The sequence below is a fragment of the Chiloscyllium plagiosum genome, unplaced genomic scaffold (assembly GCF_037043375.1).
Source record: "Chiloscyllium plagiosum isolate Xiang-an unplaced genomic scaffold, Cpla_swu_hap1 HiC_scaffold_49, whole genome shotgun sequence".
NCBI classification, from domain to species: Eukaryota; Metazoa; Chordata; class Chondrichthyes; order Orectolobiformes; family Hemiscylliidae; genus Chiloscyllium; species Chiloscyllium plagiosum.
In genome coordinates, this window is record NW_028270187.1 from 6,678,020 (window position 1) to 6,750,108 (window position 72,089).

Consider the following 72,089-nt stretch of genomic DNA (forward strand, 5'->3'; position numbering starts at 1 on the left):
ATTCTCTTTCCTGTAGCAGGAACATCGTGGTCAGTCGCCTAAAATACAATTTATTTGTTCATTCCCCTTTCCTTTCAACACTAACAAAGGAATGTAACACCTATTCATTTCTCAGCATTGTTCACAAAAGTATTTAGCTATGCACTGAGAAAAGCTGATGGCATCCTGAAGAACAGCCCGTGATATTATTCCTCCCACTCCGAGCCTGCACTATAGGATTTGAAAAACCCTTTGATTTTCTATTACACAATCCATGACACAAAACAGATGTACTGAGCAGAAACTGACAGGTACAGATTGCACTCTCACATTCCTACAGCAGAAATTGACAGGCATAGATTGATAAATAAATTCACAAAGCAGAGGCTGACATGTACAGATTGCTGACTGTACTTATACATTCACAGAGCAGTCAGATTGGTAACTATATTCTGATGTTCATATTGCCGTAAAGTGTATGTGCAGATTGCTAATTGCACGCTCTAATACATATAGCAGAAATCGACAAGGAGAAATTAAGAACTATATTTACACACCAGAACTGGCAGCTACAAATTCTGGTCGCCCTATTATAAGAAAGATGTGGATGCTTTGGAGCGGGTTCAAAGGAGGTTTACCAGGATGCTGTCTGGACTGGAGGGCTTATCTTATGAGGAGAGGTTGACTGAGCTCGGACGTTTTTCATTGGAGAAAAGGAGGAGAAGAGAGGACCTAATTGAGGTATACAAGATAATGAGAGGCATAGATAAAGTCAATAGCCAGAGACTACTTCCCAGGGCAGAAATGACTAACACGAGGGGTCATAGTTTTAAGCTGGTTGGAGGAAAGTATAGAGGCGGGTTCTTTACACAGAGAGTTGTGAGAGCATTGCCAGCAGCAGTTGTGGAGGCAGGGTCACTGGGGACATTTAAGAGACTCCTGGACATGCATATGGTCACAGAAATTTGAGGTGCATACATGAGGATCAGTGGTCGGCACAACATCGTGGGCTGAAGGGCCTGTTCTGTGCTGTACTGTTCTATGTTCAATTGCTAAGCACGTTCACATATTCATAACACAGAAGCTGATAGGCTAAGATTGACAAATGCACTCACAGTCGCATGGCAGAGACTGGCAGTTAGACTAATAACTACACACTCAGATACACAGAGCTGAAGCTGACAGGAACAAATTGGCCATTTCTGCAATCTGCTGCAGGGTTATGGGCTCATGCAGAAAGATGGGAAAATGACATTGATGATGACACACGTATTGACAGGGCAATTAAACTTACACACACACACAAACACACACACACTCTCTCTTTCTACCTTGCGGGCACCGTCATGGATAAATTCATAACACTACACACATTCTCTTATTTTCATTGCACATACCAACAGGAACGGGTTGACAACTACACTATCATACTCAGATATCAGAAAGTGTCACGTACAGATGAATAACTGTGCTCAAATGTTCACCTATCAGAAAGTGGCATTATAGATCAATAACCAAACTCAACTACTGTCGGGTAGAGACTGAAGGTGACACTCTCATTCCCAGAGATTACAAGAATTGACAGGTACATTATGATAGCTAAAATTACATTCATATATTGGAAACTGACACAGACAGATAGGTAAGTACACTCACACTTTTACACAATAGTAACTGTCCTAGAAAGATTAATAAGTGTTCTCCCATATTCACAATGCAGAAACTGACAGGGACAAATTGATAACTACCCCATATTCACAGAACATGAACTGTCATGTTTGAGGCTCTTTTTAAAGTTGGAACAACAGAGGTAGCCTGAATGGGTGTGGTCAATCTTTCACAGAATGACATTTTTAATTTTGGCTTTCAGCAAAACTGTTGGCTTCTTGAAGACGGGAAATCTAGTTTTTTTCCTCTCAGTTATAGTCAGAAGCTGCAGATTCTCTTTCTGCTACTGGAGTTTTTTTTTACTTTGTCTTTTGTCAAGGATGTTTGTGGGATATTACTGTATTGGAACAGTTAATTAGGTAGAGTTACTGTATCCATTATTCTGTTAAATATTCTAATAGAGTTAAGTTATTCCAATTCCTTCTTTATTGTGTTATAGGTTAACTATCGTGGACAGGACAAAATACACCTTTTAAAGCTACACTATCATTCTAACTGATAACTACCCTCATATTCACATAACAGAAATGGACTGGTACAGATAGATAACTACACTGCCATATGCACACCAGAGAAACATTCAGGAGCAGATTAAGCCAATTCAGATATGCACAAAGCAGAAGCTGACAGATACAGATTGATAACCAAACTCTCATATTCACAAACTAGAAAACGTCAGGTGAAGTTTGATGACCATATTTACAACACAGAAGCTGACATGGTGAGATGATAAAAGCATTCACACAGTCACATAGCAGAGACTGATAGGGGTAGACTGTTAATTACACAGACATATTCACTGAACAGAAACTGACGGGTACAGATTGATAATGCCAGTCAAACAGTCACATAGCAGAAATGAACATAAAGAGATGGATAGCAAAACCCCGATTTGCATGGCAGAAACTATCAGCGACCAATTAGTAAATACACTCTCACATTCACAGACCAAACTGTTGATTGATAACTACAATCACACATTGTAACAGCCGAGACCTTGAAGATAGACTGATAATTACACAAACATAATGACTGTGGAAGAACAGACAGGTACAGATTGATGACTAGAGTGCCATCTTCACACATCACAACCTGTGAGGAACAGTTTAACTAAAATGAGAGACCCACAAAGCGGAAGCTGACAGGTACATGTTGATAACTACATTGACATAATCCCAATACAGAAATTGACACGGTCATACTGATAAAAGCACTCCCACATTCACATAGCAGAGACTGAAATTGGGAGACTGATAATTACACAAATAAATTCATTGAGCAGAAAGAAACAGGTACAGATTGATAAAGCCTGTCAAACAGTCTCATAGCAAACACTTATAGGCACTCCAGTGATAACTACCCTTACACATTCTCACATCAGAGACGTTCTGGGATTGTGATAATTACACTAACGTAATCACTGTGGAAGAACGGACAGATACATACTGATTACTACACTCGCACATTCAGATGGCAGAAACTGACAGGGACAGATTGTGTGAGAGAGTAATAATCATTCACCTCCAGAAAGCTCACATGGGCAGATCAAAAACTGCACTCCCATTTTACACAGCCACTAATGAGTGGTAAACTAACCCTTAACCAACCTGAAATTCTGAAGAACACATCATTCACAGTGTAATCAGGGAATCACAGTGATAAAACAAATAACACAAGAGATTGTCACAATTAAAATTCACGCAAATACTGTGTTCAAAATATCCTTAAATAACAGTGACCAGTTCAGAGTGAGTACAAATGACTTGTCACCAAATAAAGTTTAGAGAAAATCCACATAGGACAGTTTGTAATGGGGAAAAAATTCTGCTAGAAACTGAAATGCACCAAATAATATGTATTCTAATGTAGTGCAAAGTATGATTTCAGGAATTGAAATATTGGCAGGAGGCTGCTGACACCGATTGAGGAGCTGAACAGATAGAGAGTAAAATTCATGTTGTCAGCAGGAAGCAAAAGGCACAGGTCACAGTGCATCAGTTCCCTTTAGTCATTGAGGTAATCAGAATCGAACTGAATGATACACACACTGGCAGCTATTCTGAGTAATGTATGAATACTTTGGCTGATACTCATTGGAGATTTGAAGAAGAATAGGGGAAAAGAAGGGAGTTAACAGAGTAGATGATTATCGAATGTCCTTCATCTTCAGAGAGTGTAGAGCAAGAAACACAAGCAAAAGAGAACATTGCTTAACTCCCATTTTCCTCCAACGCGATGCAATTGTCAAGTAGTTCCATCATTTCCAGGAGTAAAACACACTCCCTGTCAGATTGCAGTGCATTTTCTAAATTGACAACAAATGTAATGCCATTTTTAAATGGAAGAGAAAAGAAAACTATTACCTAAAGATGCAGAATGCCTTACAATTAGAATCTCACATTTTAGAGTGAGCTCGGAATTTGATCCCTTCACAAAATTTCGGTTTGTGTTTCCGATGTTATTACAGATCCCGACAGATCCACATTGAGTCCCAAACTAACCAATCAGAGAGAGGCTACTATGCCTACAAAGTAGCCAATCAGAAGGCGGGCTTTCCTCCATCCCTCATTAGCATTGATGACGTCATCGGTCTATAAAGAGCGAGCTCCGAGTCCGCTTTCCGTATTCTGTGTTTGATAGTGAGCGGCACTATGGCTGAGGAAAAGAAGGGTCAAGTTGCCAAGAAGGGCGCGAAGAAAACGGTGAAGAGGGCGCCAGCGAAGGGCGGTAAGAAGAGGAGGCGGTCCAGGAAAGAAAGTTACGCCATCTACATCTACAAAGTGATGAAGCAGGTTCACCCCGACACCGGCATCTCCTCCAAGGCCATGAGCATCATGAACTCGTTCGTCAAAGATATTTTCGAGCGCATCGCGGGGGAGGCTTCCCGCCTGGCCCATTACAACAAGCGCAGCACCATCAGCTCCCGGGAGATCCAGACCGCCGTGCGGCTGCTGCTGCCCGGGGAGCTGGCCAAGCACGCCGTGTCGGAGGGTACAAAGGCGGTGACCAAGTACACCAGCTCCAAGTGAAGGACCGCATTGCACTGAAACACACATCCACAACCCAAAGGCTCTTTTAAGAGCCACTTACAAGTTTCCTGAAACGGTTGGGCCATTATGTTTCAGGGTATGTACAATATGTCTGCGAGATTTGTATGTTGTAAATGTTATATAAAGTAATGAGTGACAGCTGACTCGGTTCGCGTCTTATTATCTGTACTCCTTGCGTGGGGAGAGAGCGATCATGTTAAACACCACTGAATCATTTTTCAGCTGCTTGTATGTGTCCGTGTTTCTCTTTGTTATGCGATCGGTTCCGGAGTAACAAGTCCCGGTGAGGTCCGAACTCTCAGTTTCACCACCGGAATATAAAGTGCCTCTACTATCAGCCGGCTAACAAAATAAACCGTTTCCCTCGGAGTGCGATTTTATTTTTCACTTGCAAATCTCCGCACGGCTATTTTTTAAATTAGAGTACTTAGTGTGAAAAAAGGCCCTTCGGCCCAACAAGCCCATACCGACGCGCAACCCACCCAGACCCATTCCCCTACTTTTACCCCTGCCCCTAATGGCCAAGTTACCTAATCTGCACATTTTTGGATTGTGGGATGAAACCTAGGCAGACACGGGGAGAATGTGCAAACTATACATAGTCAGTCGCCTGAGGCGGGAATTGAACCTGGGTCTCTAGCGCTTTGAGGCAGCAGTGCTAACCACCGGGGGGGAAGGGGAAATGAAGTCCACATTGATGCCGTGGGGTTGAAGTGTTCCGAGGCGGAAGATGAGGTGTTCTTCCTCCAGGCGTCTGGTGGTGAGGGAGCGGCGGTGAAGGAGGCCCAGGACCTCCATGTTCTCGGCAGAGTGGGAGGGGGAGTTGAAATGTTGGGCCACGGGGCGGTGTGGTTGATTGGTGTGGGTGTCCCAGAGATGTTCCCTAATGCGCTCTGCTCGGAGGCATCCAGTCTCCCCAATGTAGAGGAGACCGTATGGGAGCAACGGATACAATAAATGATATTGGTGGATGTGCAGGAAAACTTTGGATGTGGAAGGCTACTTTCGGTCCTTGGATAGAGGTGAGGGAGGAGGTGTGGGCACAGGTTTTACAGTTCCTGCGGTGGCAGGGGAAGGTGCCAGGATGGGAGGGTGGGTTGTAGGGGGGCGTGGACCTGACCAGGTAGTCACGGAGGGAACGGTCTTTGTGGAAAGGGGTGGGGAGGGAAATATATCCCTGGTGGTGGGGTCTGTTTGGAGGTGGCGGAAATGTCGGCAGATGATTTGGTTTATGCGAAGGTTGGTAGGGTGGAAGGTGAGCTTGTTACGATTGGAGGAGTGGGGTCTGAGGGCGGAGGTGCATTGGAGGGCATCTTTAACCACGTGGGAAGGGAAATTGCGGTCTCTAAAGAAGGAGGCCATCTGGTGTGTTCTGTGGTGGAACTGGTCCTCCTGGGAGCAGATACGGCGGAGGAATTGGGAATACGGGATGGCATTTTTGCAAGAGGTGGGGTGGGAAGAGGTGTAATCCAGGTAGCTGTGGGAGTCGGTGGGTTTGTAAAATATGTCAGTGTCCAGTTGGTCGTCATTAATGGAGATGGAGAGATCCAGGAAGGGGAGGGAGGTGTCAGAGATGGTCCAGGTAAAGGCAGATATCTGATTGGGACTCGAAACAACATTAGGCGGGGCTGGACAATGGGACCAATCAGAAACGGTCGTCCCACCATTCCTCCCGAAGGTATAAGAGGCTGCGATGTGGACGGTGCGCAGCATTTTCCGTGAAAGTGCTTGTGGCATTGTGACAATGTCTGGAAGAGATCGCTTCTCAGCCTTTTGGCTAAGATCAAGTGTCTGTTCTTATCAGGACAGGGGTCGAGTTGCGAGTCATCAGAGCTAGTGGAGATCATCGCTGGATCGTGATCGTGATTGGACGTTGGAGGATCGTTTGGTTGTGCTGACCTGCTATTGGTGGATCTTCATGCTGGCTTCGGCCTAACGCCAATTCAGGGACCAGCCAACCTCAGAGCTATGGCCTCAACAGCTGCGCGCAGCCCTGGGCAGGGGGTTCGAAACACTGTCCGTGTGTCTGTCAAGAAGGTGGAGGAGCGTACACCAGTCGATCGGACGGTGTTCGTCAAGAAGGTGTTGTTCGAGTGCTGTGGATTCGCCGCAGCAGACGTGTACTGCCTGCAGGATTTCCCTGGGGCAGGCTACTTCGATGTCACCTTCAGGAGCGTGAAGCAATGTGAGCAGCTCCTGAAGGTCTTCAAAGAAAAGGAAGAGGAGCCGCTGTTCTCCATCCTGTCGGCGGTCCCCTTGTGTGTGCTTCCTGCACAGAGGAGCCGGGTTGTTACAATCCACATGTACAACCCCTACGTGCCAGCAACTGATGTCCTGACGTTCCTGGGAAGATATGTGCAGTTCGAGGGTCAAAGCACCGATGTGGTTGACCCTTTCGGGATCTGGACCAGCAAACGACAGGTCAAGGTAACCCTGAGGGTGGACGCCAGCGGGAATATCCTCCACCCACCCTCCAGCTTTGCTATCGGAGGGAGCAGAGGGTACCTGACTTATGCAGGGCAGCCGAAAGTGTGCCGAACCTGTGGGAGGTCAGGCCACATGGTGGCGGACTGCAAGGTCACGATCTGTCGCAATTGCAAGAAGGAGGGCCACCCGACCAAAGAGTGCAAGGAGGAAAAGAACTGCAATCTGTGCGGGGAGGCGGGCCACGTGTACAGGGCCTGCCCAAGACGAGGGGCCGCCACCTACGTGCAGATGGCCGGAGGCGGGCCACAAAAGGAAGGCAAGGCACCGCAAACCGGCAAGGGAATGGTGTCAGGGGGCACGCAACAGGAAGGACAGGCCGGAGCAGAGCAGATGACAGCTACTGGAGAGGTACAGCTGCCGAGTGAAGCTCCGACAGGACAGGAGGATGAGGCGGAGAAGGGAAAGAAGGAGGCAGAGGAATGGACCGTGGTGAAAAACAGGAAGAGGAAAACCCACCCGGTCACCAAGACCTCCCAGAAAAAGGGGAAAAGGCAGCTACAGGTGGAAGACACGGACAGCTCTTCGGAGAGTGAGGACGGAAGAAAGGAGGGTCGTCACCAAAAGAAGAGGCAGAGCGCTGCGGGGAGAAAGGAGAACAGCAACTGCCAACCAAGGGATGAACCTCCTGAGGAAATGGGAAACCACCACGCCCCACCAGGTGAAAGCCAGGAGGGCCCCACCGCCACACAGCTCCAGGTCACTGGGAGCAGCGACCCTCTGACAGCCCCGCTGTCAGATATAGAAACAGACAGCGTGGACCCTGGTCTTGGCCCAATGACACCGAAGCGGGCAAATGGGCCGAGTGAGGAACTGGACAGCTACCTCAGCCCTGCGAGGGTCTAGCAGTTTGCGTACTGCACGGGGATGCAGACAGCTACCCCAGAGGGGCAGGACCAGCGACAATCGGACATGGGTAACTTTACAACCTGTTAACAAAATGGGGTTTAAAATTGCAACTATCAATGTGCGCAGCATAAAATCTGCTGCGCGATGTGTTTCAACACTGGCCTTCCTGTCCAACGTGAAAGCCGATGTCCTGTTTCTGCAGGAGTGTGGGATACCGCACCTCAGCAGTTACAAGAGATGGTCGAGCTTGTGGGCCCATGGGCCGTCAGTGTGCAGGGGGTAACGATAACCGCTCCTCGGGCCTGGGTATTCTGTTACGGGGAGGCAACTTCACCATGTCCGAGGTTAAGGAGGTGGTGGGCGGGCGCCTCCTCGTTGCTGATGTTACATACAGAAACGCTCCCGTGAGACTAATCAACGTGTACGCCCCAGCGGGTAAGAGTGAACGGTTGGCCGTCCTGCAACAGCTTCCACTGTTGCTGGCTACGTCCAGGCCGGTCATTCTGGCCGGAGACTTCAACTGTATCATCGATGCAGACGGACGATCCGGCGGGGGGGACAGTAAACTGGACGCCACGTCCAGAGCCCTGATGGACACGGTCAAAGACGCCAAGCTGCACGACGTCTTCAGCACCCCTGCAGACGGAGCGCAGCGTAGATATACATGGTCACAGGCAGACGGGTCTATCCGCTCAAGGATAGATTACCTGTTTGTGTCCCGAACGCTCTCGGTCAGATCCACCGACGTCAAGCCGGTGTTCTTCTCTGACCACTGCCTCCTGCTGGCCAACTGTCACCTACAGGACAAGCAGCGGGCTGGTAAGGGAACGTGGAAACTGAACACCAAGCTGTTGCCCCCGGGAAACATTGAGGAGCTCAAGAGGGATTACGCAGGTTGGAGAACCGTGAAGCCCCTCTTTGAGTCTCCAGCAGACTGGTGGGAAACAGTAAAAGGGAACATCAACAGGTTCTTCATCCTCAAGGGTGTTCAGGAGGCGAGAGAGAGACGGGGAAAACTGTCCCAGCTCCAGGAAAGTATGCAGAACCTGCTCCTGCTGCAGACGTTGGGGGTGGATGTCACGGAGGACCTCAAGGAGGTGAAGGGCCAGCAAGCCTCGCTCTTTGCCTCGGAGGCCTCCAAGATAATCTTCCGGTCCAGGGTCCGCTCGGTGGAGCAGGACGAGACGTGCACACGTTTCTTCTTCCAGAAGGTGCACAAAGAGAGCTCTGTGCTCAGCAGCCTGAAGGAAGAAGATGGCTCGGTAACATCATCTCAGGCTGACATCATGAGGATCAGCAAATCCTTCTATGCCAGTCTGTATCACTCGAAGCCAACCGACAGCGCAACCTCCAAGTCATTCCTGTCCTCTATCACGGAGGTCCTAGACGACGGAACACGAGAGAGGCTGGACCAGCCGCTATCCCTGGATGAGCTGACCAAGGCCCTCGAGTCCTTCGAAAAGAATAAAACTCCCGGAAGCGCCAGCTTACTGGTCGAGCTCTATTCCGCTCTTTGGGACTTGATTGGTCGGGACCTGCTGGAGGTGTATGTCAGTATGCTTCGGGCAGGTACCATGAGTGAATCCATGAGGAAAGGCATCATCACCCTCATCTACAAGCAGAAGGGGGAGAGGGAAGAAATTAGAAATTGGAGACCGATCTTACTGTTAAACACAGACTACAAAATCTTGTCAAAGCTCATCGCCAACCGGGTCAGGTCTGCTCTGGGATCGGTGATTCACCCTGACCAAACCTGTGCTGTGCCGGGCAGGAAGATCGCTGAGAGTCTCGCACTCCTCAGAGATACGATTGCCTACGTGCAGGACAGGGGGGTGGACATCTGCCTCATCAGCCTGGACCAGGAGAAAGCCTTTGACAGGATATCGCATACATACATGAGGGATGTCCTCTCCAAAATGGGCTTCGGGGAGGGAATCGCTAATTGGATCAGACTGCTCTACACCAACATTGTCAGTGCAGTCTCAATCAATGGGTGGGAATCAGATAGCTTCCCAGTCAGATCTGGAGTCAGGCAGGGCTGCCCTTCTCTCCTGCCTTGTTTGTGTGTTGCATAGAGCCATTTGCCGAGTCCATCAGGAAGGATGCGAGCCTGAGAGGGGTGACTATTCCTGGCAGCGGGGGCCTGCAGGTTAAGGCCTCCCTGTACATGGATGACGTCGCCATTTTCTGCTCGGATCCGCTGTCCGTGCGCAGACTCATGTGCATCTGTGACCAGTTCGAACGGGCCTCGGGGGCCAAGGTAAACCGAGGCAAGAGCGAAGCCATGCTCTTCGGGAACTGGGCCGACCAATCCTCTAGCCCCTTCACCATCAGGACTGACCACCTGAAGGTGCTAGGTATTTGGTTCGGGGGGGCTGGGGCATGCGCCAAGACCTGGGAGGAGCGGATCAGGAAGGTGAGACAGAAACTGGGCAGATGGGAGCAACGGTCACTCTCCATCGCGGGTAAAAACCTGGTCATCAGGTGTGAGGTGCTCTCAGTATTGTTATACGTGGCAGAGGTCTGGCCTATCCCCAGAACCTGTGCCGCCGCAGTCACCCGGGCCATCTTCCACTTCGTGTGGAGATCAAAGATGGACCGGGTCCGAAGAGATGTAATGTACAAAGACAATGGGGGAAAAAACACACCCAATGCAACCCTCACCCTGATGGCCACCTTTGTGTGTGGCTGCATCAAGCTGTGCGTGGATCCCCGGTACGCAAACACCAAGTGTCACTACGTACTGAGGTTCTACCTGTCCCCGGTGTTGCGAAGGATGGGCCTGGCCTCGCTGCTGCGGAACGCTCCGAGTAGTTGGACCGTTCCGTACCACCTGTCCTTCGTGGAGAAATTTATCAAGAAAAACACCTTTGACCACAAGTCCATCAGGAAGTGGTCAGCACGTAGTGTCCTTGAGACCCTTCGGGAAAAGGAGAGGGAAGATCCTGTCGAGCGGTTCCCTGAGCAGACTGTCAAAGCCATTTGGCAGAATGCCTCATCGCCAGAACTTTCCAACAAGCACCAAGACATGGCTTGGCTGGTGGTGAGAAGGGCTCTGCCTGTGAGATTCTTTATGCACGCCCGCACTCTCTGCCGCACCGCATGCTGCCCTCGAAGCGGCTGCGGGGGGGACGAGACTGTCACACACCTCCTTCTGGAATGTGCCTATGCAGAGGAAGTCTGGAGAGAAATGCAGTGGTATCTGTCGAGGTTCGTCCCGAGCAGCGCCGTGACGCGGGACTCCGTGCTCTACGGCCTGTTCCCCGGGACGCACACCGAGACGAACATCAACTGTGCCTGGAGGATCATCAACTCGGTGAAGGACGCTCTCTGGGTGGTCCGAAACCTGTTGATCTTCCACCTGAAGGAGTTGACCCCGACTGAGTGTTGCAAATTGGCACATTCCAAGGTCTAGGACTACGTGTTGAGAGACGCGCTGAAGCTTGGGGCAGCTGCCGCCAAGGCGCGGTGGGGAAAGACCACCGTCTAACATCTGCCTGTCTAAGAAGAACAGGGGGCCCACGCAGTCATTTGGGCTCCGCTCAATGTAATCGCACCAACCTGTGAATAGGAATGATTACCCTGTTTCGATACGCAAAGAAATGGAATGTGTACAGAATGATGACATGTCCAATTGTATAGATTAAATATATATGAATAAAGTATATTTTTGAAATTAAAAAAAATGTCTGGAAGAGGAGGAAAGGGCGGTGGGAAAGCTCGTGCCAAGGCGAAGTCTCGGTCGTCCCGGGCTGGCCTGCAGTTCCCGGTGGGCCGTGTTCACAGGCTCCTGAGAAAGGGTAACTATGCTGAGCGTGTGGGTGCCGGAGCGCCGGTCTATCTGGCTGCGGTGCTGGAGTATCTGACGGCTGAAATCCTGGAGCTGGCCGGCAACGCGGCCCGGGACAACAAGAAGACCCGCATCATCCCCAGGCACCTACAGCTGGCCGTGCGCAACGACGAGGAGCTCAACAAGCTGCTGGGAGGGATGACCATCGCTCGGGGGGGGTGCTGCCTAATATCCAGGCCGTGCTGCTGCCCAAGAAAACCTCCGCTGGGGGCGCCGCTAAAAAGTGAAGAGACCATTCTTGAATCTGACAACCCAAAAGCTCTTTTAAGAGCCACTCACAGCATCTGTGAAAGGAGCTGAATTCTCTCGTCTGTCGGATTGAATTACTTTCTTTTAACTGATATCGGTTTCAGTCCCTGCCTTATTGGTACTGTACTGTCACTATGTGAGATCTAATATGAAACCTTTTCCTCATGGCCGGTCACCGGTCACTGTGATAGAAGGAGCGTGATAAGTTTATCATCTACAATCGTCCCAGTACATTATTGTTATTGCTCTGTAAATGTCTATCACCTCGTGTCTTTAATTATCGGCCTATAAATGAATCACTCAGTCCCTGTACTCCTCGCTAGCAGGCAGTTTCACGTTATCTTGAACTGCATTTAGTAAGAGCTGAATTAGTCCAGTGTCGCAGGTAAGTTTATAAATGAGTGGTCGCTGATCCTCTGTGCTTTTAACTCTGATACGTTCGTGTATAGGATTCTTTCCCTGCCCGTAGAGAGGGAGGAAAATGGAGGCCACAGTCATTTTCAGTTGCTTCCAGTTGTTCAAATTGCTCTTTAATACGGGACCAGTTCGGGAGGTACACGCTCCTGTGGGATATGACCCTGATTTTGATCTCTGAAGTGCCCTATCTTTGAATTCCACGGATAGATTCATTTAACACTTAAATTTCCGAACACCGAGGGTGTTGTCTGATTGCAGAATGCTCTGAATGAGACTTTGTGCTGTCGTTTAGATACTTTCAAAATGAACTGAGAAGAAACTAAACACTTGTCTCACTGCAAGAGTCATTCAAACAGCACAGAAACGGACCATTCTGTCCAACCAGTCCATACCCACTAATGGGTATGGAAAATGACTGTGGCCTCCATTTTCCTCCCTCTCCACTTCACCAACACCTTCCACCCCGACCTCAAATTCATCTGGACAGTCTCCGATTCCTCCCTCCCCTTCCTCGACCTTTCTATTTCTATCTCAGGCGACCGAATCAACACGGACATCTACTACAAACTGACCGACTCCCACAGCTACCTAGACTACACCACCTCCCACCCTGCCCCCTGTAAAAAACACCATCCCATTCTCCCAATTACTTCGTCTCCGCCGCATCTGCTCCCAGGAGGACCAGATGGCCTCCTTCTTCAAGGACCACAATTTCCCCCCCCGACGTGGTCGACGATGCCCTCCACCGCATCTCTTCCACTTCCCGCTCCTCTGCCCTTGAGCCCCGCCCCTCCAACAACAACCAGGAGAGAACCCCACTGGTCTTCACCTACCACCCCACCAATCTCCATGTACAGCGCATCATCCACCGTCATTTCCGCCACCTCCAAACAGACCCCACCACCAAGGATATATTTCCCTCCCCTCCCCTATCAGCATTCCGTAAAGACCACTCCCTCCGTGACTCCCTTGTCAGATCCACACCCCCCCACCAACCCAATCTCCACTCCCGGCACCTTCCCCTGCAACCGCAGGAGGTGCAAGACTTGCGCCCACACCTCTCCCCTCACCTCCCTCCAAGGCCCCAAAGGAAACTTCCATATCTGCCACAGATTCACCTGCACCTCCACACACATCATCTATTGCATCCTCTGCACCCGATGTGGCCTCCTCTATATTGGGGAGACAGGCCGCCTACTTGCGGATATGCAGGTCTTTGGACTCCTCCATCGCCAGACCACAACAACACGACGGTTGGAGGAAGAGCACCTCACCTTCCGCCTAGGAACCCTCCAACCACAAAGGATGAACTCGGATTTCACCAGTTTCCTCATTTCCCCTCCCCCCACCTTGTCTCCGTCAAATCCATCGAACACAGCACCGCCTTCCTAACCTGCAATCTTCTTCCTGACCTCTCCGCCCCCACCCCAGTCTGACCTATCACCCTCACCTTGACCTCTTTCCACCTATCGCATTTCTGACGCCCCTCCCCAAGTCCCTCCTCTCTACCTTTTATCTTGGCCTGCTGGACAAACTTTCCTCATTCCTGAAGAAGGGCTTTTGCCCGAAACGTCGATTCTCCTGTTCCCTGGATGCTGCCTGACCTGCTGCAGTTTTCCAGCAACACATTTTCAGCATACCCACTGATGTCAAATTAGACTAGTCCCACCTGCCTGTTCTTGGCCCATGACTCTCCAAAACTTTCCTAATTGTGTACTTATCCAAACGTCTTTTCAATATTGTGACTATACCCACATGCATCACCTCCTTTGGAAGCTAATTCCACACAAACCATGCTGTTGTCAAAATAAAGTTACTTTTTAATTTTTTTTTTCCTTTTATCTTAAAAGTATTCCTTGTAGTTTTGCAATCCTTTAGCATATGAAAAAGATATCTACCTTATCTGTAGCCCTCATGATTGTCAAAACTCTATCACCCATCAAGATTTTAGGCTCCAGAGAACAAAAGTCCCAGTCCATTCTTATAATGGAAACCCTCCATTCCCAGCAGCATTCTATAAATCTTTTCTGAACTCTTTCCAGTTCCATAGTATCCTTTCAATAACAGGGTGACCAGAACTTGACATGGTAATCCAGAAGAGGACTCACCAACATCCTATACAACCTCACTATGACCTTCCAGCTCCTGTACTCAAAGGTCTGAGCAAAGAAGGCAAGTGCGCTAGATGTTTTCTTCACCAGACAGTCTACATGTGATGCAAACTTAAAATATGCAGCTGACCCATGATCTCTCTGTTCTACAGCTCTACCCAAGGTCCTACTTGTAGTTGTTTTACCCCTACCCTTGTTTGCTTTGTAAAAATGCAATGCCTCAGTAACTCCATCTGCCATTCCTCAGGCCATTGACTCAATCGATCAAGATTTCTTTCTAAGTTTAGATAGCCTTCACTGTCCATAATACTACCAATTTTGGTGACATCTGCAAACTTACTAACCATGCCTACTGTATTCTCATCTATAACATTTACATATTTTTAAAAAATTGGAGTGGAACATCATTGGTAACAGGCATCCATTCTGAAAAGCAACTGTCCATCACCTCTCCATCTCCTGCTGTTAAGCCAATTTTGTTTTCAATCTGAATTCCATGTAATTTAACCTTACTATTTAGTCTTCAATGCAGGAACTTGTCAAAGGCTTTGCTAAAGTTCAAGTCAGTAACATTTACTACTGTGCCATCAATCTTGGATACTCCCTCAACAATCTCAATAAACTTTGGGAAATATTTCCTTCTACAAAATCATCCTGACAATTCCTAATCATTCATTGCCCTCTCTCACCACAAATTGTACATTTGAATCCTACCTTTCAGGATCACATCGAACAATATATCCACCAGAGTTACAGATTATACAAATATTTCTCCAAGGGGCACCATAATTTCCTCCTTAGTTTCCCACAATGTCCTGGGATACACCAGATCAGATCTGAGATTTATCCAACTCTTCTCTAATGTGAACTGTTTTTGAAACCTCAATATTTATTTCCCTGAGTTTGCTTGCTTCCAATAAAAACTGATGCAAAAATTTATTTTCTGCCTCTCCCGTCTTCTGAAGTTCAAACAGAACTGCAGAGATTAAATTGGATCTGCTTATAACAAATTGGCTGATAAATGAAAAGACAACCGGCCTTAGAATTAAAATGCAAGATGGCTGAAAGGAGATGGATGCCACTAACAGTCTGTCCCAGCCTTAAAGTAAAGAAAACAATGATACCTTTGAACAGAACTACTCCAAAGACAGTTACCTTGAGCAGCAACCATCCCAGATCAGAACATGCCTCTAAGACAAACAAGGCAAGCTTCTCAGCTCACTAATGAAATACCACCAAATGAATAAATACCAGGTGCAAGATATAGCATACTAAACTCCCTAAGTAGCTACAGGACCAACAATTAGCTATTTCACATTAGACAGTTGTTTCTTAATTAATTTGCAATATTAAGCAATAATTTTAGTTAGAGATTTTACAACATAAATATAGATACATGTAACTAAAACATTTATGCCTACGTGCGAAAGTAAGTATATTTTCAGAAGTACCCTCATTCCCATGTCCAAAATACATTATTCACAGCCATTAATGACAATGTACTAAGGGTAGAAATAGCTATACCTAAACTTAACTAACCGGAACAGAAAGCATTCTTACAAATCTTATAGCAACTACTTAAAACTAAATGACTTTGGTATGTTTAACACATGCAATTAGGACAGTGGGAAATATAAGAGGAATAATGAAATTTGATAAAGAAAGCACGAGACGCAATGAATAGCAGAATTGAAAATGACTCTTTGGATAATGCTAGCCTGAGAGGCCTGAAGGAGTCTAGCAATTAAATTTGGGATGTTAATAAAGAGATGCATAGAAAGATGACAAGGATTAGTGAGTATTGGGTCTGTTCAATGCCGTAAGGACATGGGATTCCAAGGCCTGCTAAAGGAATGCCTATCATTGATTAGGTATCTTATAGGATTGGGTTTACAAAGTAAGGGGGAGAAACAAAAGTGATAATGTTGTATGTGATTGTTAACAGAAAGTATATAAAAACAGTGCTTTTTATTATAAATTCAGAGCATATCATGGATCTCCCTTTCAAGGCTGGCCTTTGGGGAAGATGCTTTGGCCCTCTCCCTTCTTTAATTGGGTTTTGCATGAACAAACTTGCGCATCCCTGATTCTGCCTACTTTGTGAGTTTGCATTTCCTTTCGGGGAAAAGACTCCCACAACAACAACTACCTCTTTGGTCTTTAAGGTGCTCTGCTCTCTCTCTCTCTCACCACTAATTTGCTTTGAATGAACTTGTGAAATCTTTTGAATTATGCTTAACCTTATCTGCCAAAACTACCTCATATCCCCTTTGCCTTTCAAATCTCCCTCTCAAGAATGTCCCTACAATTTTCATACTGTTCAAGTGATTCATTTGACCCCAGTTGTCTATATCTACTATATGACTTATTTGTATTCTCAAATAAAACATCAACTTTGCTGCTCCTCCAATGCTGTGCCTTTGCAGCTTCACTTTTTTTCATCAACCTTACATTTATCTACATTATATTGCATTTGACTTTCATTTGCCCACTGACTCCACCTCACCACAATCACAATGCATCCTCTTTCACAGCTCACCATCCAACCCAGTTTTATGTCATCTGTCAATCTGGAGATATTACATTTAGTTTCCTTATCTAAATCACTGTGAATATATTGTGGAGAGCTGGATTCTAATCATGATTCTTGCCACGACCCCTAGTCACTGCTTGCCATTGAAAAGATGATCCATTTATTCTCTCTCTTTTAAAATCCATCTCAACACCATGTTCTTTATTTTGTTTTAAATGGGATTTTGTCAAAGAAAACTTCTGACTGACCCCATCTCCTTATCACGTCTACTCCAGCAGATTTGCCAAGCTGAGAACATAGAACGTTATGACACAGGAACAGGCCCTTCAATTCCGTGCTGATTTTGTTTGATCCTGATCTTTTTTTCCCCGACACTCTGCATTTATGTACTTTATTATCCCAGTAGGCTGAGTGGCCTATAATTCCCAGATAATCACTACCTTGTTTTTCAAACAGATTGGTTACATTAGCTAACCCCCAATCTATGGAAAATATTACAATGACTATGGAATCTTGGATCATGACCATTCAGTATTTCTGACACCACTATGTTAAGTACTCTGGGATGCAGATTACCAATCCCTGCTGTTTCCCAGCTTCAATCCTATCCCTTGTCTCAAGACAAGTTTCCAAACAATACTGACTTGTTTCAGTTTTTCCCTCTCACTGAACTCTATTTTAGATTAGATTAGTTTAGATTCCCTACAATGTGGAAACAGGCCCTTCGTCCCAACCAGTCCACACCGACCCTCTGAAGAGTAACCCACCCAGACCCATTTCCCCTATGACTAATGCACCTAACACTAAGGACAGTTTAGCATGGCCAATTCACCTAACCTGCACATCTTTGGACCATGGGAGGAAACCGGAGCACCCGGAGGAAACCCACGCAGACACGGTCTGTGTTCCCCAACATTCCCGCTGCATCATTTGTGTCATCCTTTGTGAACAGAGATCAGCAGTTATGTATTTGGGTGGATAGCCATTTTTGCTCCCCATTTTTGGTTGTAAGTGACCGATCTTTGTGTTCACCAACACGTTTTTCCGTTTCCTCTTTACACATCTATCAGTACTTAAACGGTTAGTTTCTGTTTCACAACACCTGCAAGCTTACTACTGTCCTCATTGTCTCTTTCTTAATCAATGCCTTTATCTTCCCATTTGCTGATTTCTAACCTGTTCCCAGGCTTTAGGTATGTCTGTTTATTTTCTTCCTAACTTATAAGCCTGTTCTTGGAATCACATACTATCTTAGAGAACCCTTAAGTTTTGTTGAGTTTGCAAAAGTAATACCAAAGTTTTGTAAATTGTAAAACAAATACCTTCCAAACTCAGGGCAACTTCCATCTGAAAAGTTAAATGCAGCTGATGTGAGGCATGTTTCTCTCTTAGTCACATACCATAATAACTTGGAAATATATCCTTTTCCTTCACTGTTCCTGGACCAACTCCCTGCCCGTGGACAACAGCTGTCCCAGAATGTGAATCACCACCACCGAGTCAAAGGGACAGAGAATAAATGTCAGGTTCAGCCAGTGACGTCCATGACTCAAGAGAGAATATAAAAAAACCTGGGGTCTCTCATTGTGGCAATACGTCACAAGGTTTCTGTCTGCAGCATACCTGACATTAATATCTATCATCCACTATAAAGTACATCTAGCCCAGAGATGTTATTGAGCACCTCTGGTCCAGGTCTGACTTTTGCACAGGCCTCCTGAACCAGAATTAGGGACTAATACGGTGATGCAAGACTCTCTCAAACAATTACATTCTGTTTTCGTAAGAATGTTCCACTTATTTCATTTCTATTACTTATTTCCACTTATGTAACTTTCGGGAAAGAGTTAATATTTATGGATGAGGGTCGGCAGGATGCAATACCACAGTTAACATATAATCAGACGCGATGTTATCAAATGGCGGATTGTGAGAGAGCCGGAGGGAGGAGTTATTAACATGACCCGGGAATGAGCTCCATTGGAGCTTCATAAAGGGACAATGACCCAGCTTGAAAAGTTCTCTGCCTCCCCCCCCCCCCAGTTCCTTTGGTCAAACTGAGAGAAAAGGGAATTAGGAAAATTACCAATTGATGTTTGTTTCTGGGAATCATTGGGAAAAGCAGCGCGTGCGCGATGCAGTCCCTCCCCAAAGCTGACCGTTCCTGAGCAGAGGAACGCATGCGTAAGGCCCTCCCCCAGCGCTGCCATTGAGTAGCATTTACTCAGTGAGTGCAAGAGGTTTGTTTGGAACAGACCGCAATGGAGAGATCAGCGCCCAGGGAAGCGAGGGAACAGCAGGCTCCTTCCAGCAGCACATCGGGATGGAGCCTGGGACACAGAGGGGGCTCCGAGACCGGGAGTGATTCGGGGTGAGTTCAGGGAGAATCGGGGGCTGTTTGTAAGAGGCCGAGCGGAGCAGGAACTGGTCCCGGAACTTGGAGTGAGCGGGCTGGGGGGAAGAGAGAGGCCTTTCTCGGGCTGTGTGTGGGCCTGCTGAGGGAGGCAGAGCGGGAAGAAGCTGCTGTGGGACATTCTTGTGGTTTTTAATCCCCTAAACGTTGATGGGAATTCTGTTTGGTTGCTGTTTTGCGCTTTTTTTTGCGAATAGACATTGAATTGTTGGGAAATAAAGGACAGTATATCTAAATATGATAATAGTGCCCGTTGTTCTTCCTTCAACAGTTAGTGTATTGGGACCTGAATATTGAACTGTGTAATCATTCGAACTATGCAGATGTTGGTTAGTTTTTGTATCTTAGTAAATAGTTTTAGAATTTCGCAAACAGAAAAAGACTAGGAGGAGCTCAGGGTTAGACTGGAACCAAGTCTTGCTCTGTTCACTTTGCCCTGTTTAAAAACAAAGAATTATCGTGATCATAACCTGAATATTGCATTGATCAGTCGATGTCTTTCTACACAGTTGATGATGATTTACAGGAGATATTTCTCTTATCTTCCTCCAGGCAAATATTTGATGGACCAAGATAATGTAATATTGCCTTAGTACAAAGACAAGTGTGACCATCTGCTTCTAACAACCAGCAGGTATTTTCTGTATGTCTGTATGTTCTCCAATATGTTGTCAGATTGGAGAACATCCTTTCCACAGTCAGAGTGGATTGAGTCAAATACATATTAAGCTCAATTTCCAGAAGTATGCATTCAATCCAAGAGTCAGACGCAACTGATTTTTTTTATTTCTCCCAATACTCAATACACAGTGGCGGCACGGTGGCTCAGTGGCTAGCACTCTGCCTCACAGCACCAGGGACCCGGGTTCCATCCCACCATCAGGCAACTGTCTGTATCGAGATTGCACATTCTCTCTGTGTTTGTGTGGGTTTCCTCTGGGTGCTCCAGTTGCCACCCACAATCCAAATATGTGCAGGCTCGGTAGACTGGCCATGGGAATGGCAGGGGTATAGGGATAGGGCCAAGGTGGTGGGTCCCATACTGTAGGGAATCGAATCGAATCTAATCTAATCACAACAGCTCAGTTCCAATAAATGTCATTATGCATAGCCAATTATCATTTGCAACATCAAAAGAGGGGTATGCTGTACTCTCCTATGAAATATGCATTCAGGAACTGCAGTCTAGATTAGAATGGTGCTGGAAAAGCACAGCAGTTCGGGCAGCATTTGAGGAGCAGTAAAATCGACGTTTCAGGCAAAAGTCCTTCTTCATTTACCCATTCAGGAACTGCATTAGTTCCACATGTAATAAAGACAATTTTAAAGTTAAAATCAAAGTGAATAAACAGATCATGCTGTTACATTGTTAGAACAAGGATATACAAAGAAGATATTGAGTGCAGATGCAGAAGGAAACTTTGACATTTTCAGTAACTGAGAAAGTCAAAATTACATTTTTGATAGAGTTGTCCTGCACAAAGACACAACAATTAAACAATGTTAATTCCAAATGAATCTCTGGCCCAAAGCTTGATGTAGAGAGAGTGCTTATTGCGTGTACACACACCCAAAGTGACCTCCTCCACCCCATCCCCATATGTGTGAGCACACATCATTCTATCTCACAGAGCTACAGACTGATTTACACTAGTTGCAAATTCATACACTATCCTGAAATACACATTACATCATCTAACAGTAATGAAGATCCATACACACTACAATTATCTGAAAACGTTACATCAAACTGACTTCTACTCTCAGATCTCAAGTCAGAGATCTCCAGTGCAGAATATGTCTATTCCAATTAACCACATCCATCAAAGTTTTACCTGCAAATCCACTAATATCATTTATTGTATCCGTTGCTCCCGATGCGGTCTCCTCTACATTGGGGAGACTGGGCGCCTCCTAGCAGAGCGCTTTAGGGAACATCTCAGAGACACCCGCACCAACCAAACCGCCCCGTGGCCCAACATTTCAACTCCCCCTCCCACTCTGCCGAGGATATGGAGGTGCTGGGCCTCCTCCACCGCCGTTCCCTCACCACCAGACGCATGGAGGAAGAACGCCTCATCTTCCGCCTCGGAACACTTCAACCCCAGGGCATCAATGTGGACTTCAACAGCTTCCTCATTTCCCCTTCCCCCACCTCATCCTAGTTTCTAACCTCCAGCAACACTGACCCCTTGACTTGTCCGACCTGCCCAGCTCCTTTTCCACCTATCCACTCCACCCTCTCCTCCCTGACCTATCACCTTCATCTCCTCCCCCACTGACCTATTGTACTCTGTGCTACTCTATCCCCACCCCCACCCCCACCCCCACCCTTCTCTAGCTTATCTCTCCACGCTTCAGGCTCACTGCCTTTATTCCTGATGAAGGGCTTTTGCCCGAAACGTCATTTTGCCTGTCCTCGGATGCTGCCTGAATTGCTGTGCTCTTCCAGCACTACTGATCTAGAATATGGTTTCCAGCATCTGCAGTCATTGTTTTTACCACTGATGAAAACAGTCTATACCAACATAATAGTTGACTGAAAGGGATTAGAATTGTTAACTCAATGAGTATTCCATTTCCGTAAATATATCATGGCAGCAAAGAAGCTGTCATCCCGATCTGTATCATAACATCATTCTCCATTTCATCATTTTGTAGGATTTTTTTTTCAGTCCAGGAAGAAAGTTTTTTTTTTTTATTATTCTTTTTGTCTTTTGAAATTTGTTTCAAGAAATCTATAAAGAACCCTGCATTCCTCTTGAACCTCCCTTCATTATAGTACAAAAAAAAATTGAGGAATCAGGATATAGTTTTGTCAAGGAGTAAATGGAATTGAATTGTTACTATTTAAAGCAGTGCAGAAAGAAAGAAAAAGTGACATGTTTCAATTTCAATGACACTGAAGCACTGTGAAACACAATAACCAAGAATAAGGAGCACATTGATTTCTCATATCGGAGAGTAAATGAATCCCATTCTCACTCTCAGCCTGGTGCTGATGAGCACACACTTTATCCACACTCACATTCTGGTTGAAGGCTGAAGTAATGCAGAAGCATTTCCATACTTTTAATGTATGAAACACTGATTTATAAGGCATTATACCCACCTCATGAAATGTGTCAGATCATGACATGCAGAATTGGAATCAGAAGGAGACATACAGAAAATGTCAGTAGGGTATAGATCAATGCCACTCCTTTAAAGTGATACAGGTTGGCAGCACAACAGAAAACTCACTCACACTCACCCAGTTAATTGTGAAAGGGAAAAAGGAATGAAAATTAGGCTCAGGTACTTCCAAATATGGACAGTTATAAATTGACTCACCAAACCATTAATCGCTTCAGTTAGTGTTAGATATTACATTTTACAGTGTCCAGCAGCAACTGATAAACACTACTGCATACACAAAATGTAAAGAAAAACAGTCTGAATGCAATAAAATTCAGATTCATGGCAAAGATAAATATTGAACTAACATTAATCCCTCAGTCACAAAAGGTCAGTGAATATTGATCGAGTTTATACGACACTCAGACCAAACAAACATAACTGAACGTGGAAAGAGAATGAGATCCACATACTGTACCTGACACTGTTGCATACAGAACAAAACTGGCACTATAGTTATCAAAGACAGGTAACTGCAGAAATAATCTCAAATTAGCATTTAGATAGAGATACTGGCAGTGAGTGGATAAAGTTCAGAATCCCAATGGTTAATGGAAACTAGTATGGAGAACAGGTGAAGAACAGAATGTCCCAGTGTGCACACAATGGGCTGAATGGCTGTATCAATTCTGTGACTCTGTCCTAAATCTCAAAATGTAGAAGACGTTCAGCCCCAATCACAACAACCTAAAATCTACTATCACAGAATCAATCACAGTCACAGAGAATTATTTTTCCTAAATTTATTCATGAGATGAGGGCATCACTGGCTATGCCAATATTTATTGCCAATCCCAAAGTACCCAGGGGGCACATTGCTGTCGGTCTGGAGACACATGTAGGCCAGAGCAGGTAAGAATGGCAGTTTCCTTCCTTAAAGGACATTAGTGAACCAGATGGGTTTTTCAGACAAACAACAATAGATTCGTTGTCATCATTGGACTATAGTATTATTGGCTGCCAGCGAATTAAGCAACTTTGGTGCATAAGAATAGAAAGTGACTGGTACTGATTGAGCACTTGACTCTCAGTCACACGACAGAAACTGACAAGGATAGATAATTCCTGAACACTCATGCGGACACAGCAGGAACTGACAGGTGTAGATTGATAGCTGCTCTCACATATTCACTCTGCAGAAACTGAAAGGGAGAGTATGATACTTAGACACACACCACACCACTCCCCCCACACACTTCACAAACACTGGCAGGTACAGTCTGATAAAGGCATTTGCACATTTCTAAACTAGATGCTGACAGATACAGATTCATAGCTCCATCCTGAGATACACAGAGCAGAATATAACAGGGACAGATTGCTCAATCACACTCACATGGCAGGACATTTCAGCGGAAGACTGATAACTACATTCTCATTCACAAAGCAGAAACTTATTGGAACAGATTGATAACACTCACAGTTTCAAATCACTTAAATTGACATGTATAGTTTGATAATGACATTCTCATTCACAGGAGAAACCGACAAGTAGAGATTAATAACACGAGAAATCAGGGTTACATTTGAAGTCTAGTGACCCTTCCTCAGAACCGACTCTGTGCATTTCCCTCGCTACCATGTGGTCTTCTCTATTCTGGGGAAACTGAGTGTAGATTGGGTGTCCGCTTTGCCGAACACCTACATTCTGTCCAGAAAAAGGACCCTCAGCTTCCAATTGCCTGCCAGTTCAACACACCACCCAGTTCTCTGACGAACATCTTTGTCTCAGGCTTGTTGCAGTGCTCCAGCAAAGCTCAGTGTACGCTGGAAGAACAGCACCTCATTTTCTGCTTGGGAACCTGAAGCCTCTCACGTCAGGCCTTATTATCACAAGGTCTGCTATTATACACCAACAGTCACTAACTGTCCCTATTAATAGTGATTCGCCTTCTTCATATGACCAAGATCTTTGGATTCTATATCCATCTACTATTTACTCCATATCCTTCAACAAATCCGATCTTCTGCATAAAAACTAATCATTTCCTGGCTACCACAGTTCTCAGGAAGGGTTACTGAACTGGAAATTTTAGCTGATTTCTCTCCACAGACTCTGTCAGACCTGCTGAGCTTTTCCAGCAAATTGATTTTCATTTCTCCTTTCCAGCATCTGCAGTTCTTTTGGTTTATATTTCGCATTTAATAATTACATTTTCATATTCACAGAGCAGAAACTACCAAGGAAAATTGATAATTACATTCACGTACACAAAAGAAAATTTGTCAGGCAAACATTGTTAAATACACTCACATTTATATTACAGACCCTGAACGGGAAGGATACTTAACTAAATTTAACTCAACATTCAGAAAGCAAAACCTGACAGGGACTGTTAAAAACTAAATTCTCCCATTCACATGGCAGAAACTGGCAGGTTGAGATTGACAATTATCCAAACACATTCACCAAGCAGATTTCCCCAGGAGGCTAAGGAAATTCACCGTGTCCATAAACACTCTTGCAAATGTTAATATTGCACCACCTATCTGGATGTGTCACAGTGTGGTATGGCTACTGTTCTGCCCAAGGCCACAAACTACAATGAGTTGCGAATACAGCCCAGTCCATCACTGAAAGCAGCCTTCCATCCAAAGGCTCCATTTACACTTCCCCCTGTGTCAGGAAAGCAGCCAACATGATCAAAGACCCATCTGACCCCGATTTATACTCTCCTCCACCCTGGTCTGTTAGGTAGAAAATACAGAAGTTTGAATACACCGTCCAGCGTATTCAGGAACTGATTCTCTGCTGTTATTAGACTTTTGAATGCATCTCTCAAATTTTAATATTAACCTCTCTCTCTCTCTGCACTTTCTCTACAGCATTACCACTTTATTGCAGTTTCTGTTCTATTGCCCTAATGCACTTCGTATGATATGATCTGCCTGTAAGGCACTCAAAACAATACTTTTCATTGTATCTCTTTACATGTGACAATAATAAATCTGATCAAATCAAATGGATAACGACACTCATGTTCATATCACAGAATCTGAGAGGTACAGTTTGATAGCTACAGTCTCACAACCTGATAGGGAAAGATGAATAAATACACTCAAGCCCTGACATTATAGCGCCTGACAGGGAAGGATTGATAACTGAACACTCTCATTCACAAAGCAGAAACTGATAGTGACAGATGAAAGCTCAGCTCACAAATTTACATAGCATAAACTGGTGGGGGTTGACAATTACACTGATACGTTCTCCAAGCATAAACTGACAGCTGCAGACTGATAACTATATTTATGTACTCACACAGCAGAGTCTGAAAAGGTACAGACTGACAATTACATTCTTAAAAGAAGAAATTGACATATCTGTACTCATCACATATTGACAGGGAAGAATCTAACAGGGACAGATTGGTATCTGCTCTCTCATATTGATGTAGTAGAAACAGATTGACAATGACGTTCTGGTGTCAAATAGCAAAACCTGACAGGTACTGATGGATAATTGCGCTTCCAAATTGATTATAGCTAAAACTGACAGGAAGAGAGCAAAATCTGCATTCATACAGAAGAAATTGAAGGGTACAATTTGATGACTGCATTTAATATTCGTACAGCAGAAACTGACAGGCAGAGACTAATATTGAAACTGACAGGTTCGGGCTGATAACTATACTCTCGGATACACAGCAGAAACTGCTAGGGACAGATTGATAAGTAAACTTATACATTCACAGGGCAGAAACTGGCAGGTATATATTGATAACTAAACTCACGTATCCACATCAGAGAAACTCAAAGGGACTGATTCTATTTATTTAAAATGTATAAAATATATTTATCAACCAGTCTCTGCCAGTTTTTACCATGTAGATATGAGTTCAGTTATCAATCTATACTTGTCAGTTTATGCTATGTGAATGTAGTTATCAATCTGTCCCTATCACTCTCTAGTAAATACATTTTGGACATTGCATAGAGTGACAGGGACAGATTAATAACTACATTCACTCACACATTTGCACAGCTTACACTGACAGGTACAGGTTGACAGCTGTACTCCCACATTCACCTCACAGGAACTGACTGGGTTGATAAGGAAACTCAGATCCAGATACACACTTGTATTGGGTAGCCCTATTGTGGAGCTGTAGAGGTGTTGTTTAGTATCTGGTTCTCAGTGAATTGGTATATATATTCTTTTGTTACAATCACCAAACAAAGAACAACTCAGGCAGATCTGTTGGAATTGCTGGCTTGAAAGAAACAAAGCCCCATACTTATAAATTGAATGTTACACTAAGGTTTGACACTGTCAAACTCATTTAATGTTGATTGACTGGCGATGACTCTTCTGTCTCCCTCCAGACAAATACTTGAAGGAGCAAGACAACGAAGCCAAGTGTGATCAGTTCCTTCTAACAAACAGCAGGTATGTTATCGCTGTGAGACTGAAATACATACTTTCCACAGTCACAAAGCAGTTGAATTAAACACACATTGAGCTCAATTTCTAAGAGAAGTTTTCAAAAGAATAGTCAAATACTACCAAGCAATTATATATTTTTTTAATCTCTCTCCATTCTCAATGCACATCACCCCATTTCCAATAAACGTTGTCATTCACAACTATAGAGTCACTGAGATATACAGCACTGCAGCAAACTCTGCTGTCCTACTTATCCGTGCCAACCAGATATCAGAAACGAATCTAGTCCCATTTGCCAGCACTTGACCCATATCCCTCTGAACCCTTCCTATTCATGTACCCATCCAGATGCCTTTTAAATGTTGTACCAGCCTCCTCCCTGTCTTCTTCAATCCATACTCGCACCATCTTATGGGTACAAAAGTTGCTGCTTCGGTCCATTTTAAATTTGTCCCATTCCCCTTAAACCTATGCCTCTAGTTTTGTACTCCCCCACCTCAGGGAAGAGACATTGTCTATTAACACTACCCATGCCCCTCATGATTTTATAAACCTCTATGTGGTCACCCCTCAGCCTCTGACACTCCTGGGAAAACTGCCCCAGCCTGTTCAGCCTCTCCCTGTAGCTCAAATCCTCCAACCCTGACAAATTCCTTGTAAATCTTTTCTGAACCCTTCAACATTTCACAATATCCTTCCAAAAGGAAGGAGACCAGAATTGCATGCAGTATTCCAAAACTGGCCTCACCAATGACCTGCACAGCCAGAACATACCCTCCCAACTCCTATACTCGATGCACTGACCAATGAAGAAAATGTACCAAAACGCCTTGTTCACTATCCTATCTACCTGTGACTCCACTTTCAAGGAGCTATAAAGTTGCACTCCAAGGTCTCTTTGTTCAGCAAGACTCCCTAGGACCTTACCATTATGTGTATAAGTCCTGCTCTGATTTGCCTTTCCAAAATGCAGCTCCTCAGATTTATCTGAATTCAACTCCACCTGACACTCCTTAGCCCATTGGCCCATCTGATCAAGGCCCTGTTGTACTTTCTTCGCTGTCCACTGCACCTCCAATTTTGGTGTCATCTGCAAACTTATTAACTCTACCTGCTATGTTCAAATCCAAATCATTTACATAAATGATGAAAAGCAGTGGACCCAACACTGATACTGGTGGCACACCACTGGTCACAGACCTCCAGTCTGAAAACCAACTCTCTTCCATCACCCCCTGTCTTCTACCATCGAGCAAGTTCTGCATCCAATTGGCTATTTCTCCCTGTATTCCATGACATCTAACCTTGCTAACCAATCTTTCATGAGGAACCTTGTTGAATGCCTTACTGGAGTCCATATAGATCATATCCACCACTCTGACCTCATCAATCCTCTTTGTTACTTCTTCAAAAAACTAATTCAAGTTTGTGAGACATGATTTTTCACACACAAAGACATGCTGACTATCCCTAATCAGTCCTTGCGTTACCAAATGCATGTCAATCCTGTCTCTCAGGATTACCGCCAACATCTTGCCCACCACCGATATCAGGCTCACCGGTCTATAGTTCCCTGGCTTTTCCTTACCACCTTTCTTAAACAGTAGCACCATGTTAACAATCTTCCAGTGTACCGGCTCCTCACCTGCGACTATCAATGATACAAATATCTCAGCAAGTGCCCAGCAATCGCTTCCCTAGCTTCACAGAGTTCGAGGGTGCACATGATCAGGTCTGAGGGATTTATCCCCATGTATGCATTTCAAGACACCCAGCACCACCCCCTCTGTAGTATGGACATTTTTCAACATGTCACTATCTAGTTCCCCACATTATATAATTTTCCATGTCCTCCTTCAAAGTGAACACTGATGCAAAATATTTGATTAGTATCTCCCCCATCTCCTGCGGCTCTTTTCTCTCCCTAGTTACCCTTTTGTCCTTAATCTATTTCTAGAAACCCTTTGGATTCTCCTTTACCTTATTTGCCAAAGCTATCTCATGACCCTTTTTGCCCTCCTGACTTCTCTCTCAAGTTTACGACTACTGCCTTTATACTCTAAGGATTCATTTGATCTATCCTGTCTATACATGACACATTTTTTTCTTAACTAACACCTCAATTTCTCTCATCATCCAGCATTCCCTACACCTACCAGCCTTTGCTTTCACCCTAACAGGAATATACTATCTCTGGACTCTTGCTATTGCATTTTGAAGGCTTCCCATTTTCCAGCCTTTTCTTTACCTATGAACCCCTGCCCCCAACAGCTTTTGAAAGTTCTTGCCAAATATTGTCAAAATTAGCCTTCCTCCAATTTAGAACTTCAGCTTTTATATCTGGTCTATCCTTTTTCTTCACTATTTTAAAACTAATAGAATTTTGGTCACTAGCCCCAGAGTGCTCCCCTACTGACACCCCAGTCACCTGCCCTGCCTTATTTCCCAAGAGTAGGTCAGGTTTTACACCTTCTCCATTAGGAATATCCTAAATCAGAAACTTTTCTTGTACAAACTTGACAAATTCCTCTCCTTCTAAATCCTTAATACTATGGCAGTGCCAGCCAATGCTTGGAAAGTTAAAATCCCCTACTATAACCACCCTATTTTCCTTACAGGTAACTGAAGTCTCCTTACAAATTTGTTTCTCAATTTCCTGCTGACTATTCGGGAGTCTATAATACAAACCTAATAAGATGATCATTCCTTTCTTATTTCTCAGTACCACCCAAATAACTTCCTGAATATATTCCCAGGAATATTGTCCCTAAGTACAGTAGTAATGCTATCCCTTATCAAAAATGCCACTCCCTCCTCTCTCTCCCCCTCTTTCTAAGCTTCCTGTAGCATTTCTTTCCTGGAGCCTTAAGCTTCTTGTCTTGGAACATTTACATGTTGATTAAGAAATGTTCTTCGAATTTTAAAAGTCTCTTCTCCATCTAAGCCTTTAACGCAATGGTACTTGCAGTCAATGTTTGTAAAATTAAAATCACCTACTATTACAATAGGTGCAGGAGTAGGCCATTCTGCCCTTCGAGCCTGCACCACCATTCATTATGATCATGGCTGATCATCCTCAATCAGTATCCTGTTCCTGCCTTATTTCCATAACCCTTGATTCCACTATCCTTGAGAGCTCTATCCAACTCTTTCTTAAACAAATCCAGAGACTGGGTCTCCACTGCCTTCTGTGGCAGAGCATTCCACACACCCACCACTCTCTGGGTGAAGAAGTTTCTCATCATCTCTGTCCTAAATGGCTTACCCGTTATTTTTAAGCTGTGTCCTCTGGTTTGGCACTCGCCCATTAGCGGAAACATGTTTCCTGCCTCCAGAGTGTCCAATCCTTTAATGATCTTATACGTCTCAATCAGATCCCCTCTCAGTCTTCTAAGCTCAAGGGTATACAAGCCAAGTCACTCCAGTCTTTCAACATAAGATAGTCCCGCCATTCCAGGAATTGACCTCATGAACCTATGCTGCATTCCCTCAATAGCCAGAATGTCTTTCCTCAAATTTGGAGACCAGAACTGCACACAATATTCTAGGTGCGGTCTCACCAGGGCTCTGTACAGCTGCAGAAGAACCTCTTTGCTTCTATACTCAATCCCTCTTGTTATGAAGGCCAGCATGCTATTAGCTTTCTTCACTACCTGCTGTACCTGCATGTTTGCCTTCATTGACTGGTGTACAAGAACACCCAGATCTCTTTGTACTGCCCCTTTACCTAACTTGACTCCATTTAGGTAGTAATCTGCCTTCCTATTCTTGTCACCAAAGTGGATAACCATACATTTATCCACATTAAACTGCATCTGCCGTGCACCTGTCCACTCACCTAACCTGTCCAGGTCACCCTATAATCTCCTAACATCCTCCTCACATTTCACCCTGCCGCCCAGCTTTGTATCATCAGCAAATTTGCTAATGTTACTATTAATACTTTGGCAAATAAGCTGCGGTCCCCCACTGGTCACTGCCTGCCATTCCGAAAGGGAGCTGTCCTGTCAGCCAACCAATTTTCAATCCAAGTCAGTACTTTGCCCACAATACCATGCGCCCTAATTTTGCTCACTAACCTCCTATGTGGGACTTCATCAAAGGCTTTCTGAAAGTCCAGGTACACTACATCCACTGGATCTCCCTTGTCCATCTTCAGAGTTACATCCTCAAAATATTCCAGAAGATTAGTCAAGCATGATTTCCCCTTCATAAATCCATGCTGACTCTGATCTATCCTGTTACTGCTATCCAGATGTTTCATAACTTCATCCTTTATAACTCCAGCATCTTTCCCACCACTGAGGTCAGACTAACTGGTCTATAATTTCCTGTTTTCTCTCTCACTCCTTTCTTAAAAAGTGGTACAACATTAGCCACCCTCCAATCTGCAGGAACTGATCCTGAATCTATTGAACTCTGGAAAATAATCACCAACACATCCACGATTTCTGGAGCCACCTCCTTTAGGACCCTGGGATGTAGACCATCAGGCCCCGGGGACTTATCAGCCTTCAGGCCTAACAGTCTCTCCAACACCAAATCCTGGCAAATATAAATTCCCTTCAGTTCAGGTCCTTCAGCCACTGTTACCTCTGGGAGATTGCTTGTGTCTTCCCCAGTGAACACAGATCTGAAGTACCAATTCAACTCTTCTGCCAATTCTTTGTTCCATGTAATATATTCCCGTTTCTGTGTTCAAGGGCCCAATTTTAGTCTTAACCATTTTTTTCCCTTTCACATACCTAAAAAAGCTTTTACTATCCTCCTTTATATTTTTGGCCAGTTTACCTTTGTACCTCATTTTTTCTCTGGGTATTTCCTTCTTAGTCATCCTCTGTTGTTCTTTAGAACATAGAACATGAAGAATACAGCGCAGTACAGGACCTTCGGCCCTCGATGTTGCGCCGATCCAAGCCCACCTAACCTACACTAGCCCACTATCCTCCATATGCCTATCCAATGCCCGCTTAAATGCCCATAATGAGGGAGAGTCCACCACTGCTACTGGCAGGGCATTCCATGAACTCACGACTCGCTGAGTAAAGAACCTACCCCTAACATCTGTCCTATACCTACCCCCCCCTTAATTTAAAGCTATGCCCCCTTTAAAAGCTTCCCAGTCCTCTGCTTTTTATCTGAAATCTGTGTATATTTGTTCCTCAGTTTCCCTCTTACTATTGGGGGCCTATAGTACAGTCCCATCACAATGATCATCCCTTTCTTATTTCAAACCAGATATTTTCACTGGATGATCTTTTTCAGAAATATTTTCTCTAGTTAGAGCAGCAATGTGTTCTTTAATCAAGAACACCACTCCGCCTTCTCTTTTACCTGCCTTTCTATCCTTCCTATGAAGATCTATGTCCCCTCAAGAGGGGCCTCTTGGTTTGAAATCGGTCAAAGGAATCGACAAATGCGGTCTATTCAAAAAGCAAGGTTCATTAGTTTATTGAATTAAGGTACCTTGACGCAATTCTATGCAGCAACACAGAGATTGAAGCTTCTGTGTTCCGTGATGAAGTTGCGCAATTACATTTGAAAATTACACATTATTTATGTTTTTTAAGAAATAGTGCAGCCTTAATTACAAGAAAGACTAATCACACATAATAAGGTGACATGATTTACAGCAAGTTAATCCAATGATGTTTTCTTTAAGAAGGATATCTAATTTACGTAAATTGTCATGCCATGTCTTAGTTCAAGATTAGTTCAAATGGTCAATTAATGTGTCAGTATTCATCTTATGAAAACTCTATTGTCCTCTTATCTTTGAACTGCAAGTTAATTCTGCAAATCAGCAGTATGGTTTATAGGCCATTTTGTAGTATTCTTTTAAATCGAGAATCCATTCTGTTAAAATAAAAATCTACATATTTTGTTGCCTAAATTCCAAATTTAGATCCTCATTCCCCCCTTTGGTCATTTTATGACCACACCATAAAGGCATAGATCAAATCAATTCAATTCAATAGCAGCAAGAGACTGCCATAGTTCCTCTTCCTCCAAAGGGGAACTAAGGGCAGGCAATGGTGTTTCCTCGTCTTCATTTAAGTGGAGAAGGTGCATTTAAGTGGAGAAGGTGGAGAAGTTAATATTTTAGCAATAATACACTTAACTATAGCAATACCAATAAAAAGACCAATTAAAACAATAGCACCATACAAAGACATATTAATTAAACAGTTGTACCATGAGCCAAACCCCAATCTTCCCATCCCGCACTTTCGTTCATTTGGTTGACAAAAGTGTGAATATTATCAATATGTCTAGTAATGTTTTTGAAAAGATCAGTGACCCTCATAATGCATTTTCCTTTAATTATAATGCAAACTCCACCTTCCTTCGCAAATACATAATCGGTTTTGTTGGGCAAATAGGCGCAATTCTGAAAGCATTTCTAATTTCTTTTAAGGTTACAGTTGTCTCATTTCTCAAAATTGTGAGTCCACCAATGAGATAATTATGGTTTTGATGACTAATAATTCTTAATGACTCTCCTAATGAAAGAACACTAAGAGCTGCATATGCCAATGAGTGTGTTTTACTTCTTGATATGGTCTTTGGATTCTTCCATTCTGCGCAAAAGTCAGGAGAAACTGTACATTTAAAAGGGGATTATGATTTCATTGCAGGTAATTGGACATGGAACAGGAGTTGGAAATAGTGTTCTTACAGCTACGACACGAGGACTACATGCTCTATTCAGGACAAGGTAGTTAGCTGCCTTATTATAATTGAAAAAGAAATCCAGATTTAGCATAGGCAACAGAGGGACCTTCCCAGTGAGATGCAGGCCTATATTTGTGACTTCCTGGGGTATGTGGATAATCCATGCTTACATAATTCGGCTCTGGGTGCTGAGGGTGAAAATCATCCAGTACTAATGAAGTGAATTTCTTGATAAGAAACATCGTCAACATCCCAAAATGGTTCTTCCCTTCCAATACTTGGTGCCGTTAGGGGTATCATAATGAAGGCGTGTGTTGTTACCCTCTCCACATAGACTTTGAATTCCAGTGATAATATGGATACATTTTCGTTAAGGCATAGAAATGAGATGCAAGGTCCTTCAGAAAAGTAGTGACGACTAGTACATTTAATCATAGCACAAAAAAAATTTAGGCACTCTAACATAACTAACACAACATTCTGGGCGGCACGGTGGTTAGAACTGCTGCCTCACAGCGCCAGAGACCCGGGTTCAATTCCTGCCTCAGGCGACTGACTGTGTGGAGTTTGCACATTCTCCCTATGTCTGCATGGGTTTCCTCCAGGTGCTCCATTTCCTCCCACAGTCCAAAGCTGTGCAGGTTAGGTGAATTGGCCATGCTAAATTGCCCGTAGTGTTAGGTGAAGGGGTAAATGTAGGGGAATGGGTCTGGGTGGGTTGCGCTTTGGTGGGTCAGTGTGGACTTGTTGGGCCGAAGGGCCTGTTTCCACACTGTAAGTAATCTAAAAATCTAAAATAAGCGCACCCCCATTCCTTACCCTTGTAGTAATTTGGATAGGATATTGCGGATTTATTCAAGGAAGTCCATAAACAAGTAGCTGGTGGGGATAGGTAATAACTAAAAGAGATATTACCTTATTACTATTCCATACCCCCATGTTAGGATTTGGAAGGATAAAAAGGGGTCAGGGAGTCTCTTACTGAAGTAAGGACATAACAAATTACTTCATCCTTTCCAAAAATTTTATTATGGGTTTCTAGAAACATTCCCCCCCCCCCTTGTCTCTTTTACTACATGATCTATCTGAAAGGACATCAGGCTTATCAGGGATGCCCATAGTACAAATGTAATCAAACTGGCACACAACAGTTTTACATGGTAAAGACCATTTAGACTTGTTAGAATTTAGAATGGGCGGCATGGTGGCACACATGGGCGGCACGGTGGCACAGTATGGGCGGCACGGTGGCACAGTGGTTAGCACTGCTGCCTCATAGCGCCTGAGACCTGGGTTCAATTCCTGCCTCAGGCGACTGACTGTGTGGAGTTTGCACGTTCTCCCCGTGTCTGCGTGGGTTTCCTCCGGGTGCTCCGGTTTCCTCCCACAGTCCAAAGATGTGCAGGGTCAGGTGAATTGGCCATACTAAATTGCCCGTAGTGTTAGGTAAGGGGTAAATGTAGGGGTATGGGTGGGTTTCGCTTCGGCGGGTCGGTGTGGACTTGTTGGGCTGAAGGGCCTGTTTCCACACTGTAATCTAATCTGTAATCTGTTGTTCTAAATGCGGTTGACGACTGCAAAAGTCTTTCTTGGCAACATTCAGTCTTTTGGCACACAAGGACACCTTCCTGACATAGTTGATACACAGTCACTGTTTGCTCAGGATCGCACAGGTAAACTGTCCCTTCTTGTGCACCAATGCTGGCAAAGGCAAGTCCAGCAGCAGGTCAAGTTCGATCTTTATCATCTCCCCCTTTGCAAGGTTGGAGACCACGAAGTGTCCATTGTAATAAAGTATAAACTATTTCCTCCTTTGTATATAAGTATATACAATATACATATATTCAATTAAAATAGGCAGCAGCACAGAAGTAACACAAACTAATCTGATAGAGGTTACCCATATTCTGGTTTGAGTATTGCGGGAGTACCTTATTTGAGGCTTTAATTTGTGCTCTTCAGTAGGCTAGAAGCCCTAAGAGCAATTTTGTAATAAATAATTCTCAAATTAATCAAACTCAAATGGCCCGCTGGAGTAAATATATTGCCCATACTGGCAAAAAGTTTGTTCATTTTAAATTATGCACTAGCATTCCCTTCCTTCCCATTATTTTCTTATTTTATATGGAAAAGCCCGGGCATGGGCGAATTAAGCAAACCTATTTTTATAAATCCAGCTTTGCTGGGATGTAATGCTGTTTGATGTTTTGCTATTTAAAAAAATCTATATTATCTAAAATTTAGATTAGTTCTGCAATATATATTCTTTGTTTTTTAAAAAAACATTAACATTGTGCCCAATTAAATGGCCTGATCTACAGCTTTAGTTAGCAGTAACTAGAATTAAATGTAGAAATCTGATGATTTTGAGAAAAGTCAGTAATAAATATTCGCTGGAGGGCAATGCTGTCCCCAAATTATGGTAACATTACACACAGCTTTCAAACCACATTGAAATTTTTCTAGTAGTGAGGTAACCCTACAATATAAGTATTGGTATAGTCCTAAAATTATAAACTATCACTGTTCAGTATTAAATATCTAAGTGAAGATAATAGCTCAACCAGACACACCTTCTTATATCTGACAGCCCAATCCAAAAGTAAATCAAATCAACCAGTGTGTATTCTTATAAGCTCCATACACAAAGCAAAGATATTTAGGCTTAGCGTCCATGTATGAGATCAAATCACTTGATAATTCAGTATATCGTAGTATAAAGTGCCTGTCGATATTTCAGAAATGGAAATTTGCAAATTACTTCCAAATTTCAAAACAATATTGAAAACAATCCAAACACTAAACCTGTATGATTACAGTCAGTAAGCAATAGAGAAATCAACCTCTACATTGTGAATTGGCACTGAACAGACAGTATCATTCCCCCGTGATTTTTGCACCTTACCCAGGTCTGGCATACTGTGCCGAAACGGGTTTTGCTAGGGACCCTATGGGATCAGAAGTTTGAGTTGTAAGGCTAACTGTTTGGCAGCTGCATATACTTGCCCATCACTTTATAAACAGTATCATTTTCATCAGCATGAGCCAGATATCTTGATAAATGTCAGATTGATTGGACAAAATATCATTACTATAACACTACCCCCCCCCCCCCCCCCACCTCCCTTAGAGTTAAAAATCTTCAATGTTCCCACAAGGCTCCAAAATCGTGGATCGTATTAAAATCAATGAAGAGTCAGTGTATATTAGTAGATTTTCCTTTTGATAGGATGAAAGCCTGTCGATTCCCAATGTCAGCTCCGAGGTAACATTAAAGACACATTACTCCACATTTCAACAGTTAAAGCAAGGGCCAGGCATTTGCTCCTGGGTTTCTTTTTTGATGTCTTGTTGCCAGTCACGAAGGTTAAATGTTGGGGCCTGCCTTCCCCCATTTTTAGGATCCCCTCGGGAAAGCGTTGTCCAGCAGTTGTCATCGGGAAGGTACATGAGGTACGTTCCGCCCCCAGTGGGTATCCTGGTTCCAATCAACCCTATCAGGGCTGGCGTATGGCATTTGGGATCGCAAGGATGATGGATATAATTTGTTTTACCTGTAACTTGGATCATGGTTCAGTCTAGTTCTGGCCATCCCAAATCCCACCTCATTTGCTACTGGAAATTCCTGGACTGGTTTGTACTGTTGGTCTGGATCATGTCAGTGACTCCAGCCAGAAAACGTTGCAAAAGCATAGGGTTAAATAAAGGTAATTGAGCTTCTTCATTATTGTTCAATTGTTTGTCACTTCTATCAGACAGATAGGCACATCTTTCAGACTTGTAACACAAGCCTGAAAGTATTCAGGCTACTCCTAGAATTTTACTGCATTTGCATCCGTTTCACACTTGGACATACTGAGCAAATTTGGCTGTTTGGTCTTGCAGTCAGGGGCATGCTTCATTAACATTACTCTAGTCCCTGGTTTAGGATGGCACAAGGTCACTCATCCCCATGATATCGACTATGAAGACTGAATGCTTCATTTTCCAAAGAAGGAAAAGTTTCAACAAGTGAATGCTTTAAATTAAGGCTGGGGACAATCAGGAGATGATTCAATTTCCTAGAGTGTGGAAACAGGCCCAACAAGTCCACACCAATCTTATGAAGAATAAACCACCTAAACCCATTTCCCTCTGACTAATGCACCTAACACAATGGGCAATTTAGCATGCCCAATTCACCTGACATTCCCATCTTTGGACTGTGGGGAAAAAACCGGAGCACCCGGAGGAAACCCACACAGACACTGAGAATGTGCAAATTCTACACAGACAGCCATCCAAGGCTGGCATTAAACCTGGGACCCTGGCACCACGAGGCAGCAATGCCAACCACATAGCCACAGGGCTCAGCATGTATACAGGAACAAAATCCCAATTCTCAAAGGGTTGGTATGCCAGACACAGATTCTACTCGGAAAGTTTTTTTTATTTTACAGTTTTGTTGCTTTAACCTTATTTATATATTCCTCAACCTTGGTGGTCTTACATTGTCTTCTCATGTTATTTTTTATTAAATATACATATATATAAAACCATTCACAATCACCTCCCCAAGTTTTGGGAGTTTCATCTACCATATATATATCTATCCCTATCCCCCAATCATATGCAAACTTTCTTCAACTGGCCAGTAATGTAGCTTTCATTCTTTAATTAACAATGAATGAATGCAGTCATGTTTTAAATTAGCCATGAATCAATATGACAGGTCACTGAGAATGTGTGAAGGTATCCTGCCAATTAATATTGATTCAGGCTAACACAATTGATTTATTATAAATATTAATAATATAAATAATATATAATTAAGTAAATATTTATAATAATAAATAAAATAATTATTATCTTTAATTCAGGGTGGAAACCCAACAAGTGACTAAAACATTTTAAAAACTGTTCTCTGCTGCTTTATCCTTCTTATTGAGTGGGAGCAGCGGCCGAGTTGAGGTGAACCCGGGAGACTACAGCTAAGGTAAGAGTTTTTTTCAAAATTACTTACCTGTAGCGGGCATCGGTGTTTTGTTTTCTCTCTCCTTCACAGAAAGAGCGGGAGCAGCAGAGGAAGTGACGGCAAGCAGAGGGGCAGCCGGGAAGGAGAACTGAGTATAAATACTCACTGTTTCACCACCAACGGTCATTTGAGTGGGAGCAGCGGCCGAGTTGAGGTGAACCCGGGAGACTACAGCTAAGGTAAGAGTTTTTTTCAAAATTACTTACCTGTAGCGGGCATCGGTGTTTTGTTTTCTCTCTCCTTCACAGAAAGAGCGGGAGCAGCAGAGGAAGTGACGGCAAGCAGAGGGGCAGCCGGGAAGGAGAACTGAGTATAAATACTCACTGTTTCACCACCAACGGTCATTTGAGTGGGAGCAGCGGCCGAGTTGAGGTGAACCCGGGAGACTACAGCTAAGGTAAGAGTTTTTTTCAAAATTACTTACCTGTAGCGGGCATCGGTGTTTTGTTTTCTCTCTCCTTCACAGAAAGAGCGGGAGCAGCAGAGGAAGTGACGGCAAGCAGAGGGGCAGCCGAGACCCGGAAGCAGTTAGTGTAAGCTTAGCTGGGTTAGTTTTTTCCCCCTTTAAAAGCGTGAAGGAGAGAACAATTAAATGCGTGGCTTCAGGGATGGTGCAGGAGGGAGGGGTTCCAGTTTTTGGATAACTGGGGTTCTTTCTGGGGACGGTGGGACCTCTATAAACAGGATGGTCTACACCTGAACCTGAGGGGAACCAGTATCCTTGGGGGGAGGTTTGCTAGTGCTATTGGGGGGGGTTTAAACTAACTCGGCAGGGGCATGGGAACCCAGATTGTAGCTTCAGGGTGCAGGGCCTGGAGTGTAGGGAGGTGAGGAACATGGCATCAATTTCCAAGGAGGGTGCCTGTAAACAGGGAAGTGGCTTGAAGTGTGTATACTTCAATGCAAGAAGTATACGGAATAAGGTAGGTGAACTTGCAGCGTTGGTTGGTACCTGGGACTTCGATGTTGTGGCTATTACGGAGACATGGCTAGAACAGGGACAGGATTGGCTGTTGCAGGTTCCGGGATTTAAATGTTTTAGTAGGGTCAGAGGTGGGGGTAAAAGAGGGGGAGGTGTGGCATTGCTTGTCAAAGATAGTATTACAGCGGTGGAAAGGACGATGGATGAGGACTTGCCATCTGAGGTAGTTTGGGCTGAGGTTAGGAATAGGAAAGGTGAGGTCACCCTGTTAGGAGTCTTTTACAGGCCTCCTAATAGTCCTAGAATCATTGAAGAAAGGATTGGGAAGGTGATTCAGGAGATGAGTGACAGTAATAGGGTGGTTGTTATGGGGGACTTTAACTTTCCTGATATTGATTGGGAAAGCTATAGCTCAAGTTCGTTAGATGGGTCAGTGTTTGTTCAATGTGTGCAGGAGAGTTTCCTGACACAATATGTAGACAGGCCAACAAGAGGTGAGGCCATACTGGATTTGGTTCTGGGTAACGAACCAGGCCAGGTGTTAGAATTAGAGGTAGGTGAGCACTTTGGGGATAGTGACCATAATTCGGTGATTTTTACACTCGTGATGGAGAGGGATAAGTGTGTACTACAGGGCAAGAATTATAGCTGGGGTAAGGGAAATTATGATGCGGTGAGGCATGACTTAGGATGTGTGGCTTGGAAAAGTAGACTCCAAGGCAAGAGTGTAAATGATATGTGGAACTTGTTCAAGGGGCAACTACTGAGTGTCCTTGATAATTATGTACCTGTCAGGCAGGAAGGAAAGGGTCGTGCGAGGGAGCCGTGGTTTAATAAGGAATTGGAATCCCTTGTTAAATGGAAGAGGGCGGCCTATCTCAAGATGAGACGTGAAGGTTCAATTGGGGCGATTGAGAGTTATAGGGTAGCCAGGAAGGACCTGAAGAGAGAGCTAAAAGCAGCAAGGAGGGGACATGAAAGGTCCTTAGTAGATAGGATTAGGGAAAACCCTAAGGCTTTCTATAGGTATGTTAGGAATAAAAGAATGACTAGGGTAGGAATAGGTCCAGTCAAGGATAGTAGGGGGAAGTTGTGTGTGGAGGCGGAAGAGATTGGGGAGACACTGAATGAATACTTTTCTTCAGTATTCACTCAGGAACAGGGCATTGTTGTCGATGAGAATACTGAGGCACAAATAAGTAGAATGGATGGCTTTGAGGTATGTAGAGAAGAGGTGTTGGAAATCCTGGAAAAGGTGAAAATAGATAAGTCCCCTGGGCCTGATGGCATTTATCCTAGGATTCTCTGGGAAGCAAGGGAGGAGATTGCAGAGCCATTGGCCTTGATTTTTATGTCCTCTTTGTCTACAGGAGTAGTCCCAGAAGACTGGAGGATAGCAAATGTGGTTCCCTTGTTCAAAAAGGGGAGTAGGGATAGCCCTAGTAACTATAGGCCGGTGAGTCTCACTTCTGTTGTGGGCAAAGTCTTAGAGAGAATTGTAAGGGATAGGATTTATGCACATCTGGATAGGAATAATGTGATCAAGGATAGTCAGCATGGTTTTGTGAAGGGCAAGTCGTGCCTCACAAACCTTATTGAATTCTTTGAAAAGGTGACGAAGGAGGTTGATGAGGGGAAAGCGGTAGATGTGGTATATATGGATTTTAGTAAGGCGTTTGATAAGGTTCCCCATGGTAGGCTACTGCAGAAAATACGGAGATATGGCATTGAGGGTGAGTTGGAGGTTTGGATTAGAAATTGGCTGGATGGAAGAAGACAGAGGGTAGTAGTTGATGGCAAAGTTTCTTCATGGAGTGCCGTCACTAGCGGTGTTCCACAAGGATCTGTTTTGGGACCATTGCTGTTTGTCATTTTTATAAATGACATGGAAGAGGGGTTAGAAGGTTGGGTGAGCAAGTTTGCGGATGATACGAAAGTCGGAGGAGTTGTTGACAGTGAGGAAGCATGTGGCAGGTTACAGCAGGATATAGAGAAGCTGCAGAGCTGGGCAGAAAGGTGGCAGATGGAATTCAATGTAGCTAAGTGCGAGGTGATTCACTTTGGGAAGAATAACAAAAAGATGGGGTACTGGGCTAATGGTCGGATACTTGGTAGTGTGGATGAGCAGAGGGATCTTGGTGTCCATGTACACAGATCTCTGAAAGTTGCCACCCAGGTAAATAGTGCGGTGAGGAAGGCATATGGCGTACTGGCTTTTATTGGTAGAGGAATTGAGTTCCGGAGTCCTGAGGTCATGATGCAGTTGTATAAGACTCTGGTACGGCCGCATCTGGAATATTGTGTGCAGTTTTGGTCGCCATACTATAGGAAGGATGTGGAGGCATTGGAACGGGTGCAGAGGAGGTTTACCAGGATGTTGCCTGGTATGGAAGGAAAATCGTATGAGGAAAGACTGAAGCACTTGGGGCTGTTTTCACTAGAGAAAAGAAGGTTTAGGGGTGACTTGATTGAGGTGTACAAGATGATTAGGGGGTTAGATAGGGTCGACAGTATGAACCTTTTCCCGCGTATTGAGTCGGGTATTACAAGGGGGCATAGCTTTAAATTAAGGGGGGGTAGATATAGGACTGATGTTAGGGGTAGGTTCTTCACTCAGCGAGTTGTTAGTTCATGGAATGCCCTGCCAGTAACAGTGGTGGACTCTCCCTCTTTATGGGCATTTAAGAGGGCATTGGATAGGTATATGGAGGATAGTGGGTTAGTGTAGTTTAGGTGGGCTTGGATCGGCGCAACATCGAGGGCCCAAGGGCCTGTACTGCGCTGTATTCTTCTATGTTCTATGTTCTATGTTCTATTGCATCATTCTCTTCCCTTCAGTAGTTGATCTCCTTGCCTCTATTTTCATTTTAACCTCATTTAACCAATTTATTAATTTATGCTTGTCCAACTTTAAAGCCTGTTCCTTACTATACATTTTGGAATCTTACTTGTCATATTCTGAAAGCTAATTTTAGGCTTTGAATTTTCAGCAAATCAAAAATTGCAAGAGGAGAATAACTACATAGGTGATTTGTCTCATTCACTTGTCCTCGTCATTGTATCACAAAGCTGTGACATTATGGAGCTTGCCAACTCCATGAAATGGGGCAGTGATGCTACAAAAAGAAATAATGATTGATATACCACCCTATTCATTGATATGTTTGGCTGTCCCTATTTTCCAAAGGTTGGAATGCTGGGTGACAGCAGTGCCTGCTTAGGTCAGGCAGTAGTCCTTTTTCATCGTTAGGGACACCTAATGATATGGATAGAATTCAGCTTGAATTTTGGAGACAGCACTGAGTGGAGTGGTACCAAGCGTACTTTATGCATTAATGAGTGTGGATACATCTGAAGAAGATTATGGAGAATAATTAAATTTTCCATTTAATTTGTGGACATTGGAGGATCAACAGAGCTTAGCTCTCAATGTCTTGTTTTTGAGAGTGGATCTGTTTTTGGGAAGGCAAGGACTGATTAGGGATAGTCAACATGGCTTTGTGCGTGTGAAATCATGTATCACAAACTTGATTGTTTTTGAAGAAGCAACAAAGTGGATTGATGAGGGCAGAGCAGTAGATGTGATCTATATGGACTTCAGTAAGGCATTCGACAAGGTTCCCCATGGGAGACTGGTGAGCAAGGTTAGATCTCACTGAATACAGAACTGGCACAAAGGTAGGTGGTGGTGAAGGGTTGTTTTTCAGCCTTGAAGGTCTCTGACCAGTGGAGTGCCACAAGGATCGGTGCTGGGTCTACTACTTTTCGTCATGTATATAAATTATTTGGATGTGAGGATAAGAGGTATGGATAATAAATTTACTGATGACATCAACATAGGAGGACATCAACAGCGAAGAAGGTTACTTCAGATTACAATGGGATCTTGATCAGATGGGCTAAAGGGCTGAGAATTGGCAGGTGGAATTTAATTCAGATAAATGTGAGGTGCTGCATTTTGGGAAAGCAAATCTTAGCAGGACTTATACAGTTAATGGTAAGGTCCGAGGGCAGTTTGCTGAACAAAGAGACCTTGGGGTGCAGGCAGATCGGATAATGAAAGCATTTGGTATGCTTTCCTTTATTGGTCAGAGTATTGAGTACAGGAGTTGGGAGATCATGTTGTGGCTGTACAGGACATTGGTTAGGCCACTGTTGGAATATTGCATGCAATTCTGGTGTCCTTCCTATCCAAAAGATGTTGTGAAACTTAAAAGGGTTCAGAAATGATTTACAAGGATGTTGCCAGGGTTGGAGGATTTGAGCTTTAGGAAGAGGTTGAATAGGCTAGGGCTGTTTTTCCTGGAGCATCGGAGGCTAAGAGGTGACCTTATAGATTTTTATAAAATCATGAGAGGCATGGATAAGATAAATAGACAAAGTCTTTTCCCTGGTATGGGGGAGTCCAGAACTATAGGGTATAGTTTTAGGATGAGAGGGGAAAGATATAAAAAAGACTTAAGGGGCAACTTTTCCACCCAGAGGGTAGTACGTGTATGGAATTCGCTGCCTGAGGAAGTGGTGGAGGCTAGTACAATTGCAGCATTTAAAAGGCATCTGGATAGGTAGATGAAAATGAAGGGTTTGGAGGGATATGGACCAGGCGCTGGCAGGTGGGATTAGATTGGGTTGGGATATCTGGTCGGCATGGACGAGTTCGACTGCAGAGTCCGTTTCCGTGCTGTACATCTATATGACTCAACATCACCACAGGAAATAATGTCACCTTCCCAAGGCAACACAAATAGAAAGTGGGCCATACCATCAGTGCTTCAACTGGAGGCTCACTGATGATGCTACCTAGTATGGTGATGAACTGTCTGAAAATGAAAACTACGGCTCAGCGAGCAAATCTATATACAGAAGTCTCTAAAATTGAGATGCATGGTTAAGGTGATATTCAGAATCTTTTTCCAAGAGTTGAAATGTCTAATACTAAGAGACATGTGTATAAGGTGAGCGGGGAGAGCTCAAAGGAGACATATGGAGCAGTTTCTTTTAAACAAAGAGAGTGGTAGGAGTGGAACACACTGCCAGAGGCAGAGATAGAGGCAGATATGATAAGGGCATTGAAAAGACTTTTAGGTAAGCAAATGAAAATGCAAGAAATGGAGGGTTATGGACCAAGGGCAAGCAGGAGGAATTAATTTCATTTGGCGGCATGTTCCGCACAACATCGTGGGCTGAAGGACTCATTCCTGTGCTGTATCATTCTATGTTCAGATTTAATGCAAGTTGATTGGAACTGCGTAGAATGCATTTAGAATATAGATTAAATAGATAGAAACTTCCATTTCATTGGTGGTGTTTGACTTTGAACATATCTGGAAATGGAGCTCAATGTGTCTCTGATTCAATCCACTGTGACTGTGGAAAGGATGTTCTTCGCTCTGACAGCAGTAACATACCTGCTGTTTGTTCAAAGCAGCTGGTCACACTTGGCTCTGTACCGAGGGAATATTACATTGTCTTGGTCCTTTGAGTACTTGCCTGGAGGAAGACAGAAGAGATACCTCCTGTAAATCAACATCAGCTGTGGTTGGCAACATCAATGTAACATTCAGTTAATGATCATTATGATTTTTTTTATTTAAAGCCAGCAAATTAAACAGAACCACGGGTCTTATTCCACTCCTGCCCTGAGCTGCTCCTTGTCCGTTTTTTCTTAAAATTGAGTGAGATCCAGAAACTAAAAAACATCGACACAGCTCCGTGAATGAGATTACCAGATGCAAATGGGTATGTGAGTTCAGTTATTAATTTATACCTGTCAGTTCCGGCTTGGCGAATGTGAGAGTGCAGTTATTAAACTGTAACATTAATTATATGGTCAGTATGTTTACATATTCACACAGCAGAGACTGGCAGGGTCCAATTGATAACTATCGAATCATAAAAATAATACAGCACAGAGGGGTCTTTTCAGCCCATCTTGTCCATGCCAACCCAAAGATGCCCTTTCTCATCCTACCTTCCTGCCACAGCCCATAGCCTTGCAGTTTACAGAACTGGAGGTGCAGTTCCATGGATTTTTGTTTAAAAGAGTTTAGGGTCTCTGCGTGCACCACCAAATCAAAGTTAAAAATCACAACACCAGGTTATAGTCCAACAGGTTTATTTGGAGGCACTAGCTTTTGGAGCACTGCTTCTTCATCAGGTGATTGTGGAGAGTAAGATTGTAAAACACAGAATTTATAGCAAAAGTTTCCAGTGTGATGTAACTGAAATTATATATTGAAAAAGACCTAAATTGTTTGTTAAGTCTTTCATCTTTTAGAATCATGACCACCAAATCAGGCAGCGAATTCCAGATACCCACCACTCTCTGCATAAAACACATTTTTCCTCTCATATTATCTAATTCTACAGCCGCTTGGTTTGAATAAATGATCCCTGGTGTTTGAAATCTCTGCCAAAGGAAACAGGTTCCTCTAATCTCTCCCCCTCACTATTTAATGAAAAATCACACAACACCAGATTATAGTTCAACAGGTTTATTTGGAAGTACTAGCTTTTGGCGTCAGCTCCTTCATTAGTAGCTCACTACTTAGTATTTACGATTTAATATTCCTTAATCATGTCACCTCTGTTCCAAGGAATATAACCCCAACCTCTCCAATCTCTCCCGATAGCTACAATTCGCCAGCCCTGGCAACATTCTAGTAAATCTCCTCAACACTCTCTCCAGAGCAATGATGTCCTTCCAGTGGTGTGGGGACCCGACTGCATACAATATTCCAGTTGTAGCCTCACCAGTGCCTTATACGATTTCATTGTTATATCTCTACTTTTGTATTCCATCCTTCTGCCCATGAAGAAGAGCATTCCACATGCCTTCTTTACAACCCCATCTATCTTTAGGGACCGGTGTACTTGCACACCAAGAACTCTCGCTATATTCCCATTTACTGTTTGACTTCCCAAAATGCATTCCCTCAAACTTATCAAAGCTGAACTCCATCCGCTGCATTTCTGCCCACTCCTCCAAATGATCTATGATAGTTATGGAGCTTACAGCTATCCTCTACACTATCCACAACATGGCCAATTTTTCACAAACTTGTCCACCACAGTCAAATCCAAATCCTTCATGTATAAAACAAACAGCAGAGGTCCCAACACTGAGCCATGCAGAGCACCACTTGTAACAGCTTTTCATTCACATGAGCAGCCATCAACCATTACCCTGTATCTTATGGTTTTTACCTTTTGAACCAGTCTGCTGTGATGCTGCTGCTCCTTTAACAAGCCTGTAAAAGACACAGATTCCGAACTGTCTGAATTTAGGGGTTTTAGGTCCATTTTGATTATAGCTAACAGATAATGCCTCAAGCATTAAAAAATACACTTGCACAATGAAAGGGGAGTGGCCCAGTTTTCCCAGCTCAGTTTATCTCTGGTTTGATTTGGTTTTTAACTGTCTAGCTATGGACTGAAAGTAGTCAGGCAGTTGAAAAAGCTGCTGAACCCAAAGAAGCCGATCGATGCTGGTACTCTCTCATTGACATCTCTCCTGTAAGACCCTGTGTTTGATTTTACCTTTTTGTGCCAAAGGGTGTTTGTGGGGATTGTTGCAAGTATTGGGAACAACATAGTTAAGTTGGTACAATCCGTCGGGTTTTCGGATAGGTTACGTTATTTAGTATTATGTTCTCTTTTGTTTGTTTCATTCGGCAATCTTGTAAATCAATTCTGCTTTGTTTAAAACCACGTGGTTTGACCAGCTGCATCACTCCTGGAACAGCGCAGTTACACCCGCTTAAACCAACTGGCAAAGTTAGGGTCCGGGCTACTTTCTTGAAATGTTTTGAGGGGGTCTGGCCTGATCCGTACCAGCGAGTGGTCGGTGTCTGTGTCTTTTGTTCCGAATTTTGAATTCAGTTGGTTTAAACATTGCTTGGGATAGCAATGGCTTTTTCAGTCATCAAGAGTTTTCTGGGAGTGGAAGTAGTGATTTGGGGGCTTTTGCAAATGTGCTGGAAATAGCAGACGCCTGGAATTAAGGTTGTGTCCTTCCATGAGGAAAGGAGAGATAATTACAGCAATAGCTCAGCATTTAAATTTGTTGGAAACACCGTCAGAATCTTCAGATTGGCTAAAATTCAATGGAAAGTGAAGTAACTTGAGTTAGAGGCAAAAGACAAGGAAATGGCAACAGAAATGAAACCGTTTGAATTATGATTAAATGCAGAAGGGAGAGAAAATACTTAAATACAACCACGGGTCTGATTCCATTGTTGCTATGAGCTGCTCCTTGTCGGTGGATTGTATTTGTTTTTCATATGATTCGATACGAATTGAGTGAAATCTAGAAACTAAGCAACAAGTGCACAGCTCCATGAATAGGACTACTCACCACCAGAATGCTGAGAGGTCCAACTCCCAGTACACTGACGGTTGGAGAGATGAAAAACGGCGCTATATCTAATGTTTTTACTAAGACCCCTGTGTATGTATTTTAACAGGAGTCTCACATTCCTACAGTCGGTCTCCGATTCCGCTATTGGTTGCACAATTTCAACAAACAGTGGGAAACAGAAAGAAATTTCAACAGGTTCAGAGGATTGTAAACCACAAGAATGTCCCACAACAGCTTCTTCCCGCTCTGCCTCCCTCAGCAGGCCCACACACAGCCCGAGAAAGGCCTCTCTCTTCCCCCCAGCCCGCTCACTCCAAGTTGCGGGACCAGTTCCTGCTTCGCTCGGCCTCTTACAAACAGCCCCCGGTTCTCCCTGAACTCACCCCGAATCAGTCCCCGTCCACGTCGGAAGGAGCCTGGTATTCCAAACAAACCTCTTGCACTCACTGAATGGCAACGTTGGGGGAGGGCCTCACGCATGCGCTACTCTGCTCAGGAACAGTCAGCTTCGGGGAGAAAAGGTTTAGTCCCAGATACAGTTGCTGGAGGCGGAATTGGATGGCCAAAGACATTTCCCTGCTCTGTCTGTCACTCAGTTTCCTCTCTGGACCCGTCTCTTACTCTCTGCCAGGTCGTACCGGGCTTTATAAAAAAAGGAAGCGGAGACAGCTCTGCTCTCATTCGGCAGCGGTTGGAGTGAAGAAGCGTGATGTCTGGGGGAGGCAAAGGCCTGGGAAAAGGCAGAGCGAAGCGGCACCGCAAAGTGCTCCGTGATAACATCCAGGGCATCACGAAACCAGCCATACGGCGCCTGGCTCGCCGTGGCGGGGTCAAGCGCATCTCGGGCTTGATTTACGAGGAGACCCGCGGGGTGCTGAAGGTTTTCCTGGAGAATGTGATCAGGGATGCGGTCACCTACACTGAGCACGCCAAGCGCAAAACGGTCACCGCCATGGATGTGGTGTACGCTCTGAAACGCCAGGGCCGCACTCTCTATGGATTCGGCGGCTGAGGGTAAAGCGACTCTTTTTCAGCGAATCCAAAGGCTCTTTTCAGAGCCACCCAAACCCTCGGATAGAGAGCGGAGACCTGAGGACGGGGAGGGGATAGCGTACTGTTGACGGTGATTTAACATATAGCGATTATAAAATTATTTCAATCCTGAAAATGTGCTAATACCGTGTTCTGCAAGTGGGTGGACTCTGTATCGCATCGTGACTTGTAGTTGTAAGATATAGCAGCAGCATCACGCCACTTTACCCATCCAGTTTGTTCTACAATGGCTGATAGTTCTCAAACTTGTTCTTGCGCCTGCTCCCCGTAACCTTCGTTCCTCTTTTCTCGTGAATACCTGTCTATCTCAGTAATAATATCAATGTGTACTTGGTGTCCATGCCATGAATTTGCTTTTATTTATTTTGGAATCCAGACATTAATGTTGCGTATTGTAATATTTATATTTCCGAAGCATAGTATTTGGCTCAGTTTTGTTTCTGGGAGCCTATGGATGTCGTAATGGCGCGTTCTTTCCATCTGCCCGTTCAGGCAGCGATTACAAATTGTCTTCGGGCAAATAATGCTCTGGATGTGGTAGGAATATACTGATAAAATGTGGTTTTGTAATTTTATCGGTGTACACCATGTTACCTTTGAAGATGTTTCAATCGGCGGGCACAAGTTCGCTTGCTCATCCTGAGAGAGTAGGAAGCAATAGGGGACATTAGTATTTCTGTCGGAAGTTACTTAAAAACAAAACGGCCGGCAGCGGTAGTGAATTTTGCAACTAAGGAGATATTCATTCAGGGATTGCGGAATCTATGAAAAAATATAGTAATAAGTGTGATTTTAACATCAAATTTTGGTATTGGGTTAGATATTTGTGGAAAAAAACCCATCTCATTGACTGCCTTTGCGTTAACATGGCTAGTGGGGAGGTGGAGGCAGGAGAGAAAGGGAAAAAATGGCGCCGGCTTACTTTCAAATTTGAAAATGCCCGCCATCACGTATAAAAGAGCAGCAAGTTTTACAGTACGTACACGTTGATTTCATAACCGAAAAAAGCAATTAAATATCAGACAATCTCACTTTACCCCATTCCCGCCTTTACAGCTGAAAAAAATGTCTCAATGGTGATCAATCTGCTGTCTCTCCAGAGACAGGGGACAGAATATTGGATATGAACCGAGTCGAGAATAAAACGCAGAGGGTCAGGGACCGTTCCTTACTGCATTGGGTCAAACCAGTTCTTCCTACTGCACTTAAAGGAAATGTGAATCTAATTTGAGGTCAAACCCGATCGCGGACGTTCGTGCCGCCATTCTAAACTCCTAGTAAAGACAGAGATCACTCAGGCAGTGACCGTTCAATACGAAATCTTGTAGGTCAGGACACTCTTGCAATCGCATTTTATGACAAATCATAGCAAATAACAGCATCCAATTAAACGGAGCGCGAAATTTATTTATGACTGGCTTATTATGAGGCGAGGGCTCGCCACACTAAAATGAAAATAATCAATCCGACAGAAAGATTAGCTCCTTTCACAGATGCTGTCAGTGGCTCTGAAAAGAGCCTTTGGGTTGTCAGATTCAAGAATGGTCTCTTCACTTTTTAGCAGATCCAGCAGCGGAGGTTTTCTTGGGCAGCAGCACGGCCTGGATATTAGGCAGCACACCGCCCTGAGCGATGGTCACCCCTCCCAGCAGCTTGTTGAGCTCCTCGTCGTTGCGCACGGCCAGCTGTAGGTGCCTGGGGATGATGCGGGTCTTCTTGTTGTCCCGGGCCGCGTTGCCGGCCAGCTCCAGGATTTCAGCCGTCAGATACTCCAGCACCGCAGCCAGATAGACCGGCGCTCCGGCACCCACACGCTCAGCATAGTTACCCTTTCTCAGGAGCCTGTGAACACGGCCCACCGGGAACTGCAGGCCAGCCCGGGACGACCGAGACTTCGCTTTGGAGCGAGCTTTCCCACTGCCCTTTCCTCTTGCCGACATTGTCACAAGCACTTTCACAGAGAATGCTGTAGTCCGTTCACATTGCGGTCTCTTATACGTTCGAGAGGAATGGTTCGGCGGCCATTTCGGATTGGTCAGCATCTCCTAATGTTGTTTCAATTCCCAATCAGATATCTGCCTCATTCCCCAATCCGGGGAGGACATGGGGAGGAGGGCGGAAAGTACCAGCGCCAAATCATCAACCGCATTTTTACAAGTTGAAAAGCCCGCCAATTTACAAACAAAGGAGTATGTTTTACCTGAATAATGAAGTACAAAAACGGAGGAAGTTCAAAAAACATTAATACTCATGTTAATTTACTTTTAGTTTACAAATGTGTACTTCACACTGTCTTACTCTCCCTCATTTTTCGAACTGTTATCTGTCCATTTCTGATCTTGAGAGTGGGTTATTTTCTAAACTTTGAGAAGAGGCTGAAACAAAACGGACCAAACACTGCAGTCTGCAACCTGGTTTTTCTTTTCACATTTCAATACCACCCCGAAATGACGATAAAGCAGCACACAGCATTCTTATGGCTCAGCAAACACGTTTTTTAAGACGATATTTTAAAGCTGTCCTCCCTTATCGCTCTCGATCAGATTCAGCAAATGCTCCACGTTTCAGTCCGGTAGCTGTGTTGGTGTTCTCTCGGTTCGCTTTTAAAGTCTCTCACCGAGAGCAGGAAGCTTTATTTTGCATTCCGAAAAATCGGATCAAACCCGCACATTGGAAATGTAAAGTAAATCAAAGTAAAATGCGTCAATCGTGGGACGGAAAGATGTGGGCATTTGTCTACCAGGGGTGAACGAGCAAGAGGAAAATGACTCACTGGCGCTTGATTTGCTCTCTCCACCCCACTCCCAAATAATTTGCAAAGCACTTATTAACACAAAAACACATAGCACAAGAAGTTCGAATGCCTTGTCAAGAATCACATGCAAACTAAAACAAACAACTCCTAAAGAAACAGTTCAGCTGTCTCAGGGAAGTTGTGGGTGGCTCTTATAAGAGCCTTTGGGTTGTGGATGTGTTTGTCTTAGTGCAATGCGGTCCTTCACTTGGAGCTGGTGTACTTGGTCACCGCCTTTGTGCCCTCCGACACGGCGTGCTTGGCCAGCTCCCCGGGCAGCAGCAGCCGCACGGCGGTCTGGATCTCCCGGGAGCTGATGGTGCTGCGCTTGTTGTAATGGGCCAGGCGGGAAGCCTCCCCCGCGATGCGCTCGAAAATATCGTTGACGAATGAGTTCATGATGCTCATGGCCTTGGAGGAGATGCCGGTGTCGGGGTGAACCTGCTTCATCACTTTGTAGATGTAGATGGAGTAACTTTCTTTCCTGGACCGCCTCCTCTTCTTACCGCCCTTCGCTGGCGCCTTCTTGATGATTTTCTTCGCGCCCTTCTTGGAGGCTTGCTGTGCTTTCTTCTCATCAGCCATAGCGCCGCTCACTTTCAGATGCAGAATAAGGGCAAGTGGGCTCGGAGTTCCCTTTTTATAGACTGACGACGTCATCAATGCTAATGAGGGATGGGGGAAAGCCTGGTTCCTGATTGGGTACTTTACACAGAGTCATTCCCAAACATTGAGTCTCTCTGAGTGGTTAATGTGGGATCCAATGTGGATCTGTCAGGATTTGCAACGAAATGTTAAGTGGATAGTGATTCTGTTCCTGTCAGTCTGACTGAGGGAGATTTGTTTTGTGTTTGTGATACAGAAAATGACTGTGGTATTGGCTCGGTTTCCTTTTTCTTGTTGTTGTGATGATGTGTTTCTAGCTCCGCATGTCTGTTTCTGTTCCTCTGCATGGGCTGGAATTAACACAGAACTGTGTGAAAAAAAATCTCGTATTCGAAATTGCGATTACATTTGTTGTCAAGTTACACAAACGACTGGAACCTGACTGTGAGTGTTTTCTACACTTGGGGTTGATGCAACTTGTTCTCAATTGCACGGAGTTGCAGAGAAATGAGAAGAAAAAGTTTCTATGTAATACTTTTCTTGAGTCACGAGTTGAGTCATGTCTTGACTGTGGGATGAATAAATTTCTGTGACCTTGACTGATAACTGTGGGCCCAGAGACCTATCGATAACTGTGTGCTTTGAAAGTCCCCGCAGTGTAACTAAACCACGTTGCTGCACGTTTCATTTAGGGACTTATAACACTTCTCAGTCTTACACGAATGCCTGTTCACAAGCAACTGTTAGCATGCTATATATATGCGTCAGTTTAACTTTATATCTGTCGTGTCCTAATTTACACATTTTGCACTAACTCAAACATCTGTCCAATGAGGCTCTGGTCCTCCATCTAATAGTGTTATTTCAAGACGGGTTTTATTCTGTAACCATCAAACACTGCTGTGAGCGGTAAAACGTTATACTATTTGCCAGCCACTTAGAAATATTCCTCCAATCTGTGCCCCGAGGAGAAAGTAAGAACTGCAGATGCTGGGGATTAGAGGCTTATGCCCAAAACGTCGAGATGAAGGGCTTCTGCTTGAAACATCGATTCTCCTGCTCCTCGGATGCTGCCTGACCTACTGTGCTTTTCCAGCACCACACTCTCAACTCCAATCTGTGCCCGCCTGTTTCTCGGATGTATTTTTTGTAAACTCTATTTCACAGTCTTAACATGTCAGTACGTTACTGGACTGTAACTCAAACCTTCTGAAGTGTACCTTGTTGCTTTACTGTGTCGGTGTCAATTTTGAAAGTACCAGATACCACTTTGGACAGACTCAGGAAGGACTCACTACTCTCCACTCCCAAACCCTATGAATATCAGCCTCTGCAAATTGAAGCTGAGTTTGTATTTATAACTGCAGCATTTTGATAAAGGATAATACTTTCTACATTGTTACTGACAATATCTGCAATGTCACTGCGGATGTTACATTGTTTATGCCAGTTTCTAGCTAATCAATAGTTGTGTTATATCCAAACAATTTATTGCTTTGCAAGTGACTCAGTATTTCATTCTGTAACTGCCAGTTTATTGTTTCTAATCTTGTATTTACTCAGTTTCAGTCAATCACTGGCATTACAGAGAGCAAATCTCAAAGTTTCTGATGAAATGGATGGTTAATCTTTTTTTTTCACTCCATCCTTGATACATCAGGGTAACTTGTAACTGAATCGATCAGTATGTGATCTGTGAGCACACACATATCAGTAAGTTACAGATAAAGTGTATAGTGAATGATGCCTCCCAATCCTGTCATGCAGATGTATATGCTGTAGTTATTAATTTCTTTCTATCTTGTGTCACCTTAAATATCTCAAAGCAGAAGACCATAAGAAGCATGAGAATTCTGTGACATTTCTATCTGCCTGTGTGTACTCTGTCATGAGAACAGATCACAAAGGCTTTAGTTATGGTCTTCATCTCATTTTGATGTTTAGTGCCCATAACCAAAGACTCCCTTATGTATCAAAAAGGATATATGGCTACATTAGCATAACTTAAGCTGATAACTCCACCCTAACTGCTCTCTGTGGAACAGAACAAGGGGAGAATATTCTCCATTGCTTTCTTAGACAGAAGGCTTCCTGTTCAAAACTGTGTCCCTTACTCAGGATTCTCTCATGAGCAGTGACCTACTCCCAACATCAACTCCCTTCAGATCATTTTTTTTGCTCTAAAGGCCATACATTGTTCTTCAAAACTCCAATGAGAATATATCCAACCATTTTATACTTACAATGAGAGCCTATGTGTCAATCTGCAGCTCTAAGCTTCTGCTATTTGAATATGTGAGGACAGGTATCACCCTCACCCAGTAAGATTCTGCTATGTGCATACTTGAGTGAAGTTATCACCCTAAACCTGTTGGTTTCTACTTGTGAATATGACAGTTTCTAGTCTGTAAATGGGATAGTTTAATCAATCATCCATTCAGTTTCTGCGTTGTTAAAATGTGAACGTAGTTATCAATGTCAACCTGCCATCTTCTGCGAAGTGAACATGTGGGGGTCCATATTGAAATGTACCTGTTGCTTTCAGTGACAGGAATGCATGAGTTTAGTTATCATTCATTCCCTGTCAGTTTCTTCGATGAGACTGTATTGGTGTAGTTATCCATCTGTACTGATGAAGGGCTTTTAAACAAAACGTCGATTCTCCTGCTCCTTGGGTGCTTCCTGACTGCTGTGCTTTTCCAGCACCACACTCCCGACTCTAATCTCCAGCATCTGCAGTCCCCACTTTTGCCTATTCATTTGTACCTGTCACTTTTTGATCTGTGAATATGGAAGTGTAGTTATTGATCAGTCCATCAGTTTCTGTATTTTGAATATGACTGTCTAGTTATCTATCTGCCCCGTCAGATTCTGCTGTGTGAATATGAGAATGTCATTACCAGTCTCTACCTGTCAGCTTTTGCTATGTCAATGTGATTTTAGTTATCAATCTGCCTCATTCGGTTCTAGGTGAATGTAAAAATGTAGTTATCAATATATACCTGTGACATTCTGCTCTGGGAATGTGGGTGTTATCAAAATGTACCTGTCAGTTTCTGCAATGTGAATGTGTTTGAGCAATCATCAGTCTATCCCTGACAGCTTCAACTATATGAATGGATGAGTGCATCTGTACCTGAAAGTATCTCTACCTGTCAGTTTGTGCTCTGTGAATAAGTGAGTGAACTTATACATTTACCTCTGTTAAACATAACACTTGCAGAAACTGCAGGAGCCTCCTCTATTTACTTCAAATCTCTGTTGCTCAACATGAATAAAGTTTTGTACATTGCCATCCATTTCAGGGTGGCATGGTGGCACAGTGGTGCCAGGAACACAGATTCAATTCCAGCCTTGGTTCATTATCTGTGTGCAGTTTGCACATTCTGCCCGTGTCTCCATGAGTTTCCTCTGAGTGTTCTAGTGAGAGAGAATTTCACCAGCACCTTCACTTTCAAAGATATCGCCATCACTGATCCCTCCCACTTTCAGCATTGGGCGTGGTGTGGGGGTGGAGGTTACCATTAAGAGAGAATAAAACCATCACCCTTCGGTGTCCAGTTGTGGTATTATTACTAAATCCCCCACTATCAACATGCTGGGGTTACCATTGAGAGATAATTTAACCATCATCTCCTTCATGTTCCCCATTATCAACATTCTGGAGACTTTGTTGAGAGATCACAACCATCGGCACCTCAATGGCGCTACCATCACTGAACCTATCCTCCCTCCTCCACATTAACACCTGGGTTGCTATCATTAAAAGAATCTAATCCTTGCCCCCTCAATGGTGTTTGTATCACTGATTCGATCCATGATTAACATCCTGAGGATTACTGTTAAGAGAAAATCTAACCAGCGGCACTTGACACTCAATATTAGTACCATCACTGAATCCCCCCTCGATTAATATCCTGCAATTACCTTTGACAAGAAACTGAATAAGACTCATCATGTAAACACAATAGATACAAGAGCAGATCAGAGGCTGGGAAGCGTGCAGTGTGCAACACATCTTTGGACTCCCTAAAGCCTGTCCACTATCAACAAGATACAGTAACCAGCAGCATGGTGTAGTGTGAGGAAAGTCGTATCTCAATAACTTGATTGAATTTTTCGAGAAGTGAGAAAAGAAGATTGATAAAGGCAGAGTGGTGGATATTGTCTATATAGACGTCAGCAAGATGTTTGACAAGGTTCCAAATGGTAGACTGTTGAGCTAACCATTGGACATACAATTGACTGGAAGGTGGGAAACAGACGGTGGTGGGTTGCTTCTCAGAGAGAAGGTCTGGGATCAGGGTGCCACAAGGATGAATGCTGAATCCACTGCTTTTCCTTTTGTAAATGATTTGGATGTGAATATAAAAGGCATGATTTGTAAATTTGCAGACAACAACACAATTGATGACAAAGTGGACAGTGAATGAAGTCATCTCAGGTTACAACAGAACCTTGATTAGATGGGCTGAAGAGTGGCAGAAGGAGTTCAATTTAGATAAATGTGAGGAGTTGCTTTTTCATAACGCAAATTTGGGAAGGATGTGTACACTTGATGGTAGGTTCTGAGGAGTATTGTCAGACAAAGAGGCCTTGGAATGTAGGTTTACAGTTCATTGAAGGTGGCATTGCAGGTGGGGAACAAGGTGAAGAGGGCATTTGGTACGCTTGCCTTTAATGGTCAGTGCATTGAATATAGGAGTTGGGTTTTCATGTTATGGCTATACAGGACATTGGTTCAGCAAATTGAGAATACTGACATCCGCAAGATGTTGAGAAATTTGAGAAAAGATTAACAAAGATGTTGCCAGGGTTGGAGGGTGTAAGCTATGTGGAGATTGAGTGAGCTGGGTCTATTTTCCCTGGAACATTTGCGGCTGAAGGTTTATGACAGAGGTGTATAAAATCATGAGGAGCATAGAGAGAGTGAATAGCCAAGGTCTTATCCCCAGGGTAGGGGAGTACAAACCCAGAGGGCATAGATTTAAAGTGAGAGAGGAAAGATTCAAAAGGGATCTGAATGGGTTTATGGATAGCAAAGGTTTGGAAGGGTATGAGCCAGCTGCTGGCAAATGGGAAAGATTAATTTAGGATATCTGGAGGGTAGCAAATGTTGCCCCCTTGTTCAAGAAGGGGAGTAGAGAAAACCTTGGTAATTATTGACCAGTGAACTTTACTTCGGTTTTAGGTAATGTTTTGGTCAATGTTATAATAGATAGGATTTATAATCATCTGGAGAGAAATACGTTGATTCGGGATAGTCAATGCGGTTTTGTGAAGGATAGGTTATGCCTCCCAAAACTCATTGGGTTCTTTGAGAAGGTGACCAAACAGATGATGACAGTAAAGCGGTTGATGTGTATATGTGTATCTCAGTAAGGCATTTGATGGGTTTCCCCATGGTGGACTATTGTACAAAATACAGAGGCATGGGATTAAGGATGATTTAGCTGTTTGGATCAGAAATTGTTTAGCTAAAAGAAGATTGTGGTGGTGGTTAATGGGAAATGTTTATCCTGGAGTTCAATTACAAGTGGTGTACTACAAGGGCGGGCTTTGGGGCCACTGCTGTTTGTCATTTTTATAAATGACATGGATGAAGGCACAGAAGGATGAGTTGGTACATTTGTGGAAGACATTAAGATTGGTTGAGTTGTGGATGGTGGTGAAGGATGTTGCAGGTTACCGTGGGGTAACCTGCAGAGCTGGGCTAAGAGGTGGCAAATGGTGTTTAATGCAGAAAAGTATAAGATGATTCACTTTGGAAGGAGCAACAGGAATAACGAGTACTGAGATAATGGTAAGATTCTTGGTAGTGTAAATGAGTAGAGAGATCTCAGTGTCTATGTCCATAGATCCCTGAAAGTTGTCACCCAGGTTGTTAAGAAGGCATTCGGCGTGCATGAGAAACAGCGTATGAATGTGTGTGTGTGAGAGCGAGACAGAGTGAGCGTGTGTGCATATGTGAGGCAGTGTGCATGAGGGAGAGAGGTCATGTTGCAGTTGTACAAACCTCTGGTGTGGCCGCACTTGGAGTACTCCATTATAGGAAGGATGTGGAAGCTTTGGAAGGGGTTCTGAGAAGGTGTACGAGGATTTTGCCTGGTTTGGAGGGCAGGTCTTCTGGGGAAAGGTTGAGGGACTTGAAACTGTTTTCAAGAGAGAGAATAATGTTGGGGGTAACTGAATTGTGGTATATTAGATAATCAGAGGGTTAGACAGGGTGGACAGCAAGAGTGTTTTTGCCTCGAATGACTAGCATGAGGGGGCATAGCTTCAAATTGAGGGTTGATAGACATAGGACAGATGTCAAAAGTAGTTTCTTTACTCAGAGTTGTATGGGCCACGGAATTCACTGCCTACAAAAGTAGTAGAGTCGCCAACTTTAAGGATATTTAAATGGTCTTTGCATAAACATATGGATGAAAATGGAATAATGTAGGATAGATGGGCTTAAGAGTCGTTCCACAGGTTGGTGCAACCTCTAGGTAAAAGGGCCTCTGCTTCGCTATGGTGTTCTATGTTCTATGGTCAGTGTGGACGAGTTGGACTGAAGGATCTGTTTCTGTGCTGTACGTCGCAATGACTCTAAATCACGAGTGTGATGGACACAAAATGCTAACTGTGTTTTTCCCTCTCCCTCTCAGTCCACAGATGCTGCAATACCTGCTGAGCTCATCCAACACTTTGTGTTTGTTTCAGATCTCGCAAACTTGTGATACTTTGTTTTCCATGATGTAAACACTGATGTTAGTGCAGACACTGTGGAGTTCTTCAATAAGTCATGAAAGGAACCCCACTGGATCGCAACATACGTTCTTGTATTTGTAGAATCATCACTTGCCCTGAAAATATACAATTAGGCACAATCAATAAGTTTCATGGAAAGTGGAGTGGAAGGTGACCAGATCAGCCATGAACTCATTGAATGGCGGAGCTGACTCAAAGGGCCGAATGGCCTACTGTGATGCTACGCCTTAAAATGAGGGGCCTTGCTTTAATTTGTTCAGTGGTGATGCATAATCAGATTCATTTGTTGAGGTCACATTTGCATTTTTGTTTGTGTGAGAAAAGATTGGGCGTGCATGAGAAACAGTGTATGAATGTGTGTGCGTGAGAGAGCGAGACAGAGTGAGCGTGTGTGCATGTGTGAGGCAGTGTGCATGAGGGAGAGAGGTCATGTGTCTGTAAGTGTGTGTGTGTGTGAGAGTGGGGGGGAGTCTGTGTGTGTATGAGAGAGAGCAGTCAGTGTGTTTGTGTGTGTCTGTGAGAGAGAGGGGTTTGTGTGTGTGAGAAGGAGGGAGACAGAGTGAGAGACAAGTGTGTGTGTGTATGTATGTGAGAGAGAGAGAGAGAGAGAGTGGAGTCTATGTGTTTGTGACAGAGGAGTCTATGCATTTGTATGAGACAGAGAGGAGTCTGTGCGTTTGAGAGAGGGGGGAGTCTCTGTGTGAAAGAAGAGTATGTGTGCGTGAGAGAGAGAGACAGAGAGAAGAGTCTCCCACACCCTCAGACTCACTCCTGCAACCTCACGCTCTATCTCCCGCAACCTCACTCTCACACACACACCTCACTCTCTCACTCTCTCTCCCGCACCTCTCTCTCTATTCCACACCCTCACTCTCTCCCGCCGCACCTCACCCTCTCTCTCTTCCGCACCTCACCCACTCACTCTCTCTCCCGCACCTAACCCTCTCACTCTCTCTCCCGCACCTAACCCTCTCACTCTCTCTCCCGCACCTCACCCTCTCACTCTCTCTCCCGCACCTCACCCTCTCACTCTCTCTCCCGCACCTCACCCTCTCACTCTCTCTCCCGCACCTCACCCTTCACTCTCTCTCCCGCAACTCACTCTCTCACTCTCTCCCCTGCACCGTCATTCCCACTTTCTCCCACACCGTCAGTCTCTTTCTCTCCCGTACCCTCACTCTTTGTCTCCCTCACAACCTCACTCTTTGTCTCTCTCACACCCTCACACTCTCTCACACACCCTCACTCTCTGTCACTCTCGCACTCTCACTTTCTCTCTCACGAGGGTGTTTGTGTGTGTGTGAGAGAGATTGTAATAGAGAGTGTGAGAGAGGGAGACTGTACGTGAAAGATTGAGAGAGATTGTGAGGAGAACAGGTAAGAGAGGGTGTGAGAGAGACTCTACATGAGAGAGATACACCGTGAGTGAGAGATTGTGAGATTTTGAGAATGTATGTAAAAGACAGTGTGTGTGAGAAAGATTGTACGTGAGAGTGATAGAGTGGATGAGATTGTGAGAGTGCATATGAGAGGGTGTGTGTGTGACACAGAGTAACAGTGTTGGAAAGTGTGTGTGTGTGTGAGAAAGAATGTGTGTGACTGCTTGTGAGTAAGTATGAGAGTGTGAGACTAAGCATTTAAGAGTATAAGTAAGTATGCAAGTGTGTGTGTGTGAGAGAGAGAGAGAGAGAGAGAGAGAGAGAGAGAGAGAGAGAGAAAGAGAAAGAGAGAAACAGAGAGTGCATGTGAGGGTGCGTTTGAGGATGAGTATGAATGTGTAAGAGTGAGTCTGTGAGCGTGTGTGTATGTGTGTGTATTTGTTAAACAGTCTGGGAAATGCCAGCACACTTGTACACTTCTGTCTGCACACAGTAGGATTGTGCCTCTTTTCACATTCTCGTTGTACACTGAGCTGAGGGCAGGAGCTGAATGACAGATATATTCCTTGCACCCAGCATGAAATGGTGATAAAAGCTGAAGACACGTACTGAGCAGTAGGAGAGCAGAGACGATCTTCATCGCAGTGCCCTGTCAGATTGGGGTGTGCATTCAGTCAGTGACTCAGTTTGGTGTTTCCTGCTTGTCTGATCCTGCTGATGGCCGGGAGTGGGGGCGAAGTTTGCACAGCCAGAGAATCTGAGAGAGATAGAAGTGGGGCACAGTCGTCAGTCACCAGGACCTTTCTTCACCCACCACCACTCCATTAATTCCATTCTCCATCCTGATTAAAAGTCTCAGCCTTCAGTACACTCAACAGCCCTTTGTGGTAAATAATTCCACAAATTGACTCCTTTTGGAGAGAAGAAATTCCTCCTCACTGACAGCACAGAAACAAAGACTCCAGCTCAGCTCCCTTCCCCTCGATCCAGTTCTTGGGGCGAAACGGGATCAGCCATTCCTCCCCATCTATTTCCAATCTGTCCCACTCCATTGTCCTGAAACAGTGACCCTCTCGCTTTAGATTGTTCCACATAATGGAGCATTCTCTCTCCATCTCCTTTGTCAATCACCCCTTCAGCATCTTACTTCCCTCAGTTAGATCTCCTGGACAAGAGGGCAGGTTGCATTCAAGCTGGAAGGGGACCGATATTCTGGTGGAAGGTTTTGCTGCACCCACTCGGGGGGGTGGGGGTGGTTAATCTGGTAGGTAGATGGGATGCAAAGCCTTGGGGAGGTGAAAGAGAAGGCTGAGGTCAGTACAGAAGGTAATGACAGCAATTAAAAAGCAAAGGCAGTGTTGGTAATCCCAACACTAGACAGGACAGACGAGGGCATGGCAGGAAGCAAGGGAAATCTGGGTTAAACTGCACTTATTTCAAGGTAGGAAGCCTGATAAGTAAGACAAATGAACTGAGGGCATGGATTGGCACATGGGACTCGAATTTTACAGCTATTACAGAAACATGGCTGAGAGGGACAAGACTTGTAGCTCAATGTTCCAGGGAACAGATGCTATAGGAAGGATAGAGAGGGAGGCAAGAGTGCAGGGGGCGTTCATTTTTGATTAGGGAGAACAGCACAGCAGTCCTGAGAAAGGACATTCCGGAGGGAGGATTCACTGAGTTTATATGGGTAGAAGTGAGAAATAAAATGGGCAAGATCACTTTAATGGCATCTACTACATGCCTCCCCAACAGACGGTGGGAGATGGAGAGCAAATATGTAAGGAGACCATAGACAGCTGCAAGAATAATAGAACTTTAATAATAAGGGAATGTCACTTTTCTAACATCGACTGGGGCTGCTAAAGTGTTGAGGGCTTGGCTGGAGAGAAATGTGAATGTGCTCAGGAAGAATTTCTCATGCAGTTTGTACATGGCCCTATTAGAGAAAAAGCAAAAGTTGACCTCTTCTTGGGAAATAAAGCAGGGCAAATCTCAGAAGTGAGAGTAAGGGAGAACTTTGTGAATGGTGACCATAATTTCATTACTTTTAATAGCTATGGAAGACAAAAGGTCCACAAGTTAAAGTTCTCAATTGGAGTAAGGCCAATTTGGTTGGTCTTCGACAGGAGTGCTCATGAGTTGATTCCAGGAGGCTGGTTACAGACAAAGGGACATCTGGTAAATAGGAGGCTCTCAGAGGTGAGTCAATGAGCTTTCATGGCCAGCATGTTCCCGTCAGAAGTAGGGAACCCTGGATGCATAAAGCTGTAAAGGCCTTGGTCTTGGAAAGGAAAGGAGGCACATGACATTTGGCAGCATGGTGGCTCAGTGGTTAGCACTGCTGCCTCACAGCACCAGGGACCCAGGTTCAATTCCAGCCTCAGGCAACCATCTGTGTGGAGTTTGCACATTCTCCCCGCATCTGTGTGGGTTTCCTCTGGGTACTCTGGTTTCCTTTTACAATCCAAAGATGTGCAGTTCAGGCGGATTGCCCATAGCGTTAGGTTTATTAGTTAGTGTCTGGGTGGTATACTCTCAGAGGGTTGGTGTGGACTTGTTGGGCCGAAGGGCCAGTTTACATACTGTAGGGACTCTAATCTAATCAAGTATAGGGAGATGGGATACAGTGAATTCCTTGAGGAGTAGAGAGGTTGTCAGTGTGTGCAAAAGAGAGAAATCAGGAGTGTGTAAAGGGGAACATGAAATTATCTTGGTAGAGAAGGTAAAGGAGAATCCAAAGTACATGAAGGACAAAAGAGTAACGAAGGAGAGAATAGGGCTTCTTCAAAATCAACAAGGTCATCTACATGCATATGGGTGAGGTTCTAAATTAAAATGTAGAATCAATGCCAGGGGAATTACTTATTGCTTTGCATCTGCCCCAATACCATTCTTTCTCCATACTGGGCCATGTCTTTGGCACGATCTAACAAGTCAAGCTTTCCAAATAGCAGCATGTTGCCAGAAATGCTTACCTCAATTTAAAGACAACTCTTGCAAGTGAATCACTTCAGGAGTGCGATTTTCCCTTATCACCACTGAAATAACTCCATGAAGACCAGAATCCTGTCACCAAGTCACCCTTTACTTACACGTGCATAGTACATAGCACTGACCCACCTCCCAAAATGAACAGAACTCCTAATAGTCCTATTTTATTAAACAATTCACAGTTTACAAAACAATTAACATTTACAGTTGCATACAGAGAAACAGCAATTTTACAAGGTAGAGGAATGGCAAAGCTAAGCCCCAAACACTAACGTTCAACCAGTTTTCAAGGAAATGAAGACAAACCTCAAATCCCAGTTTCAATCATTACAAACAGTAACAATGACATTTGTACATAAAAGACAATCCAATTACATAAGAAGCAGTACATACAATACAGACTCCAGGAAAACCCAGCAAGCCCCCCCACCCCCCGTCACTCCCACCTTGCGGCTACTCTAGGGCAGCCCGCCTCTACGCATCTTCCGTCTCTTGTTCCGGCCTGACACACCTTTCGAGCACCTCTAGGACAGCCCGCCCCGGTACCCACCCAGGGTGATGGTGGTCAGGATGGCCTATACACTTTCTAGCTTCACTAACCACCCTCAGCGCCTTCCGACCACCTCTAGGACAGCCCGCCGCAGTACCCACCTTGGGTAGCAGCGCCGAGGATGGCCTACCCGCTTTCTGGATCTTGGACTGCCCCTTCGTACCATTGGGCTCTCACCCACCCTGATGTGCCATGTGGCCTGTAGACTGCCCTGAGACACCTTTCGGCCACCTCTAGGACATCCTGTCCCCTTCCCCTGGTATGAGTGTGTGCCGGGCAGCCCACAAGCCTTCTGGATCTTGGCCTTCTACGTGTCTTCTAGCTCTCAGCTGCTCTGACACATCTTCTGATCACTTCTAGGGCAGCCCGCCCCGATCACCGTTTCACGGGACGACAGCGCTCAGAACGGCCTACCCACCTTCTGGCTCTCGGGTTGACAGTTTTCAGGACGACCTAGGAGTCTTCCAGCTCTCAGGTGAGGCCTGCCAGACCCAGGGACATACAAGACAGTGCAGGTGATAATCCCAACAAATCATATGACAGAGTTAATTATTAACAAACAGAGTCCTTTCAGGTACAGAATTCATTAGCATAGACAGTTCTCTTCAAAATGTACACCCCATTCCCTGGAATGGAGTCCACTCCAGTATACAAAGTGCATTGTCAGAAATGGAGTCCACTCCAAACTGCAGAGAGTTTGTTGCTAAAGACAGAGTCCACAACTGAGGAAAGAGTCCACTCTAAGGCAGCAAATGCATACCCCACAGCACACAGGTATTCAATCTCCATGGAGTCCTGGCCCACCCTTGAAGAACCAGGCCCATTCACAGGAACACAGTATATTGTAAAAGGTGCAGTTAACTCCCAGGGGTTTGGTCCACTACTAAAGGAAAAGTCTTCTTCCAAACTCAAAAATACAGCAAGTGCTCGCCTCCCAGCACATGCACAGGTGGTCAATCTTCAAAGGCCCAGTCCCAGGGCTAGGCCTCCCTACAGGAACAGCTCATCCGGAAGGTTGTAATTTCTCACGGACTCAGTCCAAACATAAAAAAACTGAAGACACATACTAAAAAAAAAGAAAAAAAGTCCAAGGGCTAAGACATACCACAAAAATCAACATTTGTCCTTTTCTCAAAAGTGAAACAGTAACACGCAGGCTGCAACCAACCAGTGAAACAACACTGTTTGTGGGCGGCACAGTGGCACAGTGGTTAGCACTGCTGCCTCACAGCGCCAGAGACCCAGGTTCAATTCCCGACTCAGGCGACTGACTGTGTGGAGTTTGCACATTCTCCCCGTGTCTGCGTGGGTTTCCTCCGGGTGCTCCGGTTTCCTCCCACAGTCCAAAGATGTGCAGGTCAGGTGAATTGGCTATGCTAAATTGCCCGTAGTGTTAGGTAAAATGGGGAACATGTAGGGGTATGGGTGAATTGTGCTTCGGTGGGTCGGTGTGGACTTGTTGGGCCGAAGGGCCTGTTTCGACACTAAGTAATCTAATCCCCTAATGAGAATTGAGTTACATCTGAAAGACATTGTGTGCATCAGGAGTTTGGACATCATTCCTCACCAAAGGAATCCCAGTTAACAAACTGGCTAAGTAATTCAGCCAATTCAGTAATCAGGTTTCCACCCCAGAAAAAAGCAGAAACCAACAGTAACATACTGACTGTGGCCCAGCCAGCACAGAGCCAGTTCCCTAAACTGAGAAGACTCTGAATCTCCTGTTTATAATATTTTATTAAACAAATTACAAAACAGTTTACATTTACAGCTATACACAATAGCAATTTTACAAGGGAGGAGCAGCAAAACTAGGCCCCAAACCCTACCATTCAACCAGTTTACAGGGAGATGAGGACAAACCTCAAATCCCAGTTCCACATATAAAAGACAGCAACAATGACATCTGTACATAAAAAGCTAATCCAGTTACATAAACAGTGCAGACCCAGCAAGCACCCATTCCTCCCACCTTCTGGCCACTCTAAGGCCCCTTCCAGCTCTCCGTCCACCCCATGCCCCTTCCAGTTCAGTCCACCTGACACACTTTTCGACCACCTCTGGGGCAGTCCGCCCCGGTACCTGCCCGGGGTGACAGCGCTGAAGACAGCTCTCGGTCTGCCCCTATCTGCCATTGGGCTCTCACTCACTCACCCCGATGCACCTTCCGGCCACCTCTAGGACAGCCCTTCCCCTTCCCTGGGATGACAGCGTGCAGGGTAGCCCACAAGCCTTCTGGATCTCAGCCCGCCCCCTAGGCACCTTCTGGCTCTCGGCTGCTCTGGCAACTTTCAAACACCTCTAGGATAGCTCGTCCGGATCACCCCTTCTTGGGACAACAGCGCTCAGAACCCTACCCACCATCTGGCTCTCAGGGCGACTGGCATAAGGGTGGCCTACCCACCCTCCAGCTTTCAGGACAGCCTACCAACCTTCAGGTTCACAGGATGGCCTACCCATCCTCCGGCTGTCGGGGTGACAACTTTCAGGATGACCCATGAGCCTCCCAGCTCACTGTAAGATCTGCCAGACCCAGGGACACAAGACAGTGCAGGTGATAACCCAAAAAAACACCACAATACAGTTAATTGCCAAAAAAAGAGTCCTTTCTGGTACACAGTCCAAACGTAGAGTCTACAGAATACAGAGTCCATTCACAGAAATGTAGTCCACTACAGTTTTTGAGGTGCATTGTCCAAAATGGAGTCCACTCCAAACTGCAGAGTCCACTCCTGAAGGCAGCAAATGCACACCCCGAAGAACACAGGTGTTCAGTCTCCATGGAGTCCTGGCCCAGCCTTGGAAAACCAGGCCCACTCACAGGAACATAGTACATTGGACAGGTGCAGTTAACTCACAGGGGTTTAGTCCACTCCCGAATGAAAGGTCTACTGCCAAACTCCAGGATACAGCAAGTGCTCACCTCCCAGCACACACAAAGGTGTTCAATCTTCAAAGGCCCAGTCCCAGGGCTAGGCCTCCCCACAGGAACAGCTCCTCTGGTAAAATGTATGTCTTCCACAAGGGCTCAGTCCAAACACCAAAAACAGTGAAGATACATACAAAAAGAACCAAAGGAAACCAGAGTCCAAGGGCTAAGCCCTACCACAAAATTAACATTGTCTTTTTCTCAGAAAGAGAAAGGAGAGAAAAGAGTAACACACAGGCTGTAACCAGCAAGTGAAACAACAACCCCCTAATGAGAACTGAGTTACACCTGAAACACATTATGTGCATCAGGAGTTTAACAATCAGTCCTCACTAAAAGGAATGCCAATTAACAAACTGGCTAAATAATTCAGCCAGTTCAGGAATCAGGTTTCGCCCTCCAAAAAAAAGGGTAGCAGAAACCAACAGTAACACATTGACAGTGGCACCAGCCAGCACAGAGTCAGTCCCCTAAACTGAGGAGACTCAGAATCTCCTGGTTTTTTATTAAACAAATTACAAAAACAGTTTGCAACAAACAGTTACATTTACAGCTGCATACAAGAGACAGCAATTTTACAAGGGAGAGGAACAGCAAAGCCAGGCCCCAAACACTACCATTCAAACAGTTTACAGGGACATGAGGACAAACCTCAAATCCCAGTTTCACATATAAAAATATAAAGAGACATCAACAATGACAGTTGTACGGTAGACAATACTGTTACATACAAAAGTGCAGACAATACAGACTCAGCAGGCCCCCACCCCTCCCACTCTAAGGCAGCCCACCCCTACCCACCTTCTGGCTCTCGGTCCACCCCATGCCCCTTCCAGTTCTCGGTCCACCCTGACACACCCAGGACAGCCCACCCAGGGTGACAGCGGTCAGGACCGCCTACCCACCTTCCTGCTTCACTAACCACCCTCAGCACCTTTCGACCACCTCTGGGGCAGCCCGCCCCGGTACCTGCCCGGGGTGACAGCGCCGACGACGGCTACCCGTCTTCTGGCTCTCGGTCTGCCCCTACATACCATTGGGCTCTCACCCACCCCGTTGCACCTCCGATCAGTGGGCTATCCTGGCACACCTTTCGGCCACCTCTAGGACAGCCCGTCCCCTTCCCTGGGACGACAGTGTGTAGGGTAGTCCACAAGCCTTCCGGATCTCAGCCCACCCCCACGCGCCTTCTGGCTCTCGGCTGCTCTGACACCTTTCGACCACCTCTAGGAAAGCCTGTCCCGATTACCCCTTATCGGGATGCCAGCACTCAGAATGGCCTACCCACCATCTGGCTCTCAGGGCGACTGGCATCAGGGTGGCCTACCCACCATCCGGCTTTCAGGACAGTCTATCAACCTTCAAGTTCACAGGATGGCCTACCCACCCTCCGGCTCTCGGGGTGACAGCTTTCAGGACGACCCATGAGCCTCCCAGCTCACAGTAAGGCCTGCCAGACCCAGGGACACGCAAGACATTGCGGATGATCGATCCAGGAAACACCACAATACAGTTAGTTACCAAAAAAAAGAGTCCTTTCTGGTAGACAGTCCAAATCCATACACAGTCTTCAAGATATGGAATCCATTTCCAGGAGGAGTCCACTCCAGAGTACAATGTGCAATGTCAGAATTAGAGTCCACTTCAAACTGCAGAGTCCGTTGCTAAAAACAGTGCACAACCAATGGCAGAGTCAACTCCTGAAGGCAGAAAATGCACACCCCACAGCACACAGTTGTTCAGTCTCCATAGAGTCCTGGCCCAGCCTTGGAAAACCAGGCCCACTCACAGGAACATAGTACAGGTGCAGTTAACTCACAGGGGTTGGTCCACTCCTGAAAGAAAAGTCTACTCCCAAACTCCAGGTTACAGCAAGTGCTCACCTCCCAGCACATACACAGGTGCTCAATCTTCAGAGGCCCAGTCCCAGGGCGAGGCCTCCCCACAGGAACAGCTCCTCTGGTAAAATGTATGTCTTCCACAGGACTCAGTCGAAACACCAATAAAAAGTGAAGACACATACAAAAAACAAAGAAAACTACAGTCCAAGGGCTAAGCCCTACCACAAAATTAACATTGTCTTTTTCTCAGAAAGAGAAAAGAGTAACACACAGGCTGTAACCAGCCAGTGAAACAACAATCCCCTAATGAGAACTGAGTTACACGTGAAACACATTATGCGCATCAGGAGTTTAACGATCAGTCCTCATGAAAAGGAATGCCAGTTAACAAACTTGCTAAATAATTCTGCCAGTTCAGTAATCCGGTTTCACTTTCCAAAAAAAAGGAAGCAGAAACTGACAGAAGCACAGAGTCAGTCCCCTAACTGAGGAGACTCAGCATCTCCTGTTTATTATTTTTATTAAACAAATTGCAAAAACAGTTTACAACAAACAGTTACATTTACAGCTGCATACAAGAGACAGCAATTTTACAAGGGAGAGGAGCAGCAAAGCCAGGCCCCAAACCCTACCATACATTTTTCAGGGACATGAGGACAAACCTCAAATCCCAGTTTCACAAAGATGTAAAGAGACAACAGCAGTGACAGTTGTACATTAGACAACTTGCTAAATAATTCTGCCAGTTCAGTAATCCGGTTTCACTTTCCAAAAAAAAGGAAGCAGAAACTGACAGAAGCACAGAGTCAGTCCCCTAACTGAGGAGACTCAGCATCTCCTGTTTTTTTTAACCCCCACACTACCACCTAAGTGCGGTAGTGCTTATTTTATCCTCAGCACCCATGGTGTGTGTGTGTGCAGGTGTGAGACACAGTAAAAGACACAAAGTGCACCAATCTTTATTCAAATTCCACCACCAGGAAGATAGGAAAACACTCGGGTGGCCAGTGACAAACACTGCCCTTCACATCAAAGGTCAGTGCTGTGTGATCAAAACAGTGAAGGGGAGGGTAGGGACTAAATCAAAATAGAGTTGGAGGGAGAAATGATGCACTCCACTCCCTGCGGCGCCCACCTCTCCCTGAACAACTCCAGGGTGTTGGTGGACACCGCGTGCTCCTTCTCCAAGGACACCCGGGCTCTAATGTAACCGCGGAAGAGGGGCAGGCAGTCGGCCCTAACGACCCCCTCCACGGCCCGCTGCCTGGACCTGTTAATATCTCCTGGTTTTTTTTCCTGTTTATATTTATATTTTATTAAACAAGTTACAAACAAACAGTTTACAAAAAACATTTACAGCTGTACATAAGAGACAGCAATGTTACAAGGGAGAGGAGCAGCAAAGCTAGGCCCCAAACCCCAACCATTTTACAGGGAGATGAGAGCAAACCTCAAATCCCAGTTCCACTTATGGCAAGACAGTGACAATGACATTTGTACATTAGACAATACTGTTACATACAAAGTGCAGACAATACAGACCCAGCAAGCCCCCATCCCTCCCACCTATCTCCTGTTTATTTATTTATTTATTTTTTCCGTGTGCCACTCCTGTTCTTTTTTTTTTCTTTCTTAACCCCACACTACCACCTAAGTGCGGTAGTGCTTATTTTATCCCCAGCACCCATGGTGTGTGTGTGCAGGTGTGAGACACAGTGGAAGACACAAAGTGCACGAATCTTTATTCAATTTCCACCACCAGGAAGATAGGAAAACACCCAGGTGGCCAGTGACAAGCACTGCCCTTCACATCAGAGGGCAGTGACACTTCCCTCTTTTTAATATTTTTTTTCCTTTAACCCCCACACTACCACCTAACTGCGGTAGTGCTTATTATTTTTTTTCCCCAACACCCATGGTGTGTGTGTGCAGGTGTGAGACACAGTGGAAGACACAAGGTGCACGAATCTTTATTCAATTTCCACCACCAGGAAGATAGGAAAACACCCGGGTGGCCAGTGACAAGCACTGCCCTTCACATCAGAGGGCAGTGACACTTCCCTCTTTTTAATTTTTTTTTTCCTTTAACCCCCACACTACCACCTAAGTGCGGTAGTGCTTATTTTTTTCCCCAGCACCCATGGTGTGTGTGCGCAGGTGTGAGACACAGTGAGAGACACAAGGTGCACGAATCTTTATTCAATTTCCACCACCAGGAAGATAGGAAAACACCCGGGTGGCCAGTGACAAACACTGCCCTTCACATCAAAGGGCAGTGCTGTGTGATCAAAACAGTGAAGGGAAGGGTAGGGACTAAATCAAAATAGAGTTGGAGGGAGAAATGATGCACTCCACTCCCTGCGGCGCCCACCTCTCCCTGAACAACTCCAGGGTGTTGGTGGACACCGCGTGCTCCTTCTCCAAGGACACCCGGGCTCTAACGTAACTGCGGAAGAGGGGCAGGCAGTCGGCCCTAACGACCCCCTCCACGGCCCGCTGCCTGGACCTGTTAATATCTCCTGTTTTTTTTTCCTGTTTATATTTATATTTTATTAAACAAATTACAAACAAACAGTTTACAAAAAACATTTACAGCTGTACATAAGAGACAGCAATGTTACAAGGGAGAGGAGCAGCAAAGCTAGGCCCCAAACCCTACCATTCAACCATTTTACAGGGAGAGGAGGACAAACCTCAAATCCCAGTTCCACATATGACAAGACAGTGACAATGACATTTGTACATTAGACAATACCATTACATACAAAAGTACAGACAATACAGACCCAGCAAGCCCCCATCCCTCCCACCTATCTCCTGTTTATTTTTTTTAATTTTTTTTTCTTCTCCTGGTTATATTTATATTTTATTAAACAAATTACAAACACAGTTTACAAAAACAATTTACAGCTGTACATAAGAGACAGCAATGTTACAAGGGAGAGGAGCAGCAAAGCTAGGCCCCAAACCCTACCATTCAACCATTTTACAGGGAGATGAGGACAAACTTCAAATCCCAGTTCCACATATGACAAGACAGTGACAATGAC

At 44.7% G+C, this 72,089-nt stretch overlaps 3 protein-coding genes, 1 long non-coding RNA gene and 2 pseudogenes across 6 annotated transcripts in view; 4 read left to right on the top strand and 2 right to left on the bottom strand.

Moving 5' to 3' along the window:
• The window catches only part of LOC122544601 (histone H2B 1.2-like), a 7,079-nt gene extending 2,155 nt beyond the window's left edge, over positions 1 to 4,924 (top strand). Inside the window, exon 3 of the mRNA XM_043683920.2 lies at positions 4,115 to 4,924. Within this exon, the coding sequence (XP_043539855.1) occupies positions 4,299 to 4,676 (378 nt within the window). The 5' untranslated portion in view covers positions 4,115 to 4,298 and the 3' untranslated portion in view covers positions 4,677 to 4,924. The remainder of the gene's footprint in view (positions 1 to 4,114) is intronic.
• A 6,774-nt stretch (positions 4,925 to 11,698) lies between these two features.
• On the top strand, positions 11,699 to 12,107 carry LOC148135442 (histone H2A-like; annotated as a pseudogene).
• A 7,308-nt stretch (positions 12,108 to 19,415) lies between these two features.
• On the top strand, positions 19,416 to 50,228 carry LOC122544649 (histone H4-like). 3 transcript variants are annotated; one of them, XR_015755124.1, is made up of 6 exons: positions 19,416 to 19,561; positions 20,156 to 20,237; positions 27,107 to 27,170; positions 33,806 to 33,885; positions 38,702 to 39,253; positions 48,244 to 48,850. XR_015755124.1 is itself a non-coding variant. In XM_087984749.1 (3 exons), exon 3 carries the CDS (start codon positions 48,847 to 48,849, stop codon positions 49,147 to 49,149), a length of 303 nt encoding a protein of 100 aa, XP_087840875.1. In that variant the 5' UTR covers positions 39,121 to 39,253; positions 45,375 to 45,517; positions 48,244 to 48,846; the 3' UTR covers positions 49,150 to 50,228. The 3 variants fall into 3 exon arrangements, 1 of the variants encoding a protein (XP_087840875.1); XR_015755125.1 differs by lacking the exon at positions 38,702 to 39,253 and adding an exon at positions 45,375 to 45,517; XM_087984749.1 differs by lacking the exons at positions 19,416 to 19,561; positions 20,156 to 20,237; positions 27,107 to 27,170; positions 33,806 to 33,885 and adding an exon at positions 45,375 to 45,517 and having other exon boundaries at positions 39,121 to 39,253; positions 48,244 to 50,228.
• A 407-nt stretch (positions 50,229 to 50,635) lies between these two features.
• LOC122544539 (histone H2A-like) lies at positions 50,636 to 51,280 on the bottom strand (annotated as a pseudogene).
• A 140-nt stretch (positions 51,281 to 51,420) lies between these two features.
• LOC122544543 (histone H2B type 1-O-like) lies at positions 51,421 to 53,032 on the bottom strand. The gene has a single exon (XM_087984702.1). The coding sequence runs from the start codon at positions 52,642 to 52,644 to the stop codon at positions 52,189 to 52,191; it is 456 nt and encodes a 151-aa protein (XP_087840828.1). The 5' UTR covers positions 52,645 to 53,032; the 3' UTR covers positions 51,421 to 52,188.
• An 11,582-nt stretch (positions 53,033 to 64,614) lies between these two features.
• LOC148135443 (uncharacterized) overlaps positions 64,615 to 72,089 on the top strand; it is a 14,003-nt gene continuing 6,528 nt past the window's right edge. Inside the window, exon 1 of the long non-coding RNA XR_015755164.1 lies at positions 64,615 to 64,744. This is a non-coding gene — a long non-coding RNA (uncharacterized LOC148135443). The remainder of the gene's footprint in view (positions 64,745 to 72,089) is intronic.

What these genes read in the sequence shown, in the direction of transcription:
- LOC122544543 (XM_087984702.1), bottom strand. Translation starts at nt 52,644, where the DNA reads ATGACGTCGTCAGTCTATAAAAAGGGAACTCCGAGCCCACTTGCCCTT.
- LOC122544649 (XM_087984749.1), top strand. Translation starts at nt 48,847, where the DNA reads ATGTCTGGGGGAGGCAAAGGCCTGGGAAAAGGCAGAGCGAAGCGGCAC.